Source organism: Ochotona princeps, chromosome 3 (genome assembly GCF_030435755.1).
Source record: "Ochotona princeps isolate mOchPri1 chromosome 3, mOchPri1.hap1, whole genome shotgun sequence".
Taxonomy (NCBI): domain Eukaryota; kingdom Metazoa; phylum Chordata; class Mammalia; order Lagomorpha; family Ochotonidae; genus Ochotona; species Ochotona princeps.
In genome coordinates, this window is record NC_080834.1 from 78,467,411 (window position 1) to 78,537,861 (window position 70,451).

Sequence of the window (70,451 nt, forward strand, 5' to 3'; positions counted from 1 at the left end):
TGTGTTTTAAATAATGAGACTAGTGCTTCAAAAAGCACACAAGTGCAGATATCTCCTCAACATACCAATATCAGCTCCCCCGAATAAATATTTAATAGTGAATTGCTGGATCATATGGCAGTACTCTATTTTCTGTGTCCATTCAACTAATAAGGAAAACTTAGATTCAATCCCTAATTTGGCTCTTGTGATAAGTGCTGCTAAAACCTTGGTTGAGCAAGTATCTCTTTGATACAATGAGTTTAAGTTCTTCTGGCTATGCACCAGTAGTGGTATTGCTGTATCACATAACAGTTCTATTTCTAGTTTTTTAAGAAACTCCCACAGTGTTTTCTGCAATGGGTGCACTAATTTACATTCCCACCTAGTATATAAAACTTCACCTCTGTCCACCTCCTCATTAGCATTTGCTGCTCTCTATTTAACTATGTTGAACCATATTCGCATCCTTCAAACAAACCTCATTTGGATGTTGTGAAGAGTTTTTTGTTTGTTCGTTTGCTGTTGGATTTGGTTAGCAGATAGTTTCCTGAAAGTCCTTGCAACAGTGTTTGCACAGTTTTATTTTTGTTGTTTTATTTTTGCCTGGTTTTGATATCAGAATAATTCTGGCCTTATAGAATGGTTTTAGAAGAAATAACCTCCCAAAGCTGTCAATAGTTAGAAGTTTCTTGAGAAGAACTGGCAGTAGTTCTTCTTCCCCTGCCCTCTTCTATTTTGTTTTTAATTTTATGGCACAATTCCATAGACTCTGGGATTTCCCTTACCACCTCCTCAAATTCCCTACCCCTACCTTATTTCTCCCATATTGTTACAATAGTATAGTCCTTCATAAATAGTCACAAGTCCATTATTTGATTATTTCAGTGTATCCTGACATTGCTGGTACAGACAATGGCAAATAGCCCAACATCCAATAGTCTCATTGGGAGTCCTTCTTTGATTTGGAAGCAGAGATGCATACTGCACTGTATCTTGACATCCGGATATGAAAGTCTCTATTATGCAGTTACTATACATTCCCTTAAATGAAAAGCCATAAAACAAAATCAACAACAGAAATAAAGTTAAAAAATCTACAACACCATGAAGTTAAATAACATACTACTGAATAATCAGCATGTCAATGAAGAAATAAACCAGAAAACAAAAGCCGTCTTGGAGAAAATGGTGCTACAGTATGATCTGTAAGTCAGTGAAGAATTTAATAAGAGAAAAGAAATTATTGTGAAGAAATGAAAGCAAAAACAGAAATATCAAACCCAAAACCCATGGGTGGCAGCAAAAATAGTATTGAAGGGGTTATTGATCTTATGATTTGTGCAAAGGTTGCCTTATATCAGAAAGAACATATGATTTTCATTTCTTTAAATAAAATTTAATGGTTTTTTTGTCGATCTTTTGTCTAGATAATTTATCTGTTGATGAAAGTGAGGTGTGAAGTCTCCAACTATTATTCTATTAGCGTCTATTCTTTTACATTTAATAATGTTTGTTTTATATAACTAATAGTACAACATTTGTGAATATATATACAGTTATTACTTGTTCTTATTGAATTGATCTCTTTAATTACATGGAGATTTTTTTATTTTGTAGCTTGTGATTTAAAGTCTTTATCATCTGATAAATACAATCATCTTTATCATCTGATAAAATATAATCATTTGATAAAATAAAATCATCTGAAAAATCATTTAAAAAATCATCTGACATAGCTAGTCCTCCGTGGTTGATGTTGGTGTCCAGTTGTGTAGCATATATTTTTCTATCTCCTGGTTTTCAACCTGTGTGCATACTTAATGTTGCAGTGAATTTCTCATGGACAGCACATAATTGGGTCTTGCTTTAATTTTATTCGGTCAGCCAATTTATATCTTTTCATTGGGGAATTCCACTTTTAATTGTTAAACTTATTCATTCACATTGAATAATATTATTAAGTAAAATATTGCTCTTTCTGTAAGTTTCTTTCCGCTGATTTTGCATATCCACTGTTTCTTCTTTTGTTTATCTTTGTGGTTTGCTGACTTTCTATATGATATCTCTTTTTTAATCTCTTGAGTATCTACTGTTGAGATTTACATTTTCATGTGTTTTCATGATTATAGTTGCATGTTTGCTTCTTAAATACACTTCCTTAGGCACTTCTTCTAAGTGGAATCTGATGGTGATTAATTCTTTCAGGTTTTGTTTGTTGTGGGAAGTCTTTATGTCTCCCTTACTTTTGGAAAGATAACTTTACCAAGTGGTATATTCTTGATCGGTGTTTTCCTTTTCCTGTGAGTTGTCTAGCCCAATTGCTTCTGATTTGTAAGATTTCCCTCAAGAAGTCTACTGTTAATCTAATAGCAATTGTCTCCTAAGTGACTGCAAGCTTTTCCCTTGCTGTTTTAGAGTTCTCTCTGTCTTGTGTTTTTGACAGTTTGGCACTAATGTGCCTCAGAGAGGAACGTTTTTGTCCAAGTCTATTGGGGGTCCTGTGGCTGTCTAGAACCTAGGTTTCTAAGTGTCTCCCCAAATTGAGAACCTTTTCAGCAACTATTTCATGAAATTGCTTTTCTGGAACTTTTGCCTGGTCTTCTCTGGAGTGCCCATAATGAAAGTTTTCTCGCTTAATAGCATCCAATTAGTCTCAAAGACATTCATTCTTTTTGTTTTGTTTTGTTTTGTTTTGTTTTGTTTATTTCCTTGGTCTGACTCGATTATTTCAAAAGTCCTCTTTTCCACTTCAGAAATTCTTCTGTCTATCCATTTCTGCTGCTGATTTTCTCCACTCATGTGTATGCATGTGTGTGTGTGTGTGTGTGTGTGTGTTTTATCTCACTCATTGAATTCTTTTTAACTACAAGGCTTTTTATCGTTTCTTCGTTAGACTTCTGCATCTTTATTGCATCTCTCCTTCTAATCATGAATTGTCTTCCTAACTTGATTGTTTGTATTCTCTTACATCTCATTTAGTTATACAAAATCATTCTTTCCAGTGTCTTGTGAGCCAGTTCATCAACTTTCATTTCTTTGTGACCTGTAGCTAGGCTTTTTCTTTGTTTTCTTTTGCAGATGTCATGTTATCTTGAATTTTCATGTTTCTTGTGTTTCCTATGTTTTGTTTTTGTTTTGGTGTTCGGGGTATCTGCTGGGTCACTTGCCTCTATCAGTTTTTGTAGGATAGCTTTCCTGGTTAAAAAAAAAAAAAAGCTCTGTTAAAACTCTCATAGGATATTAGTTGAATATACTTTTTTGGGGGACTGGCCCCTGTTGGGACACTTAGTGTAACAACCTTGTAACTTTTTGGGAATGCCTGTAGGTGGCCTAAGTTGTGAAACTTTGGGAATGTGCCACTAGTTACATTACGGTGCTGCTTCCTGAAGTAGGGCAGTTTTCTTGGAAGTTATGGTTGTAGTAGGCTTGGCCTCATTAGTTTTTGTGAGTTGTATAAGGGTGAGGTCATACCTTGGCCTACATGGTTGCAGGACAGCATGCCCAGGAGCAAGGAAGGTTGCTTCTCAATGTCTCAGGAATGTGAATGAGCAAGACCACACTAGAGTGCCACAATATAGTGTATCTGTCAGTGTCTGAGGGCTGCGCAGGTGACTTCTTAGGGGCTCCCAGGAATGATCTACTCAGGAAGGTCTTCTCAGCTGTTTCCTGGAACTGAAGATAGGTGGGCAGATCAAGTGTCTGCTTCTCAAGGCTTCAGTGCAATGAGATTCTGAGTGTTCACCAGCTTCACAAAGCCCAAAAGAGAGAGCAGGCCTTGCCAGTTGCTTCCTGTGGACCTCAGCAGGCAACCACTGGGGAAAGCCTGCTCCTCTGTTTCCTGGGGCCATGAGTATGTGCACAAGAATTTTCATTTGTCTCTTAGACCTCTGTGAACTGACTGCCCAGTTGTTTCCCTGAGCTAAAGAAACAAGAACAGGAGAAACTGATTGCTTTCTAAGGCTCAGGGTGGGTGATAATGTCTCCACAGATGTTTTTGGGACAGTGTGATGTTTTTTAAAAGTCACCCAACTGTTTTCTCCACCTCTAGCCACTTACAATGTGAAATCCAAATTCTGCCTTGGACCACTGGAATGTAGAAGAGCCTCCTTTCTATTTCATAGGGTTGCATCAATGGAACCATCAGGAGTAGCTTCCTTCCACCTCAGAAGACCCTGGGTAGATGGGTTGTCAACCTAGCTCCATGCAATAGGAGCCTGGGTGTGGAATGTGAGCTAGGCACTTTCTTCGTAGCAATGCATGAGTGTAGTAGCAAAGCAGTTACTGAAACTGGGCTCTGGGCTGGCAAGGGCCCCAATGTGATACAATTGTAAAAGCATAGGGTGCTTTAAGCCCAGGTTAGGACTGCTAAAGGCTCCTGTAAATCATTTTACCACCTAGCAGAGGCCATCTTTGATCAGGGTTGAGTCTGAGAAACATAATGACTTAGTGTCCTTGTTTGTAAGGCAGTGATGTGTGTCTAGGCTGTGCAATGTCTGAGCCTGTGCTCATTTATGATGTCCTATTTCCTAGCACATGAATTTTGACTCAGTGCTGTGCTAAGTAAGGTTTGGCAAGAGGTGATAAATGCATTCTCTTGGCCGCCTGGTTAATATAGCTCCAGAAGTTCAATCCAAATATACTGTTCTAGGGGCAGGAATCATGGAATTTCTGTGCTGATTTCACCATGATGAATGCAGTTCTGGGCTACTACTAAGACCTGGACTTGGCTATGTCTTCTTCCCCTTCTGTTTACTTTTTATCATGGTTTGCATCTTCCGAACCCTTGGAGCCTTGTTCTCTTTAAAAACTAGACTCTTTCATTCACGTTAGAGATAACCTGTTTCCTATATGCCAAAATAGGTTCCCTTTTAAAACAACTTCTGGAAATTTTTGCAGCATATTTTTGTATTTTCTCACTTGCTGTTGCCTGATCATGTCAGAAACTTCAGCTACTCTATAACCCACCAAAATTAGCTTGGATTACCACCACTGCCACCACCACAATCACCTCCCCACCACACACTGCTCTGAGCAGCCCTTCTCACCCTTCCCCTCTAACTGCATCTCTGAAGTTCATATTTAATACCAAAATGGTTACCCACATATATTTCCTGTTCAGGTTGATTTTACCACAGACATTTCCACCACTAATGCAAGCATTTCATCTAATAGCATTAATTGCACAAATACAAATACAACATAGACAGCCAAACCAAGTATCAGGTTCTCAGAGTTGGGTTATTTGTTTTTGTCTGAGCTAACCTAACTTAGAATTAATTGTTCTTTGTTTATTTCTCATCTGTACCGCAGGAGAGGTGGTTTACTTCTGTACCAGCTCTGACATCTTAAAATCATATTCTTTAATCAGTAGTCGATAAATGTTTTTATTAATTAATTTATTTTCATTTTACCTGAAGGCAAAAAGCCAGAGATAGACAGCTGAGAAAAGAGAGAGGGGGGGGGGGGAGAAAGAGAGAGAGAGAAACCTTCCAACCCCAGAAGCCAAAGCTGGGAGCCCAGAATTTTATCTGGATCTCCCACAAGAATATCAGGAAACCAATTACTTGAACTATCATCTGCTGTTTTGAGCATTAACAGGAAGCCAGGAGCAGAAGTGGACCAAGACTCTGGAATATTACCTATTGCACCAAACATTTGCCCTCCAAATAGTTTTGCTTTATTCCTAAAAGAGGCTTTTCTTTGGTCTTTTTTCTCATCATTATAAGTAAAACTAGCCTTGCTAATGATTTATTTCATTAATTTGTCATCAAAATTAAATACGCTGCTGAAAAAGAGTTCACAAAGAAGATTGTTTATTATTGCACTTCTAAGTTTCCAGAAAAATTGAGTGGAAAGCACAACATGTTCCCACATAACCCTTCCCTGGGCACACACGAACACAGCCTCCCCCACCCTAAAACATCCCCACTGAAGTTGTGCATTTGCTGTAATGGACGCGCCTACATTAACACGATTATTACCCAGTCTATAGCTTAAGGTGATGTTCACTCTGCGGCATTGTATGTGGTACAGACATTTTCATCTAAAATTTAGTAACTGCTTCATTTTATTTCTCTAGTTTAAAATCAGTGAACAAGGAATATAACACTTTTGTTGAAAATAACATGTTGATACAAAAGGACTTTGGGGAAATATTTTTCCTTGCTGTATTCAATTCTGGAAAAATATTCAACAAGTGCTACCAGTGTTTATTTCTCTGTGGTGAAATTTTAATTATTTCTATTTTTTTCTAAATTTCTTAATTTCTTAGATTGAACATGTTTTACTTTCATCATAGCAAAAAAAAGCCATTAAATTTTTTAGACACAGAAATATATACCAAAGAGAAACAGATAAATATTCCCACAATAAATCGTATTTCTTATTTATAAAATATATCTAGCAGAATCATCTTGAAAATCATTGGCAGACCTGAAAAATCCCAGAGAAAAATATGGTAAATGTTTTGATTTGAGAACATAAGATCAAATAATTACATAGATGCAATAATCAAATCTTTATTGAAATTTTAAAAAGAAAGCAGTTGTTTCACATGACTCCTGCTTAAACTGAGTTTGACGAAACCCCAGGGTGTGCCAGTCTGCTGTGGCTGCCCTAACAAAATACCATGGGCTGCGTGCATACACACATAGTATTCATATGAAAATTAAGTTGTTATGGATGCAAGATGTATAAGTTAATGATCAGCAAAATCAGAAGTCCTGCTTGCCTAAATTTTAAAGAAAATAGCCAGGAATCACTTTTTTGGAAAAACATTGAATAGAACAAGCTTTACAGCCAGGGAATAAGTATGAGACTAATCCCTAGGGGTTCTATGAGTAATGTAATTACTGTAAAAACAAAAACACAGAAACAACTCAGATAAGCCATATAATATAGCTTATGAATTTTCTTTAAACTTTTCCCACATTTGACATTATTTTCTACCTTTACAAAATAATTGACACTTGAGTGGTTCTAACCTATAATTCTTAGCCAAAACAATTCTCAAGTATTTGGGTTTCAAAATGCCTCACATTTGACAATGCCCCATAATACACCCCAGAAATATACAGAAAACACAAGAATACATAAGTATTCACTTCCTAAAGCACCAGAGCAGTAGCATGCACATATGCCATGGAGGTGCTAAGAAAACATCAATGTATACTCACAGGAGAATGTGAATGCAAAAAGCAAGTACTCACAATTTAGTATTATTATGAAAATAAAACTTATATGGTCCTTGGGCAATATTTTTACTACAATGAATTAAAACAAGCCTAATAGCTACCTGAAGACTATCTTTTTTTTTCCTCTTTCTCTTGGATGTCAAAAATGCAAGGCCAAGGGTGTGGGAAGAAAGGTACTCTCCTTCACTGCTGGTGGAGTGTAGGCTAGTACAACTACTATGAAAATCAGCGTGGAGAGTGCTTAGAGAACTGCAAATAAACCTTCCATATGATCCAGCTACCCCACTCCTAGGAATAGAGCCAAAGGAAATGAAATCTGTATATAAGAAAGAGATCTGGGCCCGGCGGCGTGGCCTAGCGGCTAAAGTCCTCACCTTGAACACGCCCCAGGATCCCATATGGGCGCCGGTTCTAATCCCGGCAGCTCCACTTCCCATCCAGCTCCCTGCTTGTGGCCTGGGAAAGCAGTCGAGGACGGCCCAAAGCTTTGGGACCCTGCACCTGTGTGGGAGACCTGGAAGAGGTTCCTGGTTCCCGGCTTCGGATCGGCGCGCACCGGCCTGTTGCGGCTCACTTGGGGAGTGAATCCTCGGATGGAAAATCTTCCTCTCTGTCTCTCCTCCTCTCTGTATATCCGCCTTTCCAATAAAAATGAATAAATCTTAAAAAAAAAAAAGAAAGAGATCTGTAATCCTATATTTACAGCAGCACAATCCACAATAGCAAAGACATGGAAACAACCCAGATGCCCATTCAAACAGGAGTGATTAAAGAAACCGTGGTACATCTACTTCATGGAATACTACTCAACCATTAAAAAAAATGAAATTATTCAATTTTCAACCAAATGGACCCAACTAGAGACCATTGTGCTCAGTGAAATAAGTAAATCCGAAAGGACAAATACCGTATGTTCTCTCTGATATAGGGCAACTCTAATGCAACGTATAAGATCAATAACTCTTTCAATATGTTTTTGCTACAACCCTTAAGTCTTGATATTGCGTTTATTTTCATTTATTCAAAATAGTTCTTCTCTTATTAAATTCTTCACTGACTCATTTAAAAATAAAATAAAAAATAAAGTGGAAAAAAAAAGTTACTTTGGGAAACTGCATTGTGGCATAATGGGTTAAGCAGCTACCTGCAGCATCAGAATCTCATATAGGTGCTGGTTCAAGTCCTGGCCCTTCCGCTTGCAGTTCAGCTTCCTACTAATGCATCTGGGAAAGAAGCAGAAGATGGCCCAAATACTTGGGCCTCTGGACCCATGAGGAAGACCAGGATGAAGCTACTGGCTTTTGGTTTCAGCCTGGCCTAGCCCCAGACCATTGCAGCCATTTGAAAGTAAGCAGCAGATAAAAGATCTTTCTGTCTCTTCTCTCTCTGTGTGTAATTCTGCATTTTAAAAAATAATAATAAAATTAGTCCTTAAAAGATGCCAGGGAGGGGCCAGTATTGTGATAATACAGTGCAATGCCAGCAACCTATATGGGCTCCAATTTGGAATTCTAGATACTCCATTTCCAATCCAGCTCCCAACTAATGCACCAGGTAGAACAGCAAATGATAGTCCACATGCTTGGACCCTGTGCCCATGTGGGAGATCCAGACTAAGCTCCTGGTTCCTGGTTTCAGACTAGTCAGTCAAAAAGAAATTTACCATTCTTCTTGTATTCTATTTCAATTCATTTAAAAAACTTCTTCGTGAAAGAAATTTTAAGAAAAATACACATCCTCAAGCAAACAACATATCTGATCATTCTAAAAGATTCAGGTTATGGAATAAGACTATTTTAACACAAATATTCCTTACCTCTATCAAGGTATACCAATAATTGATTTGATATAATAAAAATTTCAGTATCAATTGCAACCTTTTTGGTAAGTTCAATAATTGAGTTCACCACTACAATGTTCTAGGGAGATCATACTTCATTTCATTATATGTTTATGTAGCCTTTCCTGTCTCCATAACTTTGAGAAATAATAGGATACAAGTAAAGAATATTTAAAAGAAAGTATTTCCACCCTAACAAATGAACCAGAAACACTATTACTTGTTGATCAATTTCAGACTTGCTGTTCATCCTCACCATAAAAAGGAATAGGGCCCAGCGGCGTGGCCTAGCGGCTAAAGTCCTCGCCTTGAAAGCGCCGGGATCCCATATGGGCGCCGGTTCTAATCCCGGCAGCTCCACTTCCCATCCAGCTCCCTGCTTGTGGCCTGGGAAAGCAGTTGAGGACGGCCCAATGCATTGGGACCCTGCACCCGTGTGGGAGACCCGGAAGAGGTTCCTGGTTCCCAGCTTCGGACCGGCGCGTACCGGCCCGTTGCGGCTCACTTGGGGAGTGAATCATCAGACGGAAGATCTTCCTCTCTGTCTCTCCTCCTCTGTATATATCTGGCTGTAATAAAATGAATAAATCTTTAAAAAAAAATAAAAAAAATAAAATAAAATAAAAAGGAATAAGACCCAAACTTAAGAAGCAAATAGCACAGTCTAGTGAATAGAATCTATACTTTTGTGCCAAAGAAACTAGCGTTCTTCTGTTATTGTCTTTGCAGTCCTGGGCAAACCTCTGAATTAATTTTGGAAGAGTTACTGTGAGGATATTAGAGATACCAATCATGACATCCATGAGGCATGGAGTGCAATGTGTGTCGAGCGGCAGACATTCAAATAATGACAACTGTTGCTGCTTCACACTACATATGACATACTTTCATACTACATTTATGCCATAGCACTTGCTTCCCCCAGTCTGCCACAACCCTTGAATATTAAGTCGCTAGAACTTTCATAGCAGAATAATAAGTTTTAAGATCTACAGAAACGTTTTTCAATAAATACCCTTTGAGTGCACAGCTCATTTTAAACATCTATATTCCTTGTATCCAGAAAACCTGCAGAAATCCACAAGTTCCTTCACAGTCAGAATACCCAGAGGAAAATAAAGATGTATACACAGATCCGAAGGGGCTGAGTAAACTGGAGGCTCAAACCTTTAAACACAAACAAAACAATGACCCAAAATTATATTCCCCATTGACAACTCAGTTTAAACCATAATATTCTATTTATCTTAGCAATTTTTTTTGTCTACATTTTCTACCAGATTTCCCTAGAAGTAGTCTGTAAATTAGCAAACTTATGTTAACATCCCAATGAAAATGTTTTTTTGTGTGTGTCATGTGATATTTTTACAGAATTTTAAATTGAAAAAATAAATAACACTATTATTTATACAAAACCCTGAGTGCAATACTTTGGATTGTATCTGATATATTGAATAATAATTTTAAAAAACAAAAGAGACATCTGAGGAGCACTGTTCTTACATGGTGTCTCTGATCTTCCCATCACTCCACTGAAATTGTCTTCAATGGTCATCAATGGTCAATGAAGGGAAATTTCATTAATTTTAATTTAATTTATCTTTCTAACAATAATAACCAAACATGTTTTTGAGATACTCGGTGGTAACTCAATATGTGTACACAATCTAATGATCCAGATTATTTATTTGTATTTAAAACCTTATAATAAACTATAGTCACTCTATGATAACACAAAACACCAGGACATAGCCCTTCTTTGACATTTTAAACTCTAACTCTCTCTCTTTAAGGAAGTGAAAACTTTTGCTGCTTCCTCCCAAAAATTCTTCTATTGGTTTCCATTGGTTTTACTTCACTATTACCTCTCTTGGATTATCTTCCCTTTTTTGACCCACCCCTAAAAGGTGGGTGTGCCCCAGACTCCATCCTGTGTTTGCTTCTCTATTCAACTCAACATCTTGCCCAGAAACTTCCATTCATTCCCCCTGATTTACCCATAGTATATGGGGGGAAGTACTCCAATTCAAATCTTGTAATGATTCCCTATGCTATAAAAGTTATATCCCAAACTCATCTCAAAAATGAACTGAATTTAAACAAAGCATCTCCACTTTTCTTTTTTGTATAAAATTTATTTTATTTTGGGTGATGTTTACATAGCTAAAAAGGACATATCCCATGTGGACCACTGACTGGATGGTAAGGAACAGGAGAAAGTGGATGAGACGACGGTTTCCAATCTTTCTTTCTATTCTTTTCTGTTTCTGAGTGAAGAGAAGAGGGAGAGAAGAAGAGGAACACCCCCAGTAGCCTAACCACACCAGTACCCGAGTACGTGGAATGGCCAGTGTGGAGCCATTGATTTTGTTGCTCCAAGGTTGAGGAAATCCTTCTAAGGTCCATCCGCTGACATAGTAGACCCTGCATCCAGTCCTGATTCTCACATTTGCCAGTGAGTGCTATGAATTGACTCAACCCACCCCTATCCTACTCCCGGATGTGACCCACACATATGCCAGCGGCTTACTATAACCTGACCTGGTTTGAGCTACCTAGGTCAAACCAATGCACTCACCCATATGAGTGACCTGAGCTGGGCTCAGGTGTGAACTGAGTCTGGGGTGTGCCAGACTGGGCTTGGCTCCAGCACCCGCTGGCACTCGGTGAAAGCCAGGATGGGTGTAGGACAGGCTGGCTAGGTCTTGGAACCCACTGAACTATGTGAGAGCCGGGTCTGGAAGTGGGTCATGAAGAGCTGGACTGTAGCACCCAATGGTAAGAGTTGGAGTGAAATTGGGCTGGTTGGGCAAGGCTGCTGTACCTTCTGGGTCAAAAGACGGAAGAAGTCAGGCTGGGTTAAGAACCCACAGATACACGTCAGAGTTGTGACAGGGAGGTGACCTGATAGAGGAGGTCGGAAACTCCTTTGTCAGGATGCAGTCCCTGCTGGTGAACGTGAGAGCCAAGGCTGAGAGTAGCTCAGACTCCACCCACTCTACTAACAGCCACGAACTTGGACCTACTCCCTGCCCAGCACACTTCCCACCATCTTCTTAGATGAAGATGCTGCTTTTCAAAATCCTTTTTTTAGACAAAAATGTTAAGAGTTTTTACCAACAGATAAAGACCTTCACTACATGAAAACCTTTGTTCCATGAACCATTACTGGGTACAGTTAAAAACAGAGAGGAGAAAAAGGAAAACGACCCCAACCAGAAAATCTGAGGTTCAGCAAGTAACAGTGAGCAAAACGTATATATAAAACATAAGCTTATAAATACTTGAATACATTTTTCTAGCCATTCATACTCACATCATGTGTAGTTAGAGGATATTCAGTTAGATATTATTTAGTTTGGTTAGAGAATAGTTTCAGAACCATCATAACTTTTTAAAAAGTTTGTTTATTTCTACTAGAAAGGCAGATACTCAGAGAGAAGGGGAGACAGAAGGATCTTCGTGGGCTGTTTCACTCCCCAAATAGCTACAACAGCCAGAGCTGAGCTGATCTGACACCAAGAGCCAGGAGCTTCTTCCGGGACTCCCAGGCTTCAGCCATGCTCCACCCCACTACTTTCGCAGGCCATGAGCAGGGAGCTGGATGGAAGTGGACCAACAGAGACATGAAACAGAGCCCATGTGGGATGCCAGCTCCTGAGGATGACAGGTTAGCCTGTTGAATCACAGTGCCAGTCCCTAGGAGATAACATTTCAATCATGGATGACAATAATGCTAATATACAAGAAGAAATAGACTTAAAATGCTCTAAGGTCACTTAATTACTCAACTGGAACTATATTGATTTGCTTTAGATTTTACACGTGTTGAATTTTAAAAATAATATCAAGAAATGAAATACATGATTTCCAATATAATATAAATGTAACTTCAAATCTTTTTAAGGTCAAAAGAGAGCAAGAAAAAAATTACATGCACAGAAAATTCTAAATAAATACACGTATTGTTTGTAAAGCCAATATATAAACATACAAATGTGCCAATAAATACCACAATTTTCATATCTTATACAAATATTTAGCAAAGGACATACAAAGGCAGAGATTAAAAGGATGAAAAAAGATACACTACACAACCAATAACCAAGACAAATCTAATCCTAAAAGTAATGCCACTTCTAGAACATCAGGCACATCCAGATTCAAATTGTAGATTCTTATACCATTTCCTATTAAAAGGAACCATAATTCCCAGATTAATAGTTTCTTCCAGATTTGAGAATGAACCCAGAATATTCTGCTATTTGGAAAAGTGACCAAAAACAAGGAGCCAATTTTTTTAGAGAGAAAAAGACTTGAAAAGACATTTCTTCAAAGGCTATGTACCAATAGTCAGTAAGTACATGGAAAGATAATCAACAACATTAAGCATTAGTGAATTACAAACTAAAAAGAGCATCTCATGCCCACTAAGATAAAAAAAAAAAAAGTAACCCTGATGCTCTGCTAGAGGGACTGTACAAGGATGAAATCACTATAGAAAGGGATGTGCCACTTTCTTGGTAATTGTCATTCTGGTAATCCAGCAAATCCATCTCTGGATGTATACCCCAAAGAACTGAAAACAGAAAATACTTGTGAACAGATATTTGTACACCCACATTCATAGCAGCATTATTCAAAATAGCCCAAAGGTGGAAGCAACCCAAGTGCCCAACAGAACACTAAGGGACTGAATCAACAGACCAAATATTCTGTTGTGTGCCAATTCTCCTAAAATTGATCAATGTTCCAATACATTCCAATCAAAATCCCAGAAGACATTTTTGTCAGAAATTGACTAATTCAAAACCCATATGGAAATACAACGTGTTATTGCTTCTCGGCCTTTTGGCTAAGATCAAGTGAAATACAACATGTCTTCTAATTCCAAAACTATTTTGGAAAAAAAAAGTTTCAAGGCTAACATTGTCAACTTGAAGACATATAATGCTATAATATTGTGGTACTGGCATAGAAATAGGTGCATAGTGAAATAAAACAAAACAGAAAGTCTGTATAAAAAATCATACATGTCAGTGCAAATGATCTAAAAGGTTAAGAGACAATTTAGTGATACTGAGATACATGTAAGTACTTTTTCATCATAAAATGAATATCTACTCATATCTCACCCACATACAAATTAAAGTGGATCATAATTTTATGTATAAAATCCAAAGGAATCAAGTTTCTACATTAAAATAGAGGACAAAATACAAAATAACACCCATTTTCAGAAGGCAGAGCAAGTTTCCTGGGAAGATGAGGGTGAAACCATAAGAAAAGTTTGTAGATATGACTACACATAAGCATAAGAGAACATATTAAGGGGTAATGGAAAGTTTCTAATTTTGATTATTCCGATGGTATAAAACCTAGCCCAAACAAGCTATACATTTAAATATTCTCAAAATGTGACCGATTATATACTTTTAAATAGGCAAATTACATACCAATGAGGCTATTTTACATATTTGTAGATAAAATATATCTACTGATGATATATATTATAACTAACTTTCTAATTATTTGACATTGAAAGAGAGAATTAACCAATCAAGCAATTTACATAAATGAAAAATTGAAACATAGCAAATGAGATATATAAAATTAGATTACAAAATTGTGACTAAATATACAAAAATTCACAATTAGTATGTATGGTTTATAATGGCTTAATAAAGGTAAATTTTACAAATGGCTAATAAAAAATTAACTACACTTCTTTATTAAAGAGCTATAGTTATATTTTGAAATGAAAGATATGCCTAAAATGAATTGTCACAGAAGATTTGAAACTAGGGAGACATGACAAACATGAACACTAAGTTTTCTGGTCAAGAAAAGACTTGTTCACCCCAAGGGGGACAGTTGCTGGTGGCCTCCCAGGTAAGGCCTTCAGAATCCAGTCCGAGTTCTGAGTTGAGGCTGTGCTGGCCTGGGTGGTCCTCAGCCAGGGCTCCGTACCAAGATTCACCACTTGACACATCATAGCCTGCTGAGAGGGTATCACAGCTCCCCAGCTCCCCAGCTGGTTTGGCCAATACTCAGACAGCTCTAATATTGTGATCATTCAATCTTGCTTCCTTCCCTCGTTACTTTCAGCTTCATTCCGATGAGTGTAATGTTTTTAAGACTTTTCCCTCACTTATGTTGGTCCCTCCTGCTTTAATTCTTCACTCCATGCCTGTTGGGTATGATCAAGCAACAGTTTCATTTTTTAGTAATATTTTTCATTTTTAGTAATATTTAAGTGAATAGAATTGGACCTGACTCCCAACTAGGGATGTATGAAGGATTAACAAAAGTTTAAGAACAGGATTATATATATATACATATATATAATATATCTATCTCCACATATATATGATATATATCCATATATATATAAGATATATATAAGATATATATCCACAAGAAACACTGTAAGCAGTATGGTTTATACCCCAAAATTCAAAACAATCTAAATGTCCATCTCTAGGGATGTGTTCAATTACATTAGGACATCACCATACTTGGAATTTTATGTAGCCATAAAAAGCATGAGGTAGTTCTGCTTGTACTGACATGAAAAGATACCTAAGACATATTATCAGTGTATTATAGTACAGATCGACATCACAGTATATTGTCATGCCTCTCTTGGCAGAAAAATATGTGTGTATGCAAATAGACACATAAACACACATACATACCATAAATGACAGACAAATCATCTGTACATAGAAATGTCCTAAAAGAATACCAAAAAAAAGCTATATCCCAAGGAGTAATTTCTTCAAGAAACTTGGTTTTCATTATTTACTATATTGCACAATTTAAATATCTTATCATACGCATATGTTTTCTTTGTAATAATAATGTCAGTCTTTGAACAGCCAGTTAGTTGGTAGCAGCCAGCCAAGCTTCTAAAATTTCCATTTTGTTAGGATATAAATGGAAATCCTTTAGAATATCTTTTTCTTCTAAGGACTAATTTCAAGATAGCACTTCCATTCTAGAACTATAAGAAAATCAAAGGAGTAATTGGAATGCATCTTGACTCATTTTCCCTGATGTTGATTCCAGTAAGTTATGAAGTATAGAGACCCACGCCATCAACTTCACTTTTTAACACCTAAGGCATCTTCATCTTTACAGTATCATAGAGTGGATTGTTCTTCTCTGTGTAGCTGGCATAAGGCTGCATTTCATTCTGAAAAATAATTCAAAGTCAAAATAAATTTGAAAATTCCAGAAATCATAACAGAAATATTTGTTTTTTCAGAACAAGTACCCACAGCTTTAGTATCTACTTAGTGCTTAAACATGTGTTTCAGAACTTACATAAACAAATAAAAGAAAACCTATGTTCCAATATTTTACAAAAGGTGTTACTGAGTTCAGCCTTCATGCAAAGCTAGAGTTAAGTCTAAGTCAGTCTGGAGAAGAATTAAGTGAAACGAGAAGTATTTCAAGGGAGAGAATCAAAGACACAGTCAACCACTAGTTATAGAAGATCAAGGATCTGGGAGGGTTTGGGGAGGGGTGGGAGAACCCAAGTATCTATGTAACTGTGTTACATAATACAATGTAATTAATGAAGTTAAATAATAAATAATTTAAAAAAAAGAAGATCAAGGATCAAGACAGGTTTTAAGCTTGGAAAAGAGGGAAATGATGATGGTACTGTAAAAGAGAAGTAAAACATTAGAGATCACTTCCTGAGAGAGGGAACATAACTTCAGTTTCTCCAAGGTTTCCCCAACTGAGGCAAACATTTTATGAATTACAACGCAGTTCTAGAAATGAAAATGTGGTTCCAAAATACTCTATAAGTAGAATTTGATAGATAATTTAAAACTTCACCTAACTATTAAGATAGTTAAAACAGGACTTTGACTAGTTTTTTCAACTGAAACACTAACCTTGATGCAAATTACAATTTTCAAGCTATGTGGCTAAATCATAAAATAGTCTTCTTTGGTTTTTGTCTTTTAGTCTGATCTTACCTCTTCTTCATCAGGAATAGCTTCCAGGTTTTTTGATTTGCATTTTCTAAAAATAAATAAATGAATAAAACAAGCTCCATTGAGTGCAGGCAACATCATTCGTTGGTTATAAAATAGGAAAGGGGACAATAACTATTGATAATGTGGCCCATTTTGATAGAAGCTATTATAAGCCAGAAATGAACTACCACAAATGAATGAATATTTCTTGTGTTAAAAACACCCAAATAACAAAAGTCTGATTATTGGAAAAGAACACAAAATTATGCAACAGGAGCCTTGTGCAATAGAATGTTTGTGACATCTCTTCCTTGGAATATAAAGGGAACTGTAATTATTTTCCCAACTAAAAAATAGTAGTCTATCCTGTCTCTCAAAATCATGCCAAAATGGCCTAATTCATTCAGCAATTCAAAGAAACCCAGAAAAATCCCTCCATCCTTCAAAGTAGTTCAACGGCAACACCTTCAAGATACTCCTCTTGATTACATGATGGTTAACATTAACATCCTAATTCACTCAGTCAATTTAATATTTGTAACTCTATCCCCACAATAATGAAGAAGAAAAATCACTCATTAGTTAGTACCTGAAGACACAGATCAAACACCAAATGAAACCCAAGACGATCAAAGAAATAATAGGGCAGATGACAGGCAGAAAATAGTCTCTTGATGTTCCTTCAGCAGCTGTAATTACAGACACAAAAACATATGATTCAAACATAGCATGTCTAGATAATGGGATATCATTCAGTACTAAAGACAAATATAGATATTAATCCATGAAAATACATAGAAGAGCCTTAAATGTACACTACTACATGACAGAAGCCAATCTGAAATGGCTACACACTATATGATTCCCAGCACATGACATTCTGGAAAAGGCAAAACTATGGAGAGTGAAATTCAATCAGTGGTGTCCAGGTGTTAGAGGGCAGAAGGGTGAACAGGCAAACATAGATAATTTTTAGAATAGTAGAACTTTATCACTATTTTGTGTTATGCTGTGATGGTAGGCACATTGTCACTATAACTTTATCAAAGCCCACAGAAAGTACAACAGTAAGAAAGAACTGTGGACTTTGAGTGATAATGGCATGTCAACATTGGTTCATCAATTCTAATAAAAGAAACATTGCAGTGTGATATAGGCATGATGACAAGGCTGTGAGTGTACAGTAGCAAGGATTCTGTGAGAATTTTTTGTGGTTTTCAGTTTTGCTGTAAATCCAAAACCACTCTAAAAAATAAAACCGACTATATATACATATTCATACACATATGCATATATATGGTTTAATGATGTCTCACAGTACATTTAATTTCATTTTTATGGTCATTTCTATTATTTCATTTCAAATAGTACTGATCAACAGCTCAAAGAGCTGTTAAAATAGACGTCTTTATCAATTCAGACTCTAGAAGTTGCAGCACAACATCCCCCTATATCTGGGTCTTGTTGTCTTGAGGATCTGTGAGTGGTGAATTCCCATACCAGCAATGTGCAGTTTTTGGCTCACCATTACAATAAGAGCATAGTGTTTCTCACCTCCACACTCAGAAATAATTGAGTTATTATAAGGAAAGTGGTAGGAAAAATAACCCCAAATCTGAAGTCATTTTCTGTTAAGACACTACAAAGACTGAATTACAGCAGCAGCTCTGAAGTATTTCTTAGCTGATGGCCATAGTAAAACGTTCAATCTGGTAAGTATACAGGTCAACAAAGGCCTTGCCAGCTCTGAGAGGCTGTGATTTTCTGTTGTTTGGTTGTTTGTTTTTAAGATTTATTTATTTATTTACTTATGGAAAGTCAAATATACAGAGAGAAGGAGAGACAGAGAAGATTTTCCACCCGTTGATCCACCCCCCAAGTGGTCGCAATGGTCAGAGCTGTGCCAATCCAAAGCCAGGAGCTTCTTCTGCACCATGCAGGTGCAGGGTCCCAAAGCTTTGGCCGTCCTTGACTGCCTTCCCAGGTCACAAGGAAGGAGCTGGATTGGAAACAGGGCTGCTGGGATTAGAAGCAGTGCCATATGTGATCCCAGCATGTGCAAGGCAGATTTTAAAGCTAAAAAAAAAAAAAAAAAAAAAAAAAAAAACCTATATTGCCTTAGGAACAAATATTGGCGAACTGGTTTAAGATCGTGCTTTTTTCATTTTTAAAAATTTACTGAAATATCATTAAAGAAAGATTATAAAGTTAGCCTGCAAAAGCAAAGAGAACATGGATGAAAACAAGAATAGATGAAAGGTTCAACTGCTTTTTTGGTAAAAAGTTAATAGAAGAGCAAATGACTTATCAAATGGAATAGGTACAGTCTTCAATGCCTACAGAATTCCAGAGTGGGAAACATTAAGTGTTTTGAAATGACTAAAAAAGGATCTTAAATGCTTTTTCCACTAAGAAATGATATTTAAAGTGACAGATATGCTAATTGCAATAATTTGATCATTCCATGAAGCATACATGTTTCGAAATTCTTTTGTATTCCATTAACACGTGCGATTATTTGTCAACTAAAAATAAACTTTTTTAAAAAGGTTTAAAATCAGAGACATGGAGTTAAAAAGTCAGAACTTTGGAGTAAGTAGGATGGGTTAAGAAGTCCCCTAGCTCACACTATACAGCACACCTTCTTCAGCTAGCAGACAAAAAGAAAATTGACCCCCCAAAAGAGGAACAAGAGATTTCAGAGTTGAAAATCTAGACATCGTGGAGGGTGGAAGGGAAGTGCCAGGCTGGGAACTGGAGTTCAAGCAGTCTGAATGCAGAAAAGTAGATGGCACACACAGACTCCTCACTTCCTCCCCAAAATACAGTTGGGATTACCCTTCCAAGGCAAGAAATGGAAAGCTTTCACCTTCAAAACCTGAACAATTCCAGAGAAAAGACTTTCAGATACTAGAGTACTTTAAAACATTTATGGAAATATGTAATTAATAGATATATTTACTGTACTGTGAAAACATTGCAATCCATACATTAGTTTTTTCCCAAAACACATTTTTTGGTGAACTTTTGGAAGACTTTTCACACACAGGGATTTTAACACATTGTCACTATATTAAAGCTAACCAATTGATAAGCCCCGTCACGAGAGAGTAAGGCTTATAATTAACTCTTCAGTGCTCACTTTGAGATGATTCAATAGCTAAGAATTACTGAAGAGTTAAGAAAAGTCTCAATACCATATCAATTAACTCCATAATGTTGTAAACAATTGTTGATGTTATGTTATGGCTTTTAATTGGTCAGGACGATATTCTGCCAGCAATGCTTTTAGACCAGAGATGAGATGGTCTCCCCAAGAAACTGTTGAATTTATCTCGACAATAAGATGCTGGACTCTATGTATGGTACATGTTTGCAATGAAAGAAACATGACTGGATTTGAACTGTAATAGTGCAATAAGGTGGAGTAATCCACCATTAGAGGAGGGTATAGGGAGGGGTTGGGGGAACCTCAGAGCCTATGAAATGATGTTATAAAATGAAATGCAATAAAAAAAAAGAAAAAGAAAAAAATACTTGCATTTTAATGAAAAAAAGTCTGGGATATGAAAGAAAGAGAATAAAACAAATATTTGGGAAACAAAAGGAACTAATACGTAGACACAAGAGCAAACAGAGGATTGAGGCAAAGAGGATATCTAGAATAAGAGTTGCACAGCAGGTGTTGCCACCAACCAGGACTGAGTAGTCCAAGAGCATGTAAAAACTTAAGAAGAAATATCTTCTTCAAGAAAAATACTGAACTTTCAGAGTATCAAGTAAATCTGACCATACAAGAATATTACTAAGTGATTCTCTAATTTTGGCAGTGGGGTTAGTGATCATTCACAACAGGTAGATTCATTACTAAGGAAACCAAACAAAAGTAAAACAAAATCAAAGTCCAAAAAAATATAACATTTTAATTTGGTTTTAATAAGGCTTACATTTCAAAACAATGCATTCTAGTGAAAAATACTGTTACTGCATGTGAAGAGTAAGGGGAAGGGAAAAAAGGAATGATGGTAAATCCTCATCTACAGAAGAGGTGTGAACATAAGGTCCAAATTTAATAAGAAATAGCAAATGAGCACATTATTCAGAAAAATAGAGTTACCTGGAAGAATTAAATGAGAACATGGTGACAGGACTGCCAAAGCAATTGTTACAGAACAATTTAACTTTATGTATCAAGTTGATTAAAACAATATTTAATTATTTTAAAATAACAACAAATAGGTATAGAATGTGAATGGGGAATGAAGGAATTAAACAGTGATGATCTGAATCATGGGTGTTATCATAAAGCATTTAAGAAATTCTACCAAGAAGAACCTAGAGAAGAGAAGAACCTAGCTTCAGACTAGAAGTTCATGGAAGGCAATTTATAAGTGATTTTATTCTTCCAGTTAAAATAAGTATCTGCTTAAAATTATACTTTACCTTTTAATTAAAATCATACATGTTCTTTTGAAAGAATAATTCTTTGAGCCAGCATTATGGCTCAAAAGATTAAGCTATCACTTAAAATATACACATCTCATATCAGAGTACAAGTCCCAACTACTGTATTTTCATTGCAACTCCTTGCCAATACGCCTGAGAAGGCAGTGGAAGACATCCCAACATACTTGAATACCTGCACCCAAGTGGGATACCCAGACTGAGTTCTAGCGTCCTGGTTTTGGACTAGCCTAGCTTGAAATGACAGTGCTATGTGGGCATTTGGGGAGTGAACCAATGGATAGAATATTTCTCTCTCTCTCTCTCTCTCTCCCTCCCTCCCTGCCTCCCTTTCTCCCTTCCTTCCCCTTTTTCCCTCTCTCTCTTCCCCCTTTTAAAATAAAATAAATCTTTTACTAAAAAAGTACATTTCACAAACCAATTTACCATTAGCATAAAAGTGAATGTTAAAAGTAGAATGAAGTACATTATAAAATTAAAGATTTTTATAATACATTTCTATGTTATTTTCCTAGACATAGCTCTTTATCGGAGAGAATAATAGTAAGAGAAACCATAAGCTAGAAGGAAGTATCCTTGAGTGACATAACTACACACTCTTCATCCCTCTTTATCAAGGATACTTTGATGGAATAAAAATATCAAATAGAAAACTAGAAGCATTACTAACCAGGAGGCAGTTTTTTGGACAGACTTTTTTCACCAGTAGAATGCGAGACAGAGCAGGTCACAATAGTCACGTTGCTGTCTGGCCAGTTGCATGTGCTCCAGACTGTCACTGTGCCATTGGCCCAGGAGTCCAGCCCAGTGAGACAGTCCCCTGGTGGGAACCAAGACACATTTGCAGCCGGCTTCCCTGCAACAGCCTTGCACTCGGCGGTTCTGTTCTTGTGGACATATAGGATCACTTCGGGTGGAACTGCAGAGATATAACGGGAGAAAAAAATCTTACAAGCCAGGCAGCCAACAAGGGTGGGGGAGCACACTATGTCTGTACATGCCACCAGGTAAGAACCATGTGAGGGGACCACCAAGCTCCTTGTCCTGCTGCAGCTGTGCAATAAACTAAGGATGTCCTGGAGGGAGGCAACTGAATGCTACTTCAGGTGTACAAAATGCTTGCTAGGGACTTTCACAGAACAGACCATGTCACACACATGTCAGCAAAATAATGGGTATACCAGAAAGTTTCCCAGTGCTGGGTTGTTATACTTGCTGACACAGGAGAGCTAGGCCTGGGGGTGAGCCAAATGAGAGTACATGGAAGATCTTCTGAGGCCAGGCTACTGCATCTGCCTGTGTACATAGGATCAGAAAATGGAGGCAGTCTGGGCCAGGATCACACCTATTGGTGCATGCAAATACCAAATCAGGAGCCCAGCTTGGAAGGAATTTTGGAGGGTCACCTTGTCCAGGCCATGGTACTAGTTTGTGAGTACAAGCACTGGGTCTAGGGACACACCAAGCCAGGCAGCTGTACCTGTCAGTATAACTGAGAGTTGGGGAGAGGGAACAGGCCATGTCACCACAACTACCACCTCCACTCATAAGAATCAGGTCTGAGAATTGACCTGGTAAGGATCTGCATGGTTCCACCCATCCAGGCAGCTATACCTTCTGGTATGCATGAGAACCAGGGCTGGGGGCAGGAAGCACATGAAAACAGGATTGGGATAGACGACTCAGGTCTCAACACCTACCAGCATGTGCCACAACCAGGTCTGAGGGCCATCCTGGCAAGAGTTCTGGAGTGTCATTGGTGGGCATGAGAGTCGGGCCTTGGGAGCAGAGCACATTGGGGCAATGCATCCTCTAGCACACAGGAGAGCTAGGTCTGAGAAATGATCTAGAAGGGGCTCAAGGGGACATCCCCAACTAGACCACTGTATCCAATGGTGTGCATGAGAGCTGAGGATGGGGCAGGCTGGATCAGACAGCTGCAGCACTGGCACTCATGGCAACTGGAATGCAGAACAGACACGGTAGGGGTTCTAGAGGAAACTCTCAACCCACAGACGCATACAGGAAATAGGGCTGGGGGTGAGTCAGGTGGGGCTAACTGGTCAAGAGCAGGCCCCCTGAATTACATGTGTACCTTAGACTGACAGCACCCCAATCACAGGGAACATCCCATTGAGACATGGCACAACCAAGGAGCACATGTTGTGGGACCTAGAAACCCTTGTTGCTGTCTCCAGAGAAAAGATGAAGATGTGCATGGAAAGCAAGAAAACCAGATCCTCTAACCCAATAGAAGATTTCAAGTAACTCTTCAAAGAGTGGAAGGAGGACGCCAGTGAGGTAGCCTAGTGGTTAAAGTTCTCGCCTTGCATGTGCCGGGAACCCCCAGACATTGCAGCCACTTGGGGAGTAAACCAGTGGCTGTAAGATCTTTGTCTCTCCTTCTCTCTTGTAAATCTAATCTTCCAATAAGACATAAATAAATAAATAAATAAATAAATAAATAAATAAATAAATATATAAATATATGTATATATTTTTAAGAGTAAAAAGAAAAGCAAGTGTCATAACACTTCAGGCCAAGCACCTGGGTCTGTGGACACTCCAAGGTGGACATGGAAAACCAAAGGCTTGAGAACTTCTACAGAGGACATGAAAGAGCACCTCTGAGAGCAAATACATTATGTTACCTCTTATACAACAATCAGTCGAGTAATACTCTGGAACATTCTCCCCTACCCTGAGCTCCTTGGGGCAACACCAATAGATCATCTCCAACCCTTGTCACCTGACGCTAATGTAGTCTAACAAGGAGCAGTGTACCAATTCCCCTATTCCCTGCTTTGGACATGTGACTCACTCTTCATCCACTCACTGATCCACTCTCCATCCCTATAAAAAGATGCATAGGTAACCCCCATGCCCTCCCCTCTAAAAGGATGATTAAGAAATTAATGGTTTTTATTTAAATAAATAAATATACATGATATTCTACCAACAGTCAAAAAAAGTCAAGAATATGTAATTTACAGAGATAATTACTTTGTTCTCAAATCTAATGATCTGAAAACCACAATACATGATGTTCCTTACCTAACACTTGGAGGTGATGTCTATGCTCAAAATTCCCATCACGACTGACTATTTCACAGCTGTAATTCCCATCATGACTGAGGGCCACTGGGTCAATCTGAAGTCTAGGATCCTGGTCAGGTCTGGAGGCCCAGCTTATTCTCTCATCAGCACAGTTGGTTGCTGTGGTCTCATTTGTATCTTTCTTGTAGGACATGGTACAGCTGGGCCTGTGTCTGAGGGTTATTTTCCACGTGGTTACCAACACACTCGTCAATGGGATAGGAAGGCAGCAGAGCACAGCCTTTGTACCCATCAGCACGGGCAGTGAGGTGTTGACTGGACACACACATGAAAGGAGAATGACAAAGACAAGCTAGATAAGAAACTTCACATGTGAATGTTATCCACAACATGGTAAACGAAGTTGTACTTACATAAGAAATTCACATTAGCAAAATATATTTAACATATCAAAATTAATCCAAATGTTAAGCAATCTTCCCTAGATCATTACAAAAACAATAAATATTATAGCATATATTGAAATCAATTCAGGAGTTACATAGTAATAAACAGAAAACAGAACTCCACTTTTTGTTTTAGAAGAACAAAGGCATTCCATAAATCCAATCTCTAATAACAGACACTATCAGATTTATCTGGTTAGTGTATTTCATACTCTTCAGTGTAAAATGGAATGAATATTTTTTTTTGTTTTTTTTGTTGTTGTTTTTTTTAACATACTGGTTACTCAAAACCATGTCAATTCCATAATATTGCAAATTGCTGTTGATGTTATATTGGGACTCTTAATTGACTGTGATGATATTATACCAGCTCTGACTTCGGACCAGAAATGGTCTCCCCAAGAAACTGTTCAACCCATCTGGACAATAAGTAGCTGGACTCCATGCTTAATATATGTTTGCAAGGAAAGAATCTTGATTGAATTTGAACTGTAATACTGCATCAAGGTGGAGGAATCCACCAGGGGGGAGGGGAGGGGGAGGGGGAGGGGGATTCCCAAAGCCTATGAAACTGTCACATAATGCTAAATATTAATAAAAAAAAAAAAAGATGAAATGGACACGAAACAGCTAAATGGTGCCTTATGGCCATTTTAAGGTATAGAGCAGCCGGTCCTATATATGAACTAAAATTGAAATGTCAATGAGCTAATCATAGGTTGTGGCTAGGACTTGTTTTCCTTTTTTTTTTTTTTTTTTTTAAATACACTGGTTACTCAACACCATGTCAATTCCATAACATTGCAAATTGCTGTTGATGTTATATTGGGACTCTTAATTGACTGTGATGATATTCTGCCAGCTCAAACTTCAGACCAGAAAAGGTCTCCCCAAGAAACTGTTCAACCCATCTGGACAATAAGTAGCTGGACTCTATGCTTGGTATATGTTTGCAATGAAAGAATCTTGATTGAATTTGAACTGTAATACCGCATCAAGGTGGAGGAATCCACCAGGGGGAGGGGAGGGGGAGAAATGGGGGGATTCCCAGAGCCTATGAAACTGTCACATAATGCAAAATAATTAACAATAAAAAAAAATTTTTTAAAAATGGAATGAATAATAATGTAATGGTTTTTCTGAATTTTGGTGAGTGCAAAAAATTCTGCAAAATCATGATTACAAATGCCTGCTCCAAAAATAGCTTTTGAGACAAATGTAAGTGTGGAGAGTATATGTACTTTCATTAAAAATAACTAAGATCAAATTCAGGTTGAAATATTTGAAATTTTTATTATTTTTTTTAAATTTAGATGTCACAATATCAGTAAAATCAGCAGTTCTTAAAATAATCTCTAATTTTGCCAGACTAATAACTCCATAAAAATTAAAAATAATAACAGTGACAAGGGATGATTTATACTATTTTATTTCTATAAAAAGAAATATAGTGTATAAATTTAAAGACATAAAGAAGCACAAAATTTATTTTCATTTGGAGTTTGTCAATAGAAGGACTTTATTGCAAATGTGTGACATTATCCATTGCGGCATCTGGATGCATCTACCTTCCTGCCTGTGTCATCATATAGATTTCCACAGAGTGAAGCTGTGGATTTTGCTCATAGATTTTGTTTCTGCGGTTGGAATCTAGTTACCACGATTAAATAAATAAACATGGTGAAACCACCTTTAATGTAAAAAAATAACCCCTGAAACAATAAGCACCATCTAACATATGAGGATACTTCAGAAAGTTCATAGAAAAGAACAAAAGATAAATTTATTTTGAGATTAAAAATGTTGAAATCCATGCATAGGTTTTATAGAGTATTTTACCTGAGCTTTTGAAGACTCCTCACAGAAGCTCACACTTCCCACAAACTGATATAATGTGTCCACTGAGGTTAGTTTTGCAGAGATGGCTGGAGCACTTACCTCTGATACAGCTCACTTGTAACAAAGGTGTCAGTGATGTCGACATTTTAGCAGAATCATGAGAGAACTTTTCATGTGGATGATGCTTGTCTGTGCTAAACTCTGCATTTAATATCTCTCCATGCCTGTTTAATAGCACCTGTCTCTCCTGCAATATCCAAGCACTTGCATTTCATGGCCAAATTAAGATATTGTAATTAAAAGAAGAAAAAGGTAGGACTTCAATGCAGGTCTGAGAAGCAATTAAATTTATGCTATTTGCACCACTCCAATTTGGCAAAACTTAAGATAGCAGGAACGATGTGGCTTCTTTGGAGAAGAACCTGAGACTGAATCACTTAGATGCCTCATAACACCATACTCAGATCACTGAATGCTTCCACTTGCCAAAGTGGCCTTCAGCTAATGCTTTAACAAAATTCAATGCTCCCTCCCCACAACATTGGCCACTGCATAAGGAAGTACCTTACCTTGTGTGGGAGGAGTTGGAGTGCTCTGCATCGTGTGGTTTCCATGCATACATAAATCACTTGAAACTACAAAGTATTTAGAGAACAAAGGGAATCAGTGTTACGAACTCCAGGAGAGTAGAAGCCACTGTTTCTACTGATTTATTCAATGTGACAATTGGTTCATAATCACCAAAAATACACAAAATCAATGGCAAAAGCATACTTAGAAGATATGCCACCTGAAAGAAAAATGTGTTAGTATCTTAAAGATTATATTTGAACTGTATTAATCAGTTTCCCTATTTATGAGATACTTCTGTCTGTTAATTATTTTCAAAAAGAAAAGCCAGAACTGATGTTGTGACACTTCTGCAACACGTATGAATGTAGGCATCCCATATGATCGTGGGCTTCAGTCCCAGTGCTGCTCTCCTGATCCACCACTCTGTTAAGGAACCTGAGAAGCCAGCAAAGATGGCCCAAATACGTATGCCCCTACCACCCATACTGGAGACGCTGATGGAGTTCCAGTTTGTGAGCTTTGGGCTAGCCTATCCCTAGTCAGTGTGTCATCTGAGAAAGAAAACATTAAATGAAAGATTTATATGTCTCCATTTCTCTCTCTCCCTCCCTCCCTCTCTCTCTCCTTCTGCCTTTCCAATAAGTAAAGAAAATGTCATTTTTTAAAAAGCCAACCCTGTCTCCACACCACCCCCACCCCATCGCTCGTTCCTGAGCAGGAGAATGGGGCCAATATAGGTATCCCACATAGGAAGTTGTGATTATATACCCCTCTCCAGAATGCACTTTCTAAATAAAGATATTTAGTCAAATAGCAGACACCTCATCGAGATGAACAACTAGAACTTCTCGAGAATTTTAGAAACAAGAAGAGACAATTAGCATACCAATAAAGAAAAAAAGACTTGGAATGCCTATGTCCCATAATGGGATGTCCAGTTTGAGTTCTGACTCTGCCGCCAATTCAGTTTGCTGGTAATAAACACCCTGAGAAGCAGCAGATGATGGCTGAAGTACTTAGACTCCTGCCATCCACACAGTCTTCTTGGATTGAGTTCTAGTCTCCCAGCTTTGGCCCGACCCAGCCCTGGGTGTTGTAAGTATTTGAGCAGTGAACCAGTCAATGGAAGACCTTTCTCTCTCTCTATCTCTCTGTGTATGTTTGTGTGTGTGTGTGTGTCTGATTCTGCCTTATAAGTAAATATCGTTCTACATATAAGAATAAAAAAGGAACAACAAAAATTTGAGAACTATGGTAAATATTAATGCAGCTATATCAGAAAATACTTTGAGCATCAGTTGTCTAAATATAACAATTTTAAAATATTGCCACAGTAGATCAAGAAACAGGACCCATGAGGCTTGTGCCATGGCTCAACAGACTAATCCTCAACCTGGAAGTGCCAGCATCCCATATGGTTGCCGGTTCATGTCCCAGCTGCTCCACTTTCCATCCAGTTCCCTGTTTATGGCCTGGGAAAGCAGCAAAAGATAGCCTGAGGCCTTGGGACCCTGTACCTGGAGGGAGACCCGGAAGAAACGCCTGGCTCCTGGCCTCAAATGGTCTCAGCTCTGGCTGTGGGAGCAATTTGGGGAGTGAACCAGCAAATGGAATAGCTTTCTCTCTGTGTCTCTAATTCTAAATGTAGATTTGCCTTTCAAACAAAACAAATCTTAAAAAAAAAAGCAAGATCTAAATATATGTCTTGCAGAAGAAATTTAAGTATAAAAAGCACATTTTAAAACTTAAGGAATAAATATGTGTCATGACAACACTAAAGGAAATGGGAATAGTTTATTAATTTGGGACAGAGAAGACTTCAGAGAAAGGAAAGTTACCAGGGATAATAATGGGCAATGCATATCATATCATCATAAGTCAATCAATTCTCCAAGAAGACATAATAATAAAAATAGTATATGCTTAATCCTTTATATATATATATATATATATATATATATATATATACTTCCTACAACAGAGCATCGAAATACAAGAAGTAAAAGCTGATAGAACAGCAAGGAACAGCCCCTATCACCCATGGGAGAGCCCCACATGGAGCTCCAGGCTCCTGGATTCAGGCTGGCCTACCACTTGTAGCCAGTTGGGGAGTGAACCGGGGGTTAAAGATCTTTGTCTCCCTATCTGTCACTTCACCTTTCTTTTTTTTTTTAAGATTTATTTTTATTACAAAGTCAGATATACAGAGAGGAGGAGAGACAGAGAGGAAGATCCTCCGTCCAATGATTCACTCCCCAAGTGAGCTACAACGGGCCGGTGCTATGCTGATCCGAAGCCGGGAACCAGGAACCTCTTCCAGGTCTCCCACGCGGGTGCAGTGTCCCAATGCATTGGGCCATCCTCGACTGCTTTCCCAGGCTACAAGCAGGGAGCTGGATGGGAAGTGGAGCTGCCGGGATTAGAACCGGCGCCCATATGGGATCCCGGGGCATTCAAGGCAAGGACTTTAGCCACTAGGCCACGCCGCCGGGCCCATGTCACTTCACCTTTCAAAGACATAAGTGAGTAATTTTTAAAAAAAAATAATTGGAGAGGATATTTATACTTCATATACCTAATAAAATATTATTATATAGGATATACAGCTGTGTAATGGAGACTATCATATCTAGCAGCATATAATTTGACTTTATGGTACTATAAATTTCTATTTTTCTGCCTGTTGTTGATTTTGTATTGTGGCTTTTTCATTTAAGGCGATATATAGTAACTGTGTAATGGAGACTGTCATATCCAGATGTGAGGATACAATGTAGTATGCATCTCTACTTTCCGATTAAAGATGAAACCCCAATGAAACTGTTAACTATATCTTGACAATAGGATGCTGAACTCTCTGCCATTGCCCATGCCTGCAATGATGGACATATGACTGTTTATAGAGAACTATACTATAGTAATATATAGGGTAAGTCAGTGGGTGGGGGGAGGGAATTGGGGAAAGGATAAGGGAAATTCCAGGGCTCATGGAACTATATCATAAAATGATAATAATAAAAAGAAGTTTTTTAAAAAAAACTCAATGTTAAACACTGGGCAAATGACTTTAACAAAATCTCAAAAGAAAAGATATTCAAATGGTCAGTAGAGACATGGAAAGATGTTCAATATTAATAACCATAAGGAAATACTAATTAAGAACAGTGAGATTACACACTTATAATCACTGATAAAATTTAGAAAACTCAGATACACATATGTTAGTAGTTGAAATGTAAATTATATTACAACTAGAAAACTTTTGTCAATTTAAAAATATATGCAATACATTCTTGCTACATAACCTGCCAATTCCAATAACACATACCCAAGAGATAAAATATATATCTACACAAGACATTATATAAAGATTTATTTATTTGGGGCCCAGTGTGGCAGCCTAGCAGCTAAAGTCCTTGCCTTGCATGCGCCAGGATACCATATGTGCCTGTTCATTTCCTAGCAGCCCTGCTTCCCATCCAGTTCCCTGCCTGTGACCTGGAAAAACAAATCAAGGACAACCCAAGGCCTTGAGAACCTGAACCTGCATGGGAGACCCAGAAGAGGCTCCGGGCTCCTGGTTTCAGATTGGCTCAGCTCTGGCCATTGCGGCCACTTGGGGAGTGAACCAATGGATGGAAGATCTTCCTCTCTGTCTCTCCTCTCTGTGTAGCTGACTTTCCAATAAATATTTATTTGAAAGGCAAAATAACAGAGAGCAATAAGAAGAGGTAGTGAGAAGGATTTTTCATCCACTGGTTCAATCCCCAAATGGTCACAATGGCCATAGACATGGAATTCCATCTGGGTCTCCCACATGGTTGGCAAAGCCCCAAGCAGATTAACCGCCCTTCACTGTTTTTCCATGTGCATTATCAGGGAGTTGAATTAAAGGTGGAGCACCTGGAACTTGAACCAGAGTTCCCATGTGATATTGGTCTGGTCAGTGGCAGATTAACTCTCTGTGCCACAACGCCATCCCTACCACACAAGGTATGCGCATAAATGCTCATCGTGGTTTAATTCACAAACTTACTTGCAAGAGTTAAAAACTGAAAACAACCCAAATATCAGTCCACAGGCAAATGGATAAATTACGCATACAGAATACTACCCAATAAAAAATTAAAAACATAACGTTGATGAATCTCTAAAGCTTTCTATTGAGTGAAACAACAGACACAACAGAATGCATACATACAAAACAGCACACAAAATACTACTACGCATATACAATGCCGAGTAGCCTAAGATGAGAAAAAGTACATCAGTAGTTGCATGCAGGTGGGACCAAAGTCAGGAACACGCTACACAAATAAACAGAAAAATAAGAAAATATATTTAAAGTGAATAAAATGTTATCCATTTTGTTTGTGGTGATGGTTCACAAGTATATACAACTTTTACATTTGAAATTATACATTTAAATATCAAATTGTTCATTTTAAATGAATGCAGCTAATTATACATAATCTTTTTCTCAATAATCTTGAAAGGGAACATAGAAAGTAGCATCAGAAACCTTCAGTTTTAGAAGACACATCCATACAAATTAAAATGCAAAAATTCAACGCTAAAAACAGTATTTAAAAATCGTTTGTTCCACCTAAAACAAAATCATCAGTAGAAATGAGCGTGTTTTGTGATTTTTTTTTTTTACTACTACTGAAACTTCTTACTCACTTGAAGCCCCAGAAGTTTCCCTTCCCAAATCATCATTGTCATAATTGGCCTGAGCAAGCACAAGCCACCCACACAGCAGAGGCTGCCTGGGCATGACTGTGCAGAGTCACATTCTGGAGAGGCTTCCTCCAGGGAGGGGGGAAAAGGCTCTCAGAAACAGCACGTGATCTCCTTGTGATGCTCAACAATTTTCATCGACTGGAAAATGCTGCGCTCTGCATGAGCTATGCTTAAAAAAAAAAAAAAAAAAGAATTACCAATGAACACTGCTGAAGCTTCCCTATTACAAAAAAAAAAAAAAAAAAACCTCCCAATTTAGTAACTGTTAATAACCAAAATGCAGCATAGATTATGGCACACTTCAGGAGACAATATTTCTGCCAGTACCTATGCATGACTTCTAATGTATGGAGATGGAAAACAAAACCATTAGGATCTCCTGCTCTTTCATCCATTTGCAGGTCTTTCAGAGGAACACAAATAAAGCAGGTAGGAATCTAACACATGAACTACAAGCTGACACCCAGACATTAAGATGAAGTTGTGGGTTAAGAAATGGGACTATGATTTAATAAGAAATCAGATAGTTGCCAAACATAACAACAGGTAAGAGTTTATTTTAATCTTTCTATTGATAGTTTTATAACACTTGTGGTCTCTATGCTAGAGCTGAACTAATCAGAAATCATTGCTATTTCTTTTAAGACCTTCACAGCTCAGCACTCTTATTGTTATTCAACATGTAATGAATTTCTTACTTCTTAAAAAAACACAAAATAAATAGTTGAAATATGAAAATATCCTGACAATTCACACAAGGAAAACCAAGTAACAAAATCATTTCAGTCACCACTTAGTGACTTAAGCTTTTTCAAATTCAAAATCACTGTTTCACCCCTAATTTCTGTAACTCTTCAAAGTTACTATAGCAAGTACAAAGCTAGACCATTATATATTATGAAGTGAATTATTCCTAAAGGCTAGGAAATGTGACGGGCAGGAATTTTACTTATTCTTTCATCTTTGCTTCCTGAATTTTTCAGATAGCTATATGAATTTATTTGCTGTCATTTTCACCTGTGCAATCCTGCACCATCATTCTTACTTACAGGAATAACCTGTAAGGGCCAGCAGTGAGATGCAATGGATTAAGTCATCTCATATGATGTCCCTATCACATAACAACACTTCTCTACTTCCAATCCAGCTTCCAGCTAACGTACCTCAGAAGACAACACACAATGGCTGGAGTGACTGGACCCCAGACATCCATGCGGCAAAGACCTGAACAGAACTTCTGTGGCTTCAGCCTGGCCCTGTTTGGCTGTTGGAGGTATTTGGGAAGTGAGTCAGTGAATGGAAGATATATCTCTCTCTCTCTCTCTCTCTCTCTCTCTCTCTCTCTCTCGCTGTTGTTCTGCCTTTCAAACAAATAAACTTCAAAGGCTTAAAAAGAAAGAATGCGTGGAAGATATTCAAAGCATGTCACAAAACTGAGATATTCAACCTATTATAATTAAGCAGTATAATTCTGCTAAAATTTCATGATTATATTTATTTATTTTTTTTTTTTTAAAAAACAGAACCCATTTATTTGTTGCCTATAGAAGATACATCTCACCAACAAAAATCAGCACTAACTATATCTGATGGATTTCAATATGTTTTTGTTTTTATTTCATTTCTTCAAAATAGTTTTTTCTCATTAAATTGATCACTCAGAGGTCATACAGTGTGGCCTAGTGGCTAAGGTCCTCGCCTTGATCCCATGTGGCTGCTGGTTCTAATCCCGGCAGCTCCACTTCCAATCTATCTCTCCTCCTCTCAGTATATCTGACTTTATAATAAAAATAAAATAAATCTTTAAAAAAAAAAAAGTCATGATTATATTTAAAATGAGCTCAACTTTATGAATTAGTTTTCTTAACATTTCATTGAAATACATATGTATATGTATATAAAATATTTGAATGAGATCAGATTAAACATATATCAACAGAGTAAAGTTTATTTGGCTACCTTGAGAATATTTCTTTTTCCAGTTATCACTATAAGAAACATAATATAGTACAGATATTTTTGCTAGGCATTTTTTTTGCCTCTAAAAGTTTAAAATTCAAACCTTAACAGTTAGTTTCAACAGAAACTAAAATCAACAGAATACCATCATCAGATTCAAAATCAACAGAATACCATCAAGCAGCAAAACATACATGGCTCAGCCATTCCTGGAGGAGTAGAAAAGCAGAATGACTTGGAAAACTGACTTGGTAAAATATTATCAAGAAATTTCCCAAACTGGGACACAGATATGAACATTCAACTGCAGGAAACACACAAAATCCCAAGTAGACACGATCAAAGAGGGTCTTCACCATGGCACATTATACTGGAAATTTTCAAATAAAACACAAAGAAGCAACCCTAAAATGTGCAAGATAGAAACACCAAATACTTTTAAAGAAAAGGATGATTGACAGCAGATTTCTCATCAGAAACCCTACAGGCTAGGAGAGAATGGAGATATATAGAACAAATCCCTTCAAGAAAAAAGCTTCCCTCTAGAATACTTTACCCAGCAAGGTTCTCATTCATAAATGAAAGCAAAATAAGAAATACTTTCAAAACAAATAAAACTTGAATTTGGTGCCAACCAGTCAGCTTCATAAATGATACTTAAGGATGTGTTATACACAGAAACAGAGAAAGATAACAAGCACAATGAAAAAAATATGAAGGCAGAAAATCTACTAATCATACAAAGGAAATCCAATACAAACAATAGGAATATTTACAAAGCTATGGCACGATCAACAAAGGTCCACACAGACTAAAAGTAAAAGGATGGAAAAAGATATTCATACTAATAGAAATAATAATGAGCAGGAATGGCTACCTGATACCAGACAAAACAGACTTTAAGACAAAAATTGTTAAAACAGACAGAAATGCCATTATGCAATAATTCAGGGATCAATATAACAAAAAGATGTGACTACAGCAAATGTATACATGCCCAATGCTGGAGCATTCACTTATTTTTAAAAACTGTTATTAAAGATCTAAAGGAAGATACAGACTCCAGTACAATAATATTGGGGAATTTCAACACTTACTTTCATCAAAGGACAGGTGAGCCAGACAAAAAATTAACAAAGAAACAATAGAACTAATCAACACAATGGATCAAATATTGATATACACAGAACATTTCATTCCCACAGATACAAAATACACACTTTTTCATCAGAGCTTTTAACTTTCTCTACGATAGACCATACACTAACTAGAAAAAAAGTCTCACAAAATTTAATAAAAATGCCTTATATCTTTGACACAATAAACAAAGCTGGTAATTAACAACTAAAGAAACTCTAAAAAATGTGCAAATGCATGAAGACTGGCCTATCATGCTTCTGAATGAATAGTGGGTCATGAAAGAAATCAAAAGTTAATCAAAATGACTATAAGTGAATTAAGATGATAACATATTAACTTATGGATTACAACAAATGCAATGAGAAGAAAAAAGTTGATAACAACTGCCATCTACATCAAGAAATCAGAAAGGAATCAAATAAATAATAACACAACTCAAAGATCTAGAAAAATAAGAACAATCAAATCCAAAGTTAATAGAAAGAAGCAATTAAAATTACAGAAGAAATACACAAAATTGAAACAAAAATGATAGAAAATATCAGTGAAATGGTTTGGGTGTTTTTAAAAAAATAAGCAAAATGTATACATTAGTTACCTAACTAACCAAGAAAAGAAAAAAAAGATGCAAATTATTAAAATAAGCAATAAAAATGTAAATGTTACAGTGGATACCACAGGAACAAAAAAAATCATCAGTAATTATTACAAACAACTATATGCCAACAAATTAGAAAATCTTGAGCAAATGGATAGATTTCTGGGCACATTCAATCTACTAAAGTTGAGTAATCAAGACATAGAAAACCTAAATTAACCAATAACTGAAACAGAAATTGAATTAAAAAATTAATCCTCAAAACCCAGAAAACCCAAGACTAGATGGCTTCACTGCTAAATTCCACGAAACTTTTTAAAAAGAAGCTAATTCCAATTTTCTCAAGCTATTAAAAATAATTATAATGGAGGAAATCCTTTGAAACAACCTCTGTAAGACCACTTTAATTTTAAGTCCTGGAAAAGATATAGCAAAGAGAACTTTAGGCCAATATCTCTGATGAACATAGATGCAAAAATTCCCCACAAAATACTAGCTAACTGATTACAACAACACATTAGAAAAAAAATTCACTTACAGAAAGTAGGATTGTTCTACATACATATATCATTAAATGTGATACATCACATTAACAAAGTGAAGAATAAAAACCACATGGCTATGTCAACAGCTGCAGAGAAAGTATTTAATAAAATACAATACATACTTTCATAATAAAAAGCCTCAAGCAAATTGATTATATAAGGAACAGTTCTTAACACAATCAAGGCAACATATCACAAACCCACAGCCAGCATCATATTGAATGGGAAAAACTGGAATCACTTCCACTAAGATCCAGAAACAAATGTGCCCATTTTCACCACTGCTGGAAGTTATAGTTACACTGAGAGGCATGAGACAAGAAAAAGAAATCAAAGGGCTATGCAGGTAGAAGGGAGAAGAGGACAGGAAGCATCACTACGCTAACTCTGTATTGTAAAACAAGTGCAATTTGTTCAGTGTGTATAAAGAAAATACATTAAAATCAGAAAGAAAGGAGGAAGGCAAGTTCAAATTGTCCCTGTTTGCAGAAAAAGAAAGACTTCACTAAAAAACTTGAAAATTATAAGACAGTTTGATAAAGTTCCAGTATAGCAAATCAACACACAAACATAGTGTTCACACACACACACACACACAAACACACACACACACATAGCCACGGTTGAGAAAGAACTTGTAATATAAGTATCATTCACATTAATGACAAAAAGGTTACATACCTTGGAATAAATTTAACCAAGGATGTGAAAAACCTCTACAATGAAAATTTTAAAACACTAAAGAAAGAAATAGGAAGTAGCAAAAAAGTGAAAGTATTCCATGTTCATAGAAGAATTAATATCATAAAAATGTCCATGCTACAGAAAGCAGTTTACAAATTCAATGCAGTCCCAATCAAAATGACAAGGACAATATTTTCATGTGTAGGAAAAAAGGGTGCCAAAATTCATATGGAAACACAAGAGATCCTGAATAACTAAAGCAATCTTAAACAATGAAATCAAAGCCAAAGGCATTACAATACCATATCTTAAGACATACCACAGGGCAGTTATAATCAAACTAACCTGGTACTGGCACAAAAACAGATGTAAGCTACTAGAACTTAATAGAAATGCAGAAATTAATCTACATAGCCACAACCAACTAATCTTTGACAAACTACCTAAAATAAATTCCTTGAGAAATGACATTTAAGGAAAAAAAACTGAAATACTGAAAATGAGATCTCTTATCTTAAGCTATGTTTATTCTTTATGCTCCAGAATTGTTCCATCAAAGAAACACATTGCAAATATTTAAAATTTTAGAGTAAAATTAACATATATTACACATACGCACACAAAAACAAGTCTCCAACAGAATACTAAATAAATAAAAAATGTTACAAAAACATACACAATGTGATTTCATTTATGTAAACACTATAAGGCAAAATAGATTTTATTGCTCAGAGCTCCATGTAGCCATGATAAATTTTTTTAAAAAGCAAATAGAAAATCAAAATGGTGGAATAAGGTAAGGATATATTTAAACAGACAGAGGTGAAGCAAAGAGGGCACATTCCAGGAAATAGGACAGGACAAGCCAATGACAGAAGGGCAGCTAGAGACTGACAGACATGTGAAACCAGCAGAGACAATGCTATGATGTTGCAGTGACAGTCAGTGAGCAGTGATCTGAACACCAAAAGTGAACTACACCCTCAACCAAGATGGGAAGGAGAGTTCACCAGAAGCTCAACAGGTAAACCCATCCTGCTGATTTGTTTGATTTGACCAGGAGCAGAAACAGAACAGCATACCCAAACAGGTGGTGGAGAGAACAGGGTAGGTCTCATAGCCCAGATCCCTCACCAGAGCTGAATCAGGTACCATTTTGCATAGGAAGGCAAAGGCTGTGAAATGGGACTGCTCGTGCATTAAGCCAAGAGCAAACTAATTTCTGGCTCTATGCATTATACCATTGCGGAATCCTACAGGTTTCACCCAAATAGGACTGGGCAGTCCCCAGACCTAATAGCCAACAGATCCAGAACTCCACAAGTGGCACATCAGGTGCCACTGTGTACAGTGTTGCAAAGGCTTGAGATTACAGGGACAACAGTGAGCTGTGCATGTACTGAGCTGGGAGTGAACTCACTTCCGGTTGAGTTTGTTACACTGGTCCTACAGGGAAAATAATACCGAATTTGCTATCCTATGGGTCAAAATAGGTCCATGTTGCCCTCAGACCTAAAGCCCAACAGGTTCCAGCAAAATCAGCACCACCAACAACCTAGTTATTTAGGACACCTGGTGTCTCCATAATCCTGGAAACTGCTTGAACCAGAAGCGTGAGAAAGGTTGTACAGAAAACCATGCAGCCACAGCAAGGTATCACAGGATGTAGAGCGTGGTGATACAGGAGCTGTGGTTACAGAAACCACGGTGGAAGTATAGCACAAGAGCACAGACCTAAAACTTTCTGGAGAGAGTGGCACAAGTGATTGTAAACAAAAAAACCAGGTACTAAATGCAGTAAGTAAAATTGAACTGTAGACCTTGTGGGTGGCACAGCTTAGAGAATTGGCCTAAGGATAGGAATCTGATAACCAGAAGTACAATGACCAAGAGCAAAAGAAGAGACAGAGGCACATGAATATTACTGAAGACTCCCTTGCAAAGGAGCAAAAGCCTTTGCCAACCTCAGAGTTCATTGAGGAAGACATCAAGGAAGTAGGGATACAGAATTTTGAAAATTCATTATAAAGCTTCTTATCAACAATGAGAAGCACATACACGAGTCAAAGGAATTTAAGGACTATGTCACACAGGAAATAGCAACACTGAAAAAAAAATCAAGCCACATTATTCAAAATGAAGGACACAATAGAGCAAATTAAAAAGTCCAAGGAAAATATCCATAATAGATTGAATGAGGAAGAAGAAAGAAACTCAGAACAGAATATTTCTTGTCACAGTGGGGAAACAATCAAACTGCTGAAAGCTAAAAAAACACAAGTATTCAAGAAATAAGAGACACTGTTAAATGGCCAAATGTAAGAGTTATGGGAGTTTCAGGCAGTACAGAAAGAGAAGCTAGATTTTAAATGTATTTAATGAAATAATAAAGGAAAACTTCCCTAATCTGGAAAAAGAATTAGGAAACAACATCCAGGAGGAGCACAGAACTGCCTACAGGGTTGACCAAAACCCATCTTCATCATGACACATGATAATCAAGCTCTCTTCAGTCGCAAATAAGGAAAAGATCCCTCAATGTGCACATGAAAAAAATCAATTGATCTTATGTATATCATAACATTCTACAACAAATACTATAATGAGAAATGTTAACACAAATGGGAATTTCAATAAGTGTGAAGAAATATAAAAAGTACAAATTAGTATTTATTTTTTCTCTACATAATTTGAACAGTTGATCATGGCATATACTTTCCATTCTTACATTCTAGGAAACTAATTTTCATCTTTAAAGACATTCATAACAAATATAATCTAGCTATTCAATGACCATCACCTTAGGTAAAGATCCAAAATTTTAGCACAGAAAAAATATATTTTTAAAAAGTCAAAATTAGAGTAATAAAATTAACTAATGTTTTAACTTTCATTTATACCTTTGTAGTCTTGAACAGATAATAATGTTGGTTGTTTTAGTAGCAGATACCCAAGATTACTCAAATTGCTGAAGAATGAGTATTTACAATATTGATAACTTGTATTAGGAGAACTAGCTAGCTATTTGGGGAGAGGGAGAAATAAAAATATAAAGTTAAAATTAAATTCTTCAAAGATCTATATTAAAAATGAAAAATAAAGTACTGGAAGAAAATATGAGTGATTTCATTTTCTGCACACACACCTCAGATGATAGGGTGACTAACATCTTGATTTACCTGATTTACCAGGATTTAAGTGTTTCCTGGAACACAACATACTCACTGTCAAGTGCCAGGGAGCAAAGCCCAGGCCAAGTGACACAGTTGCTCCCTTGAGCTGAGAAATCTTTCTAATATTGATTCAAAACTTCTGTGCCATAAAGAAAGATCCTGAGAAGTTGACTATTGAAAGAAGTCAAAACTTTGTATGACCAGAAAAAAATGTTTCTAAACAAGAAACTCAAAAAATATTTACAACATTTATGACAAGCAAATGCTAATTTCCTTCAGAAATATAAGAAACAAAAAAGAGATAACCCCAAAAGTGGGAAAAATATATGAACAGGTTGACAAGAAATTAATATGTTGAAGGTGACATTGTTTGTATTTCTACTTCTTACATAAAATAGAGACAAAAGTAAAATACCCAGACGGTTTATAAAGAGAAAATGTGAGGCATATGTATGAAAAGTAACAAGTTCCAAGACATAAGAATTCAATAATTAATTCAGTGGATGGATAAAATTTAGAAAGTAAAAAATATGTATGATAAACAACAAATTTGATCCTAGTTTACAAGGCAATATAATTGTAATGAGTACCAATTCGTGGGTTAGGACACAAGACCACAAAGCTAACAAAAAACATCTTGCTCAACCTATTATTTTTTTGTTTGGTTTGTTTTGTTTCTTCAAAGCAGTTACTATTATATAGTCCAAAACTAGTTCATGGAGACATACTCGTTCCTGGACCAAATGTACATGTTGAACAAACATACCAGTGATCACAACGGACAACATGTTCAACGGATATAAAGGTGTTCAATATACATGTATATTCATATACGCAAAGAATTTTAATTCTTTATTAATTCCCCAAAACTAAAAATAACCAAAAAGTTGATCTATAGGTGAGTTAATAAATCTTATAAAATAGGACCAGGCATGATAGCCTAGTGGCAAGAACCAGAATCCCATATGGGCACTGGTTCTAATCCTGGCAACCCCACTTTCCACAGCTTCCCGCCCGTGGCATGGGAAAACAGTCGAGGACAGCCAAAGGTCTTGGAACCCTGCACCTGCATGGGAGACCAAGAAGAAACTCCTGGCTCCTGGCTTCCAATATGCTCAGCTCTGGCCATTGCAGTCACTTGGGGAGTGAATCAACAAATGCAAGATCTTCTCTGTTTCTCCTCCTCTCTGTATATCTGACTTTCTAATAAAAATAACAAATTTTTAAAATTTTTCAAATGTCATAAAATAACATATGTGAAAGAGTACTGAAAATTAGGTTGCCACTTTTTTTCAACATTGATAAATGCAGACACAGTGCTGGGAAATATATAGACATCATCTGACTTAATCTTTGCAACTCCAGGCACTAGATCAAGAATTTCAAAAAAAAGTGTCCCAATTTTATTATTAATTGGCAGCTAATTCAAACTTTTAAAAATATTACATGAGCCAACTAAAAGTGTCTGCAGACCAAACCTAGCCCACAAGCTGCTAAATTGCAGTCTCGGATGTACAAATTAGGGCAGAGGTCAAAAACAAAGGGCTAAAAACATTTATGATTAGGGATCTGTTGAAGGCAGTGGATTTAGCAAAAAGAAAAAAAGATGGTGAAAAGTAAAAAGCAACTGCAATGTCATAAAGCCAGGGAAAGAGACTGCAACATGGGTGTGCTCAAAATTAACACATGCAGGGGGAAACCGTAAGGTAAGAACTAAGAAGCTTCATGATTTACTTGCAAGAAAGTTAGTGACCTTTAAGACAACAGATGCCATACAGAAGTATTAGCGGAAACCAGACCGAACTAGGCTGAGCTGACTCATGCAGGTCAACAAAATAAATCTGACCTTGAAAAATGGAAGAAATAAGACACTTGCTTTACCCTTTCACGTTAAACTTGAAAGAGAGAGATGGGACAATACCTGGAGCTATGAGGACCAAGACGGTATTTACGGGCTATATTATTATTATAAAACACAGGTGAGAAGAGGGAGGAGAGAATGAGGAGGGAAGAAAATGAGGGAAAGTAAGGAAGCCCTGCACCTACAAAACTGTAAAACAGAAAATAAAACAAATACATTAAATTTTTAAAAAGACTCATGGAGAACATAGCATGTTTGTAGATAGAAATAGCAGCCACTATAAGTGGAAGCTAGAGGAATGAAGGTGGCTAATTGGAAGGCAGAGTCCTAGAGGTACTGAAATAGATGAGACAACAAGTGAAGCCAGGGGTTACTTTGGGAACAACTGGTATTTTATCTTTGAGAGAGAAACAGAAGATCAGAAATGGTACAGACACAAAACATTTTGGGCAAGTTCAAGTTAGGAAGTATTTTGGGGGTACCTATGTGGTATCAAGTACCACACGGAGCTCTGAGGAAGGTAGGAACAACAAGGCAAAGTCCTTGCTATCAGAAACTTTACCATTCAGGGATATTATAAAGTCCACATTATATAATGCACAAATGAAGAGGTGAGAAACCGTCTGCTGAATATGAAAGACAACAGGGACAGCTTTGGCTGATGAAGAAACTCAGAACAAGAACAGTGCTCTTAACTTGGGTCCCTACCAGAATCATCTATTAAGCCTTGTGCAAGTCCCAGATGTTTAAAGTGCACATCTGGTCTAGTAATTATGTTGGTTGAGACGCTTGCATCCATATTAGAGGATATGGCTTGGGTTCAGCTCCACTTGCAATTTCAACTTTATACAAGTGTGTGCTCTAGCAGCAAATAGGGGGGCTCCAGTGGCTAGGTCCCTGTCATCAACTGGGAAACCAGACTGTGCTCCCTGCACCTTCCAGGCTAGCAGAGCTCTAGTTGTTGCAGACATTTGGAGAATGAGGCAGCGCATAGGAAATTCTCTCTCTCTCTCTCTCTCTCTCTCTCTTTCTCCCCCCCCTGCACCTTCCAGGCTAGCACAACTCTAGTTGTTTCAGACATTTGGAGAATGAGGCAGCACACAGGAGAAGTCTCTCTCTCTCTTTCTCTCTCTCTCTCTCTCTCTCTCTCTCTCTCTCTCTCTGTCTCCCTCCCTTTCTTTCCCCATCTCCTCTCCCCCACACAAATAAATAAATGAATTTTCAGAGTCCAGAAATACCCTAGAGAAATTGGATTAACTAAGCTTAAGAGAAATCAGTATCTTTAATATTTTCTTTTTACAAGTTTATTTTTCTTTAACATTTAAGGTTCTGCAGACAATTCTGTCAAGCACATTAAAATTACTGTTTTAAATCAATCCTGGGGAAATGCAAGACAGAACCAATTAATTATAGAAAGACTTCTTTGGAGAGTAACTGTGATTTCATTATTGGAAGCTACCAATATTCACTACTTGGAAAGTTTGTTTTTTTTTTTTTTCAAGAAATTGTCAATACCACAAAATATATTGCATAACCAGATCTTCTCATATTGCATAATACCCAAGCTTTTGGGGAAAGATGACATTTTGTGGTGAACTAACAAAATGGCAAAGACAAAGAAATAAAATTATTGAACACCTTTAAATGACATAAAGAAGTACAGAATTGGGAAAACCCTTTGGTAAATTTTCACAAATAATATTCTTCAAACACATTTGGGTCCCCTACACTAATAGGAAAAAAATGACTACATGCTGTCTTGCCCTTTCAGCCATGATTTCTAGAATGAGTGCTCTGTGACCACAGCCTGTTTCCACCCCACCCACTCCTGCCTCAAGGCCAGCAATCTTGCTGCTCTCATACCTTTTACTAAACTGTAATTCCGGAGCTTATCAGCCTTTCTGGCTGCTCTTCAGCAACCCCAGTTTGCTTGGCAGACTTGAAACAATTAGCCACTTTCTTCTCTTTCTAAAATCTCTGCCTTCAAATTCACCCCTGTGTTCCCCTGTCTGCCTTCACTGTCTACTCCTGCATCTTCTCCACAAGCAACCCCTCTCCTCAGCACCTCCATGTGGGTGTTTCCTCAAAATCTCACCTGCTTCTCTTCACAGCTTTTCCACCATTCACTCTCACCAGCAGAATTTCAGCAAGATGTCTACACAGATCATTTCTTCTTGTTGCCCCAACTTGCTCTGACCATCACAGACTCTTACCTGCTAGAACGTTCATTCCACAACTCTTGTGCCCAGTCATTTCTGCTCATTTCATCTAAAACATCATTTCCTCAGGGAAACCTTCCCTATACTTTAGACCAGATTAGATTTGCCAAGTACATTTTTCTAGATGACCCTATACTTCTCTTAACACACTTGACATGATTGATCTGCCATCATTTACTGAATAGCCGTCTCTCTTAAATTCTAAGCTGCTGACAGCAGCTCTCTGCTGGCCTTAACAAAGGCCTTCCAGATAACGTACAATGACTAATGCTTGACAGACACTCCCTTATTTATTGGATCATACAACAACCAATCGACATTTCAGCTATCACGTACTCTTCCTTAAGAAGACTCTCAAAACATCAGCTGCTATTTTACCCTCTTGAATGCTTGCTTTTATTTCAAGGGTATCAACTCTAAAAATCACAAGCTTGCCATACAAACACTTGCAGTGTCTCTTTGCTATCTATTATCAAATCTGTAGTTCATCTGCTAGGAAGTCGGGGATCACTGTCAGCAGTGATTTCTTGAACAGACCTGGGCTTTACTTTCCTTCATAAGAAAAAGGAAAAAAAATTAAGTCTAGTGTTTCTAACATCCTTCCAATCAGAATGCTCCACAGTTCTTACTACTGTCTTACAGCTTCATCATTTCACAGATGAGGAAATTACCACCTGAAGAGGTTATGCAACATCTTTTTTTTTTTTTTTTTTTTTAATTATTTATTGTTTAACTTCAGTAATTACATTGTATTATGTGACACAATTACATAGATACTTGGGTTCTCCCCACCCCTCCCCAAACCCTCCCACCATGGTGGATTCCTCCAGAGGTTATGCAACATCTTAAAGATAACACAACTTAATGAGTTAGAGTGACTTGATAGACCTTTCCATTCAACAGAGACACCTTTGTATCTAGGAACTAGGGGAAGAGGAATGAGCTGTCATTGAGAAAAGTGGGAAGCACAGAAACATTCCATGCTGGATGCTATTTAGAAAGCAAAAAGGCACTGAATAATGTAATACACTAAGTCTCAAGGATCAAAACAATACAGCCAAGTTAACAATAGCTGGTATTGACACATTGATAGTACAAAAGAATTTAAATGTAACTTGGCAGTGTGATACTAAACCTACCTTTGCCTACACCTACAATGCCATGGAACACTTCAACAGCAGAAAGTTAAAACAGTTACTAAAGGCTTATACTACTGTGATAATATGGGAGCAAATGATCAGAGGGGACAACAGGGACGTAAGCCAAGGGTGGGGTAGTAGGAATCCCCATACCTACAAAACTGTATAATGGATGGGCTCGGCGGCGTGGCCTAGTGGCTAAGGTCTTCACCTTGATCCCATGTGGCCCCTGGCTCTAATCCCGGCAGCTCCACTTCCTCTCTGTCTCTCCTCCTCTCAGTGTATCTGACTTTGTAATAAAAATAAAATAAATCTTTAAAAAAACTGTATCATGGAAAAGAATCATAAAAGAATGTATTTGAAGAAGGTTTCACATCTTTTATAGTCAAGTAAGCTCCCAGTGCTAACAACTATGAAGTGACAACAAGCTGGGAAATCAACTACCTGAAACCCCTGGAGAATGAAAGAAGGAAGATTCATTGCTGACTCTCAAAGGAAAGAAATGGTCCAGAGTTGGAGTGTCAAGTTCCTGTTTCTTCCAACTAGAGACCATCATGCTCAGTGAAATCAACCAATCCCAAAAGGACAGGTATCATATATTCTTCCTGATATAAGCCAACCTTCAGGGCCCGGCAAAATAGCATAGTGGTTAAAGTCCCCGCCTTGAACAAGCCAGGATCCCACATGGGCACCGGTTCCAATTCCGGCAGCCTTGTTTCCCCTCCAGCTCCCTGCTTGTGATCTGGAAAAGCAGTAGAGGATGGCCCAAAGCTTTGGGACCCTGCACCCATGTGGGAGACCCGGAAGAAGCTCCTTGTCCCTGGCTTTGGATTGGTTTGGCTCCAGCCATTGTGGCCGCTTGGGTAGTGAATCAGTGGATGGAAGATCTTCCTCTCTGTATATCTGCCTTTCCAATAAAAATAAATAAATCTTTAAAAAAACAAGGCAACATTCATGCAAAATATAAGACCAGCAGATATATAGTAAACACATATATACATATATCCATCTAGAAGAACTGTGTAATACATATTAGCATACCCAGAATTGAAGACACACTGCAGTATGTATCTCCACTCCTAAACAAAAGATGGATACCCAGTGAAACTATTAAATATACCTTGCCAATAGATGCTGGACTTTGTACCATTATCTATACCTACAATATCATGATACACTTAAATAGCAGAATGATGGGCTTGTGCCTGTTGTTGAAGGACTATACTGTTGTAGTAATATAAGGAAAAACAATAGCGGCTAGCAGAAATGAGGAAGGTAGAAGGGGAAATCCCTGAGCCCATGGAACTGTTTCACGAAAAAGAAAATGTTTCCATTTCTACTGATCTGAGGTTCAAAGAGCACTAGAGTTAGCACCATGTTAGACAGCTAAAACTCTGCTACAGAAGAAATAGTTGCAACAAAAAAAACAGAGATCAGCTTTCAGGGAAACCATACATTGAAAAGTGAAAGGGCCAGAAAAAAAAAAGAGTCCCAAGCTCAGCACATAAACTCTACCCTAGGGGCCCAGTGAGATGGCTAAATCCTCACCATGCGTGTGCCAGGATCCCATTTAGATGCTGGCTGCTCCACTTCCCATCCAGTTCCCTGTTTGTGGCCTGGGAAAGCAGAGGAGAATGGTCCAAAGCCTTGGGATCCTGCGCCCACATGGGAGACCTGGAGGAGGCTGCTGGCTCCTGGCTTCGTGTGGCCACTTAGGTAGTAAACCAGTAGCAGATCTTTTTTTCTGTCTTTCTTCTCTCTGTAAATCTGATCTGCCTTTCCAATCAAAATAAATTAAACTTTAAAATAAATAAATAAACTCTACCCTAGAAGTCAAGCAGCCAAAGTAAAAGAACTAACTTCTAAGATGCTATCCAATAGACTCCAATACCTGAAATACATGCAAAGATGCCTTAGAAAGTTCATGGGAAATAGAATGAAAAAGGTAAGGTTATCTCAACACAACAAAATTTTGAAATCATGTATGTTTGTTGACAATGTACCTTTTCTACTTGCTTTCTGAGACTTCCTTTATATATATATGTATATATACACACACATACACACAAGGATATATCCAAACTTTCATGGAAAATGGAACTAAGAACAATTATATCTTAATATCTCAATTAAGGTAACTTTAAGACCAAAAAAAGTTTAAAATCCATACATAGAAAGATCTTCTGAAAATGTATATCATGTGTAGATGTCAAAATGTTTTACACAAAAGGAATTCATCTTTAAATTTCATGTTTCCATGAACTTTTCCAGATTCTGCTGATGTCAGTATGTATGTGTGATGTGTGTATCATCCATGTGAGAGCAAAGGATCTGCACTATAGCAAAGGTTTGAAATATACATGAGTTCCATGTAATATTGAAATAAATAATGATTTAAAATTTCTCAAATATAGGGAAAATCATAAACTGGAAGTCATGGAGTTCAGTGATTCCTCAATAGGACCTCCATGAACATCACCACACACAGGCACACTAAATGAGCCCAAATTAAACAACAGTTACAGCTGAACAGATCTGATGCCAGGAGCCAGGAGCTTCCTCCTGGTCTCCCAAGTAGGTGTAGGGTCCCAAGGTTTTGGGCCATCCTCCGCTGCTTTCGCAGGCCACAAGCAGGGAGCTGGGAGTGGCTAGAACACAAACTAGCAACCCATACGAGATCTCAGCATTTGAAGGGGAAGGATTAGCCAATTGACCCATCTTGCTGGGCTCAGAAATCAGTAGTTGGATTCCTGCCACCCATGTGAGAGACCAGCAGTAAATCTCCAGCTCCCCAAACACTTCTCAGCCTTCTGGCTAAGATCAAGGGTGGAGCTCTCAGCTCCCAGAGTTTGCAGCTGAGGAATGAATCACAGGGTAGAACATCTCCCCCAACATCTCTCTCCCCCTCTCCCTTTCAAACAAGCTAAGTTTTGTTTGTTTAAGAATGAGGTCCAGGTTTTTGGACATGCAAGGCAGGTAAATTTTAACTAGGAAAACCGAAATCATTTGTTTAGCATTAATGCATGAACAATGTCATTCCACCCGAGAAAACCAATGAATCGAGTGTGGCTGTGACTATTACATAAACCATGCTAATGTTCAACATTTATTATCATTATTATTACTTTAAAAGTAATTTTGTTGATCTGCTGCTGAGGAGCTATCAGTTTCACGCAATCCAAAGTTATTTCATCACCACAAACCCACTCCCTGATTCCAGCCAAGAGATAGCAAACGTGTTATTGTCAGTAATGGGAAGGCAGTTACAATATTTTAAATCACCATAAAGAGTAAGTTTTCAGATAAAACATGAAACCAAATTACAACAGGGTTATTTTATTATAACTAGTACCATTAACAGAAATTGTGAGAAGGTAGTTTATCCACAGTATATTTCATTTGTCCCCTTATCCTTATCACCACCCACTACTTAGGAGCAGCTCTATAGCTATCTATTCATCTTATTCTTGAATTTGGGAAGAAGCTTTTTCCTATTTAAAATTGAGTACCCAATTTATACATCATATTTCTCCCTTCCTGTCTCTTCCGAGATCACACCCTATTACAGAAACGAAAGAGATCACTGTGGCTCCTAAGCTCCAAATCCAAACATCTCTAGGTTTGATTCTATTACACTTTGATCTCTATGTTTCTTTTACTTGCAGACTCATCCACTCCATCCCCACACTAAATTTTGAAAAACATATATTTATTTGAAAAGTAGAGACAGAGAGTTATTGTTCATCCACTGGTTCACTTCCCAAATGCCTGAAGCAGCTAGGGTTGGACCAGACTGAAGACAGGATCCTAAAACTCGGTCCAGGTGTCCCACAAGGGTGGCAGGGACCCTAGAACTTGAGCTATTATCTGCTGCCTCCCAGAGTAAGCATTAGCAGGAAGCTGGAACCAGAAGCATTCCTGAAACTCAAACCTGTGCACTCAAATACAAGATGCGGGAGTCCCAAGTGGCCTCTTAAGTACCCTGCTAACCTCCCGTACAGAATTTAACATCTTCAGCAAGCTCCCTCTCAGCCACCAGTGTCTCTCAGGGTGATCACAGAACTTTCTAAAATGGGAACCCCAGCCCAGAAACTCTTGATTCCTGCTTTGAGAAAACTATTTTACCAAGTGATACTACCACTCTAAAGGTTTCTATTGCCACATTTTTCTGGAAAAATATTCCCTTATTGTATGGTTTTCCTGTTCTCAATACAACAGATGACTCCTTATTGTGTAGGGCACAGTACTCAGGTTGCTCTAGTTAGTCATTAAGGACACCCAAACTTCAACATTTTTCTCATATATATAAGAAATATATATATTCAAACACATAATATTACATATAATCTCCATTCCATCCAGCTAGAATTCTTTCTCTCTCAATCATCTTGTTTTTGTTCATGTTGCACCTTCCTACCTCCCAATTTCTCTCTCCCACATCCTTCATCTAGGCAAACATACCACTCAGGATCCAGCTCAGTATTTTTCTCCTCTATACAGCCATCATCAACTACACTGTAATTGTATCTTTAGATTTTTTATAAGTTTCATTAACAAGTTCAAGATTTACTGACTCTAAATATTCAACAACAATTTCACCTTAGCTTCATCTCCTTAATTTAAACTGCTGATAACTTCTAGACACTATTTTCCATACACACACATACACACTGTGTTTTTATTAAGAACTTTCAATTAATTTACTGATTAGGAAATGTTTAGAGGAAATACATAACTATAAATCATAATATGTAACTTTGCAGTTACAAACTAGAAAAAGAAGAGGGGACTAATGATGAGGATAAATGCTTTCTTCTTCACAACTGTTTTTAATCTTTATTTTCCATCTTTTGCCAAATCTGCTTAGGCTTCCAAACAGCCCACACTTGATTTGTGTCTCCTTCTCTTATTACTGCCTGCCCTCTAGTGGAAGACAATGATAAGTAAGTAAAAATTAGCCTGAACAAGGTTAAGGGCGTCCTGTTCCAGTAACAGCTCCAAAAAATAGTAACTTTTATAAGGGTGGAATGATTTTAATTGGAATATAAAAATACAAATTGAACATAAGAAAAGATTTAGAATACAATAGATCTGAAAAACAGGAAGAAAGTGGCATCAAATATGAGGAGTCAAGAAAAGGGACCAGGTAAACAGTTGGGAAGTTTCCTCTGACATGAACAACTTAAGTTGTTCTTTTTTTTCTCCCTCAAGCATTTTCTTAATGAATCTGTCTACTCACTGCAACAGTGCTTGAAGTTATAAGCAAGTCAGTAAATAAAACATTCAGTAAAATGAAAAACACTACTATGCGTTACACTGAAATTTTGTTCCTTTGTGAATTTATGCTGTGCACAGTAAGTTATTTCCATTTGGCAGTATTAATAACAAAGCCTTAGTTGTAATAAAGACATAAATTCGTTGCCTGAAATTGTTTTCTTCTCCTTATTCTAAATCATTTACTGGTAAATTTATCACACTAAATCACTCCACATAAAGCAATTTGCTTTTTTATATCTCAATGGTAAACATTTCAATAGCTTTTTAATGATACAAGCACAGACTTCAAAAATTTGTTATATGCTGTATCTCCTGGTTACTCTCAGGAATACCTTTAAAATTTAAACCTTTCAACTTTTAAAATCCAAAACTAAAAATTATATTTTGGAGCCAGAGTCATGTCATAGCAGAAAAGCTAAAACCTCTGATGTTAGCATCCCCTATGCATCATGTCCTGACTGCTCCACCTCTGGTACAGCTCCCTGCCAATGCACCTGGGAAAGCAGCAGAGGTGGCCCAACTGCTTGAGCCCTGTACCCACATGGCAGACCCAGAAAAGGTTCCTGGCTCCTGACTCGAGCCTGGCCCAGCCTCCATCCTTAGAGCCATCTGGGGTGTGACCCAGCAGAAGGGAACTTTCTGTCTTGTTTCTCTATCTCTCCTTCTCTTTCTGAATTCTGCCTTTCAAACAAAAAAATAAAGCTTTTTAAATTTATATTTTAATCTTGCTTGTTTCTCTGCCAAAAGTAATGGTGCAATTTGGCACAAACAACTCCCTGGCTGTCTGGCACAGGTTTCCAGAAGAGCTTTCCACAAATTCTCAGAAGTGAAAGATTTAGATCACTTATGGTTTTACTAAACAAAAGGTTATTAAGTTTATAAGTAAGTTTTGGCTTAGCCTTTTTTCAATGGTGTTATGAATTGTGCTCCTCTAGTTTAAAGGAAAAAAAACTAATGGTCAGATAGTCAGGAAATGGCCCAACACATGAATTGCTCAAGTGTTACATGACACTGTCCAACCCAGTAACAGCTAACCTTTAACAAATCATTTCACCTTTCTGAGCCTTGGTCTCTACCTCTGTGAAATGCAGCTGTCTCCCATGCCTGCTTCACGGGGCTGCTACACAGATCAAAGGAGAAAAAGCATGTGAAAATTCTCAGCAGAGGGGTACAGTGGTAGAATATGGTTGAACCTATTTCGTGAGTGCTCACGAGTACAGTTCACCTGTAGAAAGCAGATTGTTTTGCTAGAAAACAGACAACTTTTTAAAAGTGCCCAGAGGAGAGCAAAAACTACATGTTCTTCCAATGATCAGAACGTAAAATGTAAACCCAACTATACCGTTCCTTTGCAGCTGCTCCATCTACTAAAAGTGAAACCTGAACATGCCCTCCCACATCCACTCCTCACAACCCTCCCTGGTGAAACCTGGATGCCCCCACAGTAGCCCCAATCTCTTTGCAACTCCTACAGGAGCCTAGATGTTGAGGAGTGTGCTCTCTGATTCAAAAAGTGTCTCCTGGAGCCCACACATCTTTAAGATAAACAGACTCACATCACAGATGTGCCACCATGACTGTGAGAGAATTATATTAGAAAAGCACCAAGTCATAGAAAATGGTAGAGCGCAGTAAACTTAACTTGTAATAGCCACAATGTAGAATGAAATGGGTTAGGAATATTGTTTGGACTTTTTTTAAGATACAAGGAGTTAAAGAAAACCCAGGTGATCTTAACTGATACTGGTATGTTTTTTAATTTATCCTGATTCATCCAAAAATAGGGTGGCAATAAGAAAGTGGAGAGCAAGGCAACTTCTAGAGATGTGTATATTGTAACACAACAAAAAGCAAATAAACAGGACAAAGAAGAAAAGGAGGATGATAAAATAACAAAATTTGGAGTAACTCCCCAAATCAATGATTGTTACTGGCTCACATTGCCCCATACAAGAAAGGCAAAGAAATTTTCAGAAAAAAGGGTGAGATTAACTCTTTCATCAATCTTTCTCCCAAAGTGTATTCAGACTTACCAGTCACTAGGAAGATAGTCAAAATGAAAAGGAGCCGTAAGTGAGAAGGTCTCCAAGGGTAGAGCATTTCTGCTTTATTTTTCTCTGCCTCTCACTCCATATATTCCTTCCATGCAGGTACAGATGCAGCTGTGAGCATGACGAGGCTCCTTCTGGTCAACTTCGCAGTGGAGTCATCCTCCTAACCCACCAGCTGTGGGGCACTCCTTCCCTCCCAGTCCCTTCCTTCAACTCTATGTGTTTTAGCCTGATTAGTAACTTGGAAGAGAAGTAACTCTTCTGTGGAACTTGACACAGCATTAGATTTCCTGTACGAAGCACTGAAGCAAAGACGGAGGAAGCAGAGTGATTGAGCTATCTCCCAGCCCATTGGTTCTCGTCTCACTTCTGCTGCATGCAGATAAACTTTACACAAAGACCTTGACTATGCCCAGGATAAACGGATTTGCTCAAACTTGTGTTAAAGAGAAAAAAAAATTTAAACAAAACAAGGAATTCATCTGTTTTGGGCCAATCCCTGTAAATGGCCCAATCACACTAACTGACAGAAGCTTTCTTCAAGTTAAAGAGGTGTAAAACCTAATTTTCCCTGAAAATTCTTGTGTGAAATTGCTGTCTATAATGGAAGTTAGCATACAACTCCAGAAGCATCTAAGTGATTTTGCTTCTTGTTCTTACTGCAACAAATTACTACAAGTTTAGTGGTTTAACACAGCACAAACTTCTCATCTACCCCTTGGAGCTCAGAAAACTGAACTGGATTACGGGGTTAAAATAAAGGTGATGGTAGGGCTCCATACTTTCTGCAGGTGCCTGGGGAGACCCCATTTCTCATCCTCTCTGCGGAGCAAAGGATGCCTGCATCACTCAGCTGACAGCTGCATCATTCTGACATCTGTTCCTTCATTACATCTCCTTCCCACATTGGGATCCCTCTGCCTCCTCCTTATAAGGACCCTTGTGATGATATTGGGGGCACCTGTATGATTTGGGGTAATCCCCCATCTTAAGATCCTTAATTTAATAACTTCTGCGATTTCCCATTTTCCATGTGGGGTGACATATTCATAGGTTACTGGAAGCAAGACATGGACCTCTTTCTTAGGCGGCCATTACTTGTCTACAATTCAGTACCTACTGCCATTCACTTTCATCTCTGAAGGGTTAGACTGATCATTTTAATCAGATTGCAAATAAACACTCCATAGTTGACACACATATGGAATTCAAAGTTTCCAGGGGAAAAAAAATTGTCTTGATGTTGCTAATTAGTATGCATTTTTTCACAGATCAAAGAAAAGAAAATTCTTGATGTGCTAAGAATTTCCTACTCCAAGGCAAAGCTGTCCAGGAAGGGGAAGAAAACATTGCAAACAGGAAAAAGATTAAACAGCACGCACTTTTTTTTCTAAGTTAGCAGTTCCATCTTCCGTCTTGAAAACCATTCAATTCTGTTTTCCCCTTTCCCCTCTGAAGCCTTCCTTCCAGTGAATCAGTTTGATTCAGACAGTGAGACCAAGTCTTTAAAGTCATGGAATACTATGGAGTGACATCTGAAAATGAAGGACTGTAACAATAACATCTCTTCTGCCTGATATTTAATGAGGTGTCAGAAAAACTAGTGGGAAAAGATCATGTAAAATACAGCACTCTGGTTTCCACCACAAAAAGCAGTAAAGCCCAAGAGCTTTGACTGTTAGTAGACAGATCCAGGGTTAAGGCACTTAGCAGTTCCATGATTCAGGACAAGTTTTTTAACTGTACAACCTGCTTTCTCCATAAATGCTACATCAACATGGAGTTTTTCTCATCAAAACTTTTTGAGGAACACTTAATTTAAATTTAACAATGATATCCGTAAAATGGTTCCTTTAGCTCTCTTTAAAACAAAAATATGGGGCTGGCACCAGGACACATTGGGTTAAACCTCTACCTTCAGTGTGGCATCCCAGATGAGCTCTTGCTTGAGTCCTGGCTGCCCCACTTCTGATCCAGCTCCCTGCTTGCTGGTGGTGGCTTGGGAAGGCAGCAGAAGATGTCCCCAAGTCTTTGGGCCCCTGCATTCATGTGGGATTCAAACCAATCTGGCTTCAGACTGGCCCAGATCCAACCATTGCAGCCATTTGGGGAGTAAACCAGCAGATGGAAGACTTCTTTTTCTCTCTTTGTCTCTGTTTCTCTCTCTGCAAATCTGCTTTCCAAATAAATAGATGGATAAATATTTAAAAATTATAAATAAAAATAAATTAGAAAAAAAGTATGGATATCATATTCCATGAGTTATTTTTCACTATAATTTCACCGACAGTTGAAAACGAAAACTTTAGAAACAAATCTTTGAAACTAAATGTGACCACATTTGAAACTAAAGTAGTGACCACATTTTATATTTTTCTGAATACCAATTCTAGGTTTTACTGGTCATATGCAGCCTAAATAACACTGATCAAGCCTCAAACTAACAACTACCCTATTCTGAGCAGTTTATAAATATTTCCTCATTTAATTATTTTAAGAACTTGACACAGTAAAACTATTATTATTCTGTGTTAAGAAATTTGAATCCAGACAGGAAAATATATTGTCCAAAGTTTTACAGCTGAGAGGTAATAAAGTCAGAATTTAAGCCTAAGAAATCTCACTCCGAGTCTATCTCTTGCTACGTAGCTATTTTGTCCCTCCTTTACTGTCTGCTTTGACACCTGTCTTATCTCCAACACATCGCCCACACTCCTAACCCTTCTGAATCTATTCATCTTTTCACTCACTCTCAGAGCTACATAAACAAACCCTGTGCAATCTCCAACCTATTTGCATTAAGATCATTCTTTGCTGCCCCCTGGAGATAATTTGGTGAAATCGATACTAGCTTTTTTGGCAACGGAGGTAGAAAATTAGTCACACATTGTGATTTGATCATAGAGTATGCTAACGTGTTTAAACATTGTACATTTATCTCTTTTGGAAGCTAATTATATGTAACAAGACTGCTTGATGGATAGTCTAGATGTTATAATATGAAGAGAATAGTCAATAGATTTTGTTTTGAATTGCCAACTTGGCTTAATTAAAAAAAAAAAAACCAATAGTAGGAAAAGGTGATGGGTGGATGAATTTCCATGCCCATTTCAGGGAAATCTGGATACCACTGTCATCTTTGGGTATCCTGGGAAGCAATTCTGAGATGTAATTTAGTGTGAAGGACCATTTTTTAGGAGTAACTTTAGACCACTGCTAATGAAAATGAAGGGTTCACAGAGGGAGACATCAGCTAGGAGGGCACACATCAGACTCAGCTAACCTCATGCAATGCTATGAATCCTAAACCATTCCTTACAGCCATCCTCTATGGTCCTCTATCATTCAGTCACGGGATACAGCCACAGAAAAATGATGATCTTGGAGGAAGCAGTCCATGAGGGTCTGAACCCTGAATTGTATCAACACGATCAACTCTGCAGCAATGAGGGCAGCGAGGAGACTGAATGTCAATCATCTTAGAGCTTAACATATAGAGAAAAGTTACACTATAATCTACATTAACTCTGGTCTCAATTACAGTGATATGTATTCAGCTAAGTCTCTTTCAGACCAAAGAAGGCAAAGTAATGGAGTTCTTACTGAAAATATATCCCTGAAGGCACTTTGCATAAAGTGGTTTCTACTTCTGGCAGTTATGCTATTTTCATTTCTGAGTGGCAACTAAGAAAAGAACAAAAGAACACAGGAATAAGTGGGAAATAATGAAAAACCTAGTCATATACCTCGGGTAAAAATATCTGGGCAAAGCATCCTAGAAAGGCAATTATCTGATCACCAAACACCCTAATTATTAGTCACAAAACAGCAGAAAGTTACAGAGAAACATTTCACACAGTCAAGTGTCACAGACCATATTCAGTTAGTCACAAATTTCATGTAACTTTCTAGTAATATATATGTGTGTGTGTGCATGTATATATGTGTCTATGTATATAGATATATCTATATATAACATGAAAATCATAGCACACACAGCATCAAATATCAGCCTGTGTTTTCATTCAATTTAACTGGACGTTTTTCAGGGTTGTTACATTACACTATTCATTATTATGAATGTTCAGGAACACCATAATGGTTGGAGAAACAAGATAGCAGAACAGGATAAAGACACATTTAAACAGACAATCGGTGCAGCAGAGAAGCTGCGATTCTGGGAAATAGAAGATGACAGCACAATGGCAGAGGGACACCTGGAGACCCATGAACATGGGGAAGTAGTGGAGACAGCAGAACAGTGTAGCAATGACCAGATACCCCTGTAGCAGTCAGCCTTCAGACCTAACGGTCAGCAGGTTCTGGCAAGATCAGCACCACTGATAACCCAGTGACTTAAGGCAGTTGGCATCTCCCTAACCCCGGGCACTGCTTGAACCAGGAGTGGCAGAAAACTTGTACAGGCAACAGTCTGGCCACAGCACAGGAACACAGTGGGTGGGAAAAGGAGAGCTAGGAGCTGGAGCTATGGAGACCATGGTGGGAGCCTAATGCAACAGCCGGGGAATGAGGGAGGGAGTAGCACAAGCAACTGCAAATGAAGAACCAGATACTGAACACAATCAGTAAGATCAACCTGTAGACCAGTAGGTAACACAGCTTAGAAACTGGCCCTATGGAGAGGAATCTGCTAACCAAAGTGCAATGACCAAGAGCAAAAGAAGAGACAGAGGCACAATGAATATTACCGATGCCTTCCCCCAAAGGAGCAAAAGCCTCAGAGTTATCTGAGGACAACATATAGGAAATGGGGATAGATAATTTTTAAAACTTGTTATAAAGCTTCTTAACAATAAGAAGCACAAAGAGGAGTTCAAGGAATTTAAGGAATATGTTATATAATAATAACAGCAATGAATCCAATTAAAACTGAGTGAAGCAAATTACAGAAATGAGGGACTAAATGGAGCAAATTAAAACTTCAGTGAAAAGCCTCAATAGAATGAATGAGGCAGAAGGAAAAAAAACTCATAACTGGAAGGCATTTCTTTCAACAATGGGGGAAAAACCAAAAAGCTAGAAAATGAACTGAGTCAAACTAAGAAAAGTATTCAAGAATTACACTATTAAAAGGCCAAATATAAGAGTAATGGGAGTTTCAGAAGGCATAGAAAGAGAAACTGGGTTTAAAGATATACTGAATGAAATAATAAAGGAAAACCTCCCTAATGTGGAGAAAGAATTGGGAAACAATATCCAGGAGGAGCAGAGAACTTCCAATAGGGTTGACCAAAGTGATCTTCACCACAACACATGATGATCAAGCTCTCTTTAGTTGAACACAAAGAAAAGATCCTTAAATATGCGTGCGACAAAAATTCATTAACATATAGATGAACCCCAATCAGGCGCACTGCTGAACTCTCAGAAGAAATTCTTTAGGCCAGAAGGCAATGGAGTGACATATTCCAGATTCTAAAAGGAAAAACTGCCAGCCCAGAATAACTTGCCCAGCAAAGCTTTCTTTTGTGTTTGAAAATAAAAAAAAAAAAATTCTTCCACAGTAAAGAAAAGCTCAAAGAAGTCACCTCTTCCAGGCCTTCCCTATAAATTATACTTAAAGATGTTCTATTGACAGAGAAAAGGAATAGCACCCACCAAAACCAAAGGCAAATAAGAACATCCCAGAAAAATAACAACAGAAGACTAAATCAAACAATGAATAACAAACTGCTAAAATGGCAGGACCAAATTGCTACCTACTGTTATTAACCCTGAGGTAAACGGATTAAATTATCAATCAAACCTCTTAGATTAGCCAGCTGGACCAAAAAGCAAAACCCATGTGTCTGTGGCCTACAAGAGACACATCTCGGGCCCGGCGCAGTAGTCTAGTGGCTAAGGTCCTTGCCTTGCAAGCACTAGAATCTCGTATAGGAGCTAGTTCTAATCCTAGCAGCCCTGCTTCCCGTCCAGCTCCCTGCTTGTGGCCTGGGAAGCAGTTGAGGATGGCCCAAAGCCTTGGGACCCTACACCTGCATGGGAGATCTGGAAGCTCCTTGCTTCTGGCTTTGGATCAGCGCAGCTCCGGCCGTTGTGGCCACTTGGGAAGTGAACCACTGGACAGAAGATCTTCCTTTCTGTCTCTCCTCCTCTCTATGTATATCTGACTTTGCAATAAAAATAAATTTTTAAAAAGAAATCTTAATAAAAAAGAGAGAGACACATCTAACCAACACAGATACGCAGAAACTGAAAGTGAAAGAATGGAAAAAGATATTCCAGGCAACTAAAAAGGAAAAACAAACTGGTTTGGCCCTTCTTCTATCAGATAATATAGACTTTGACGTGAAAAATATTAAAAGAGATGCAGGACACCACATAATGATCACAGGATCACTCAATAAGAAGAGATTACTAGTTTCTTAGGATAATTTCTTTTTCATCTCTAATTATACTTTGTTTTTCTTTATTATTTTTCTTTGCTAGGCTGGTTAAGTTTGTTTTGTTCATCTTCTTAAAAAATGGCTCTTTCTTGCTGCAATTTGTAGTTTCTAGTTCTAATTCTATTTATTTTTGCTGTGATATTTGTAATTTCTTGCTTCCCTCTCATTTTTCTTAATAAATCCTTGAGATGCATTACTAGGTCATTACTTGAGATATTTCAATTTTTTTTTACAGCAGATGTTATAAATGTTCCTCTCAATACTGTTTTTGCCACACCTCATGGGTTTGGTATTTTGTTTTTATGTCATTTCTTCAAAAAGGTTTTTGTTTTTCTTATTGATTTCTTCAGTAACACATATGTCATATAGAAGCATTGTTTTCAAGAAGGTTTTTATTTTCTTTTTCTTTTCTTCAGTGACAATTTGGTCATTCAATAGCATGTTAGTTAACTTCATGGCAATACAAATTTCTATTTTTCTTCCTGTTGCTGATTTTGTTTATGGCTTTTCATTTGAGGGGATATATAGTAACTATGTAATGCAGACTGTCATATCCAGATGTGAAGACACTATGCAGTATGCATCTCTATTTCCAGATCAAAAATGGACTCCCAATGAAACTGTCAACTATATCTTAACAATAGGATGCTGTACTCTGCCATTGTTCATACCTACAATGTCAGGAAACACATGAATAGCCAAATGATGGACTTACGACTCTTTGTGAAGGAATATACTATTATAATAATAACAGGGAAATCAGCAAGAGGGGGAGATATTGGGAAAGAAAGACAGGAAATTCCAGAGTCTATGGAACCATACCATAAGATAATTATATAAAAAAAGAATAATGTTACTAAAACACAAAATAAAAACCATCATGGTTTTATCAGTGCTTAAAAATGTTGTCCCCCTATTACATATCTGATATGCTCTCCATCCTTATGAGTGATGCCTTCACATGGTTTCTATAGCCTATAACACAAAACTGAAGGCTGAGTGAATCATAAAACAATGAGGTTTATTACAGCTCCAGTTCTAGTTCAAGGTCTAGGGACTGTATCTGAGGCAAAAGAGAGTATAGTGTAGTGGGAGAGGGAACATGTCAGAAAAACTGACTTCTCTTGCAGATCCTCCCTAAATCAACCTATTAATCAATTAAGCATGTGAACAGATTAATCCATTCATGAGTGCAAAGCCTCTTAAAGGTTTCCTGGACCCCCCCTCCCAGTATCTCTCTAAAAACACAGAACAAAAACATGTATCTGTTTTTGTTGGAAAGGCAGATCAGGATTTACAGAAAGAAGGAGAGAGAAAGAGAAAGATCTTCCATCCACTAATTCACAACCCCCTCAAATGGCCACAATGACCAGAGCTTTAGCCTATCCAAAGCCAGAAGCCAGGAGCCTCTTCCAGGTCTCCCAGGTGGGTGCAGAGTTCCAAGGCTTTGAACCATCCTCTACTGCTTTCCCAGACCATAAGCAGGGAGTTGGATGGAAAGTGGAGCAGCCAGGACAAAAATTGGCACTCATATGGGATCCTGGTGTTGCAAAGCAAGGATTTAGCCATTGAGCCATCACACCAGGCTTCTAATATTTCTTAATGGGTATGAAATATCAGTGAGCTCTGGAGGGAACAAGCCATGATCAAATCATCACAGATGATTCAATGCTTTCAGTGACTTGCTGGAAAATAATTTAACTTGGTTCCACTCCAATTAGTTAAATTTAGAGTTAAGAACATCCCAATTTTTTTTCCTAATGTTAAGAGAAACTGTTAGGATTATGGATCCTAAACTGCACTTTCTGTATCCAAACTTCACTTCTGCTATTTGGTTTCTAGCTATTTTTTTTTCTGCTCTAGAGCTTATATTTAATTCTGTTTTCAAATCTACTACCATCTTTACAATTTCCTGTCTTCCACAAAAACTTTTTTGTCTTTTTTCTCCTAAATATGCACAAAAAAAGAATGCTTTAATGTCCTTATGTGTAAATCCGTACTGGTTGTTTTTGTGAAGTCTGGTCTTGTTCTCCAAATTGTAAACAATTCAGAAATACTTTAACACCTTTGATTTTTGCCTTCTTGGGAGGATTTTAATCTACTTCTTCCAAGAGTCAATGACTATTAGGAACTCTTGTTTCAGATCATTAAGGAACTCAAAGTTAGGTTGAAGTCTCTACAATGAGTGATGCTGTTGTCCACTCCATCCTACCCACCTTGCACCACTCACCCCCATCTGAAGTGGCTATCAAAGGCCCTGCTAACCTTTCAACCAGCAATTCTAGAACAATCAGCAATCAGGCCAGAGCAAAAGCAATTCCAAATGTCAGGCTAATTTATTTGTAGTTCTTTCATGTTCTGAATCTTGGCAGCTATTTCTTATCTTCATATCTTGGGGTGTATTTATTTATTTATTCATTTATTTTAAAATCAGAGTTTCAGAGAGAGGAAGAGAGATTTCATCTATTGGTTCATTCCCCAGATGGCCACACAGGCCAGAGCTTGACCAAGCTGAAGCCCAGAGCCAGGAGCTTCTTCTAGTCTCCTACATGAGCAGCAGCGGCTCCGGGCACTTGAGCCATCTCCCACTGTTTTTCCCAGGCCATTATCAAGGAGATGGATTGCAAGTAGAGCAGCCAGGACTTGAACCAGTGCCCATATGGGATGGTGGTGTTGCAGGCAACTGCTTCACCTGCTGCCACTCATGAACCCCAAGTAATTCTTCATTATTGGCTGATGTCTTCCAGGCTTTTTTGTTATTATTATTATTACCCTAGCTTTCCTACTTGCCTACAAAGGAAGAGTTAATCCAAATTTCTTAAACTGTCTTGATTTTATGTAGAAGTATCATCTCTTGATTTTTAGTCTCTCACGTTTCCTCCACTCTCACCAGCAAGGTTTTTGTTCGTTTCTTTTTAAAAATATTTCTCAAGGTGCATGCATTTGGCATTGCTTGAAACATCCACAACCCGTATTGCCTGAGTACAAGTTCAAGCTCCACAGCATCCAATCTAGGTTTCTGTTCTTGCACATCATTGGAGGTAGTTGGTAACTGATTCAAGTATTTGGATCCATATCACCCCCAGGGAGAACCAGACTGAGGTCTCTGCTCCTGGTTTTGACCTGACACAGCTTTAGCTGTTGTGGGCATTTGTGGAGGAAATCAACAACGGAAGATACATCTATCTGACCCTTTGGGTTTCTTCCAAATAAATCAAAATTTCTAAAAATAAATAAATAGATTAAAAATATTGTTAGAAATTGACCAATTTACATAATCTTCATTGTTTTGGATTAGGGGAGAAAAGATGAATAAAGGTAAATATTCAAAATTAAAGTTTTTTAAAAGTAATCACTGTGTCATGCAACTTGAGGGCTGCAATAAAAGGGGGGAACAGATACAAGGAGCTGCAGAGGCCTTGAGTTTTGCACACCCCTCCATTAAGTTATAAGTTTCTTTGATATGTTTTGATTAAATTTTTGTTGATTTTGGTCACCGTAGCACTAAGCTATGAGACATTAAAAGATCTGATATACCATGCATGGAATTTAAGAGTATTAGAAATGTGAAGTCTCACACTACTTTTGCCTAAAATAATTTATTTCACATGAGTATCTAAGTCATGTGTTTTCTGGGAATACTTCTCTGCTAGTAATCTTTCTTGTCTGCTCTGACTTTTTTTTTTACTTATTTCATGTGCTACTGATAATTCTGGAGTGGTTTAATTATGCTTTAAAAATATATGTAGGGGAATTTTCTGAAGAATACTGTTATGATTACCTCACCTTGGGAAAAGAAGAAGTAAGGATTATGAGACTATTGAAAATGTTTAGATGTTGCACATAGTGTACTGAGAAAAGGAAGTAGATAAGATCTTTGAATTACTGTTTCTGCATTTTACTTGGCAGAGCATAATCAAACAATTACACATGTAAGTGGTAGTGCTTTTTCTAACGGATTTGTCTTAAGAATAAACAAGCCGACGGAAACTTAGCTCTTGAAGATGTTAGTGTAAAGCTCACTGGGGAGGACAAACCAGGGATAAACCAATGCTGCAAGTTGTTCTGTAAAGTTTGCTTCATCAAATTGAGAACTCCCAGAGCCAATGGTAGAGGGACCATAGGCACCACTTGGTCTTCAGAAATAAATCATTTCTGCAGCGGAAGTGTGCTGGGCCCATAAATCATTTCTGAAGTGCACCACCACACACCTGGGCCAGAGGAAGGTGTGAAAGCATCTTGGGAGGTACTTTTGGGAGAAGTGATGTGAACTGCAACATATGAACATTAGTCTTCTGCCTTTGACAACTGTGCATGTATTAAATACATGATGGTTTAAATTTGGTTCATCCAAGTGAGAATTATAAAGAGTGGGTTAGACCATCTCAACTGTTGATGAGATTAAAATTCACTAGGAACACGCTATCAGGTGCTTAATGCTTATCTTGGGCCCATTTGAAGCAAATAACAGTTCTTCCGTGCTGGGATATTGATGAAAAAGACTCAATACACAGATGGGACCTGTTTAGGGGAAAGTGGCATTCCTGAACATTTTTGGGGTTTTTTTGTTTTTTTAATTCAACACAGTAATATTCCATTTTTATTCTTCTGAAAGATATTATCTCTACTCAAGTATAGATATACAGTAACTCAAACATGCTATGAAAACACTAATCTGTATCTCTATTAAAAGGTGTTATTTTAGACACCACAAAGACAGGAGAAGAATGCTTCTAGAGGGAAAATAGATATATGATTTAAAATCAATTTTCTGGGAGCTGGCATTGTGGCACAGTTGGCTAAGCTTCTGCCTGTGGCATCAGCATCCTATATGGGTGCCAGTTCAAGTGCCAGCTGCTCCACTTCCAATCTGACTCCTTGCTTCTGGCGTGTGAAATTAGCAGAAGATGGATCAAGTCTTAAGGCCCTTGTGCCTACATGGGAGGCCAAGAGGAAGCTAAGATGTATAAAGCTTGGCACACTGTCACATCTCATGGTCCTAGACACATCCATCCCACCCCACCCCTATCTGGAGCAGTGTTACTCAAAACATGCTAAAAAAAAAAGTCTGATATCAGTTGGTGACAACAATTTTTTGTTGTTGTTGTACCAATACTTAAAGCAATTGTGTCACTAACACTTTTTTTCACAGCAAAAGAAGCATCATATTAATTTGCATTCCTGTGCAAGCTTATTTCATCTGGATAAGTACCAAATCATGCATGGGCTGATCCATTGGTCTAGACTGGAGTTTTAGTTCTACATTGTTAAAATGTGTCCTTTCGTGTCATTGCTTTTGAAGTCAGCTATGAACATCACACAGGCATTGATTCACTCCCACTTCCTAGATTTCACTGTTCTTTTCTGGATTTATTTCTCTTTTGGCTGGAGTACTTCCTTCAAGTTTGTTCTTCAAATGATTCACCATTGCCTTATATGTCTGTGACTCTGCCTTTAAATTTAAATGATTAATTTTTAAATTCTAGTTAGGTGTTTATCTTCTTCAATGCTTTAAAAGACCTACTTCAGGCCTAGCATGGTAGCCTAGCAACTAAAGCTCTCGCCTTGCAAGAGCCAGGATCCCAAATGGGTACCGTTTTGTGTCCTGGCAGCCCTGCTTCCCATCCAGCTCCCTGCCTGTGGCCTGGGAAAGCAGCAGAGCAGAGGACGGCCCAAAGCCTTGGGACCCTGCACCCATGTGGGAGACCAGGAAGAAGTTACTGGCTCCTGGCTTCGGACTGTTGCAGCTCCAGCTGTTGCGGTCACTTGAGGAATTAATCAGTGGACAGAAGATCTTCCTCTGTTTCTTCTGCTCTCTGTATATCTGACTTTCCAATTAAAAATAAACAAATCTCTTTAAAAAATCTACTTTATTCTTTTTTTTCCCACAGAGTATCACTATTCAGAAAACCTAATATTACTAGTGTCAATTTGTAGGCAATCGGCTCCTATCTTCTAGAAGCTTTGAATATTTGCTTTCTTACTCTTCATTCTCTTAAATGTTAATTCAGTATGTCTAGGTGGTGGGTTTCTATTGTCTGGTCTGTGAGGAGCCCTCCAAACCAAAGTTTAATATATAAAAAACTGTAATTCTTTAGTAATTATTGTCTCTAAAATTTTTCTTCATTTATTTTAAGTGACTCAATAATATTGACTTCTTCTTTTCATCTCTATAGCTCTTACTGATTTTATGTATTATTTCTTATTTCTTCTAGCCATTTTTGGAATACCCTGTCACTTAATAATCTAGCTCACTACTTTGTTCTTTAGCTAAATTTCTTCTCACATTCAACTATGAAACTCACCCCGATCTCAACAATAGTAAATTTCATATCTAGTGTGTTCAAGTGGTACCTCATAAAATCTTCCTATTTCAAGATTGCCATATATTTCCTATCTCTCCAAAGAGTTACTGACTCTGTTTTAAATTTTTTCCACTCATCCATATACTCTGATTCCCTCTAGAATGACAAATCTTTCAGTTGCAGCACTTACAGGTTCATAATATAAGTATGGGAACAGATCTTCTCATAATCATTAAATCAGCTACTTTGCCTAGCAGTGCAAGGGCACATCAGAGCCTGCAGAGAACCTGCCATTACACTCAGCCATAAATCATGCATGACCCTCCGCCCATAAAGTCGTGTTGAGCAGGCAGCCACCCAGCATTTCTGTACCAGACGTCTTTCTTTTCTAGAGAACTCTCTCTCTCTCTCTCTCTTTCTCTCTCTCTCTCTCTCTCTCACACACACACACACACACACATCTGTAATTGATCATCCAGCCCATGGATAAAGGTTGCATAGGAGGTTAGAGTCAATGCTCCAGGACCTAGCTGCATGCAGCTGCAACCAAATACTCTAGGGTTCCATCTAAGGTCTACAGCTCACAGCAGCTCACTATGTCCCCAGCACTGCTCTTCCAAGGTCCTGTACTTCATCCCCAGTAACTAAGGCAAGAAGGTTGATTCTCATCAATGCAACATGAATAATTCACATTTCCCCATGTTCTACTGAAATGACTAGAACAGGTCTGTCCTACTTTCATCAACACTCATGAGAAATCATTATATTTGCAGCAGAACCTGTAAAACACCTATAATACATCTAAAAAACACTTCCTTTTTACTAAAGCTTTTACTTTTTTATCTTTCATATAGCAGAGCAGTGACTGATAGCCTTGGAAAGTTTATTAACAACGCAGGCCCATGGCTGACACCTGGGAACTTGAATGGTAAACAGTTCCCTACACTGATAGAAAATGTTCCCTAAATGACTAAGAAAAGCCCCCTGAACCCTGTTTGCACAAACAGCATGGTTTATACTGAAAACTGGCCTTCCTTCTGAGAATCTGGCATTACAAGGACTACAGTCAGTCACATAGGCACCAGCTGCCTACAGGCAGCCTGAAACATAAATCATGTTCTCCTATGCTCAGGTAAGCTTCCTGGCACACCACATCTCGTGTGTGTTGTTACAACTTGGTGCTGGCAGAACTGAGTGCACCTTCCCATGGTGAGAGTATTCTGAACTTGTATCAGGTTTTCTCCAGCCTCACTTTAAGCATCTTCTCAAACCTTAGCCAAATTTGTAATCTTTTTGCTGTGGTTAGCTACAGGCATGAATACAACTATATGTAAGCCCTACATATTCTCCTAGGGTACTATCCAATCTGGGGGTCCTGACATGTACTACCTGGGAATGAGTCTGCGGTCTGAACAGATGCCAATATCTGAGTGGCTGGTGTGGACCATTTCATGTGTTCAGCGTGTCAGAGGGGACACTATTCATTTGCAACACAGCAATGAGATATAAATTAGAGGTATACAGTTCTCTGCTGTGGTTTCATTTTCCATAGTTTCATTGTCCATAGTCAATCATGGTCTGAAAATATTAATTGGAAAATTCCAAAATTAAACAATTCATGTTATAAATTATATTTTTCTGAGTAGTATGATGAAATCTCACACTGTTCTACTCTGTCCCACAATGAATATGAATCAGCCCTCTGTCAGATGTACATGCACTGTATTTACTATCTGCCAGTTAGGTCATTTCTGTTCTCAGCCCAACTTTTGGGGTATGACAGAGTTTGTGTAAATAAATAACCCTTACTTTAGTTACTGATGATCCCAAAGTGCAAAAGAAGTACTTACAGAAATTCATGTTTGCCAAAACAAACAAGAAAGTGATTCCTTTAAGTAAAAAGGTAAATATTTTCTCATGCACACATATGTATATTCAAGGTTTCAGACATTTACTGATAAAGGGAGACCAGTATATTATAAAATAAGCATGCCTACAAAAATAACTTTACCTAAGAGGTGATAATTAAAATGGCAAATGATCAGTTAGAACAGCAAAATTTATACTTTTTTCCAATGACATAAAAAAAAATACCCAATACAGAAGTGGGAGTTTAGCCTACTGGTCAACAAATCTGCAGCCTACAACGAAGTCCCTGGATTTCATTCTCAGCTGTAGATTCTGATCTCAGTTTTCAATAAGGTAGACCTGGGAGCAGGAGTAAAGACTCAAATTATGATTGAGATCCTGGATCCCAGGGCAGTAGAGGGGATGGGGGCTGGAAGCATTTCAGCAAAAGCATTTCATCCCCTCTCTCACATAAATAAAATTTTTAAAGAGAGAAACATATAAAAACTGGCCATTGCAAATAAAAGGTTAACACAAACTGGGGCAGGTATTGTGGTAGAATGAGTTACATTGCCATTTGTGACATCTGCTACCCATATCAGAGTACCTGGTACAAGTCCTTGCTTCTCCACTTCCGATCTAACCTCCTGCAGATGCGAGGCAGCAATGATGGCTCAAGTATGGCATTATGAGCTCCTATCTTCAGCTTGGCCCAATCCTGGCTGCTACAAGAACTTGGTGGAATTAACCAATAGATGGGACAATCTCCCACCCCACCGTCTGTCTTTCTGTCATTTGCCTTTCAAACAAATAAGCAGAACTTTTTTAAATGCACACAAAGTTAATATCATAAAGAGTGTTCTGAAATATTTTAACAGCACTGGTATGACAGAGACTCAAACACAGCTACAAAAGAGAAAAACGAAAAGTACTTAAAACAATTCTTTTTCTCTCTCTTGATAAAAACAACTTGAGGGAAGTGAATCTTTCCTCATCCTCCAGAATCCAAATATTCTAAGACCTTACCTCCCACACATGAGTAATGTCTGATACTTGATCTACAGATCTCTTTAGGGAAAACTCCCCGGGGGGAGAAAACCACAAATAAAATTGTATATATCTCTACACATGTAATGAGAATAAAAACAAACAGAATAATATGCAACATATCATAACCATACATATTGAAGGTTAATGAGCTGTAAATGAAACAGATTTTATAAGCCTCCAAAGAAGACCATAAGAAACTGTGTCTGCTGCTTGTCAAATAAATTTAGATATTAATGGCCAATATACCAGTAAGAAATGTGATGGATAAGTCATACTTCATGCTGCATATGTATCCCACAAATCTGTGTTAATGTGCAAAATGATATCTAATGTGATTTTTTTACAGTGAAACATTTTGCAGAAACCTTGAGAATTAGCTAAATGCATTTTAATTTATTCATTCAGACAACAAAAAATTCACATAGGAAAAGTTCTCTCACATCACTCTCCCTCATACAAAGCTTGTTCCTCCTTCCTTTTCTCAATATAGGAGTTTAAGGTTCCAATTTGAATGTGAATTATTTGATATCTATATCAACTCCTGGTATAGCAGGTAATCCACAAATGCCAGTTCTATTTTTTTACACCAAGGAGAAACTGATGGTAGGAAAAGAGCTTATGGAAAGAGGACACTGAAACCTAATCCTTTACCTCTCTCTACTTCTAGAAGTTCTCCTGGTGTATCTGCCCTTGCTTCTGTCAGGGCATTCAAGTCATGCCTAGGTTAGGCTCACAATCTGTGTATACACTGTGCTTACTGCCTCTCTGATGTCTGTAGTCCCACCTATTTCTTGTCTTAGATGGATTTCCTAAATGTGACACCTGTAATACTTGGACACAAACTGGAATCATTCTGGCTACAGTAGCCATATTTTATTAGAGGCAGACATTAAGAAAGGAACAATCAAGATGACCCTAATGGTAAGATCTGTCACTGTTCTACTTATCTTTTCCTACTCTTAGTACCTGGACACAAGGAAGGAAAACTATGGCATTTATGCCAGGTGAATTTCAGCACTAACACATGATTCTAAGAACTGTGTGTAGGGGCTGGCTCTGTGGCGTAACACGCTAAGCTTTTGCCTGCAATATCAACATCCCCTATGGACATTAGTTCATGGCCTGGCTGTTGCACTTCTGATTCAGCTCCTTGCTAATAGCCTAGGAAAACAGCAGGAGATTGCCAATGTCCTTGGGCCACTGCCACTCACATGAGAAACCTGGAACAAGCTCCTGCCTCCTGACTTTGGGCTGGCCCAGTCCAGTCACTGCAGTGATTTGGAGAGTGAACCAGTGGGTCTATCTCTCCCTTCCTGCTCTCTCTCTTTAAAATCAAAAAAATAATACAAAACAGAAAAAACCACCTGAATGGTAGGAGAATGAGGCACAGTTATTAGGGGCAAGCATTCCAGCTAGCAATGTGCACAGCTTATTTGGAAAAGAGCAACGAAGCCAGTGCTGTCAGAATGGAATAACCAATGGGGAAAATAACAGTAGGCAAGATCAGACAAGTAAGGTAGAGGAGGAGGACCAGGTAGGATCTTCTACGTCAGTGCAAGGATTTTCGCTGTTCTGTGAGACAGGAAGCTATCGGAGGTGTTAAATCATATTTTCACAAAAGCACGATTGTGGTTGCTACGGTGCTGAGAAAAATACTAAAGGAGTCAAACAACCAAGATGTGTGACCAGTTTGTAAGTCATTCAGATAATCTAGGTGAGAGATAGTGGGGACTTAGGTCAGGATGGTAGCAACAGATGTGCTAAACAGTGTCAAATTCAGGGTATGTTTTAGAGAAGTCAAGAGAACTTCTAAAGAACTGAATGTTGGTGGGCTGCAGGAGGGAGCATCTAGCCCGGACCCCGATCCCAGCCACCATGTGCTCATGCTGAGCTGGGCCTGGGCCCACCTGGATTCGGGAACTGCTTCCTTTCTGGTGAGTACACCGAGGGGGGGGGGAGTCTCCCGGACTGGGTGGGTCCAGGGCTCACCCACCACTCTCATTGGGCGGTGGACGGGATTGGCGTGGGACACAACCTTGGGCCTGCAGGTCTTAACTTCAGCAG

General features: G+C 37.9%; 1 protein-coding gene across 1 annotated transcript; it reads right to left on the reverse strand.

The window, feature by feature from the left end:
* Positions 1 to 16,637: 16,637 nt before the first annotated feature.
* On the reverse strand, positions 16,638 to 53,100 carry LOC101530506 (cell surface glycoprotein CD200 receptor 1). The gene is made up of 6 exons (XM_058661888.1): positions 52,760 to 53,100; positions 27,385 to 27,450; positions 24,528 to 24,845; positions 22,144 to 22,392; positions 17,599 to 17,698; positions 16,638 to 17,055 (listed from the first exon to the last, which is right to left on the reverse strand). Exons 1-6 carry the CDS (start codon positions 52,824 to 52,826, stop codon positions 16,995 to 16,997), a joined length of 861 nt encoding a protein of 286 aa, XP_058517871.1. The 5' UTR covers positions 52,827 to 53,100; the 3' UTR covers positions 16,638 to 16,994.
* Positions 53,101 to 70,451: the final 17,351 nt, after the last annotated feature.

What these genes read in the sequence shown, in the direction of transcription:
- LOC101530506 (XM_058661888.1), bottom strand. Translation starts at nt 52,826, where the DNA reads ATGCTCTACCCTTGGAGACCTTCTCACTTACGGCTCCTTTTCATTTTG. An exon ending in ACATCACCTCCAAGTGTTAG is followed by an intron (nt 22,393 to 24,527) that starts GTAAGGAACATC and finishes ATATCTCTGCAG; the next exon opens with TTCCACCCGAAGTGATCCTA. An exon ending in GTCCAAAAAACTGCCTCCTG is followed by an intron (nt 17,699 to 22,143) that starts GTTAGTAATGCT and finishes CTGTAATTACAG; the next exon opens with CTGCTGAAGGAACATCAAGA.